Here is a 72,089-nt window from a genome sequence, read left to right on the forward strand (position 1 = left end):
TTGACCCTGCTGGATTTTTGCCAGGTTTGGGGTTTCGTACCCACGTGATCTATGCACGGTGGTGACGCTAAAGCTATAAACATTATTTCCTCATACTCATTGGTTCTTTCAGTGAAGTCACGTTGGTATAAAATGAAATAAATCACGACGAGCGCAACACAGGCGTCCGTCATTAGGACGGATGCTTGTCACGAAAGCTTCAAATCAAGATTATTTCTTCATTTCACCTGGTGTAAGGCCGACTGAGCTATATAGCTATTTTTTTATAACGCGACCTGGCTATCACAAATGATAGCCCAACGAAGTGGCTTATGATCTGCACGTGGAAATGTTTAGCAGCAGCCAAATACTCTAAATGCGTGATGTTGAATCTCAATGTGGAGGGGAAATAACAAAGGAGCCCGAGATAATTCACGCGGCCAGGGAGAGAAGAGACACCGCAAACTCCAAATATACAACACGTGTCGGGGTCGAACCCACCAGCTCCGTTTATGAAAAATAAGAATAGGTTTTACCCTTTCTGGCAATACAAAAGGTGTTAAGATGTTCAAACATCAAATAGATATATTTTGCAAGGCATTACGTCTTCATTAACCACACGTACTTGTGGCAATATCTGCAAACAAAGTGCTCTGATAATGAATGCATTGTCTTTGAAATTGACTGGCATACACCATAGACATCCATCTGTGTGGCCTTGGTTGACCACCAGCGTCAGCCCAGAAAACACCCAAAAGGCGAACAAGTGAAAGACAATAAAAGCATCAGGACACTTAAAGCTCGGGTCGAGTTGTTATATAGACATAGGATACCTTTTTTGCCAAAATCTAAAATTATGAAAAATAAATATGCTCTCTGTGTGGGGCGCCGCAACGTGGGTGTCGCTTGCGACAGAACGAGGGGTCACTGTGTCGCACCTGTCGCAGATCAGACGACGCCACCGCCTGAGCAGATGAAGCCAGGGACGCGCGTGCAGAGACGCGCGTGCACGTGCGCGCGTGCACGTGCGCGGAAGACAATCAGTGCGACCGGGAAGGGCGAGTTCACTTGGCCGAGGGAGAGTTTAATGTTTCTGTTGCTCGATGCTATTTATGTTCGTTCGCGACCACGTGGAGCGTGCGACCAACGCCTGAATCGACGAACAGGTGGTAGTGACGCGGTCTCAGAGTGACTGAGAGTAACAATAGTTTCAGAGTGACTGAGAGCAACAACAGTCTCAGAGTGACTGATAGCAACAACAGTCTCAGAGTGACTGACGGTGACAGGGAGTCTCAGAATGACTGAGAGCAACAACAGTCTCAGAGTGATTGGGAGCAACAACGGTCCCAGAGTGACTGACGGTGACAGGGAGTCTCAGAGTGACTGAGAGCAACAACAGTCTCAGAGTGATTGATAGCAACAACAGTTTCAGAGTGACTGATAGCAGCAACAGTCTCAGAGTGACTGATAGCAACAACAGTTTCAGAGTGACTGAGAGCAACAACAGTCTCAGAGTGACTGATAGCAACAACAGTCTCAGAGTGACTGATAGCAACAACAGTCTCAGAATGACTGATAGCAACAACAGTCTCAGAGTGACTGATAGCAACAACAGTTTCAGAGTGACTGATAGCAACAACAGTCTCAGAGTGACTGAGAGCAACAACAGTTTCAGAGTGACTGATAGCAACAACAGTTTCAGAGTGACTGATAGCAACAACAGTCTCAGAGTGACTGATAGCAACAACAGTCTCAGAGTGACTGGCCGTGACAGGGAGTCTCAGAGTGACTGATAGTAACAACAGTCTCAGAGTGACTGATAGCAACAACAGTCTCAGAGTGACTGATAGCAACAACAGTCTCAGAGTGACTGACGGTGAGAGGGAGTCTCAGAGTGACTGATAGCAACAACAGTCTCAGTGACTGAGAGCAACAACAGTCTCAGTGTGACTGATAGCAACAACAGTCTCAGAGTGACCGAGAGCAACAACAGTCTCAGAGTGACTGATAGCAACAACAGTCTCAGAGTGACTGATAGCTACAACAGTCTCAGATTGACTGACGGTGACAGGGAGTCTCACAGTGACTGAGAGCAACAACAGTCTCAGAGTGACTGATAGTAACAACAGTCTCAGAGTGACTGACGGTGACAGGGAGTCCAAGAGTGACTGATAGCAACAACAGTCTCAGAGTGACTGATAGCAACAACAGTCTCAGAGTGACTGATAGCGACAACAGTCTCAGAGTGACTGAGAGCAACAACAGTCTCAGAGTGACTGATAGCAACAACAGTCTCAGAGTGACTGATAGCAACAACAGTCTCAGAATGACTGATAGCAACAACAGTCTCAGAGTGACTGATAGCAACTACAGTTTCAGAGTGACTGAGAGCAACAACAGTCTCAGAGTGACTGATAGCAACTACAGTTTCAGAGTGACTGAGAGCAACAACAGTCTCAGAGTGACTGACGGTGAGAGGGAGTCTCAGAGTGACTGATAGCAACAACAGTCTCAGAGTGACTGAGAGCAACAACAGTCCCAGAGTGACGGACGGTGACAGGGAGTCTCAGAGTGACTGAGAGCAACAACAGTCTCAGAGTGACTGATAGCAGCAACAGTCTCAGAGTGACTGATAGCAAGAACAGTCTCAGAGTGACTGATAGCAAGAACAGTCTCAGAGTGACTGAGAGCAACAACAGTCTCAGAGTGACTGATAGCAACAACAGTCTCAGAGTGACTGATGGTGACAGGGAGTCTCAGAGTGACTGATAGCAACAACAGTCTCAGAGTGACTGAGAGCAACAACAGTCTCAGAGTGACTGATAGCAACAACAGTCTCAGAGTGACTGATAGTAACAACAGTCTCAGAGTGACTGATAGTAACAACAGTCTCAGAGTGACTGATAGCAACAACAGTCTCAGAGTGACTGATAGCAACAACAGTCTCAGAGTGACTGACGGTGACAGGGAGTCTCAGAGTGACTGATAGCAACAACACTTTCAAAGTGATTGATAGCAACAACACTCTCAGAGTGACTGAGAGCAACAACAGTCTCAGAGTGACTGATAGCAACAACAGTCTCAGAGTGACTGATAGTAACAACAGTCTCAGAGTGATTGATAGTATCAACAGTCTCAGAGTGACTGATAGCAACAACAGCCTCAGAGTGACTGAGAGCAACAACAGTCTCAGAGTGACTGACGGTGACAGGGAGTCTCAGAGTGACTGATAGCAGCAACAGTCTCAGAGTGACTGATAGCAACAACAGTCTCAGAGTGACTGAGAGCAACAACAGTCTCAGAGTGACTGATAGCAACAACAGACTCAGAGTGACTGATAGCAGCAACAGTCTCAGCTGCTCGTTCGTGTCGCCGTGCGCGCTGCTACTTGGCAGGGACTCATAGCAACCCGCGCCGCCACCGCCACCACCATCAGCAGTGGCAGCAGCAACAGCAGCATCCTCCCCCAGGGCACCAACCCAGTCGCGCTCCCTGCTTCGTTCACCACCACCACCACCGCTTTCTTTTGCCCCCCCCCCCCTACGGCTCCACGGCGCTCGCAGTAACGCGCCTCCCCCCCCCCTCCCGTCCTCCCCTTCGCCGTGCCCAACCTCGTTTTGCCGCTCGACACGCGCCTCTTCTCTCGTCGCTCGGTATTTTTCCACTGCCCGACGTCACGTCGTAATCTGCGAGCGCGGGGATAAAAGCGGCGGCGGAGCAGCGCCTGCGCACTCGGAGCTGCGTTTGCTCGAGAGGAGCAGAGAGAGGAGCAGAGAGAGGAGCGAGCGAGCGAGGGAGCGAGGGATCGAGCGAGCGAGCGGCGTCTCTTCGTTGCGCGCGTTTCCTCCGCCTCCTGCTCGCTCCCGCGACTGACTTCGCGTCGTCGCCTCGAACAATCTCGTCCCTCCGTCCACATGGCGTGCGGCGAGGGCAAGGCGTGCCCCGACGGTGGCATTGCCCCTCCGTCAAGCTGCCCCGCGTCGTGCTCTCCAGCGCCGACGTCCGGTCCGCACTACCCTGGAGTCTCGTCCGCCAGACCCACCGCGGCAGCGGCGGCAGCAGCGGCGGCGGTCGTCCTGCCACCCCGCGAGAAGTGGGGAAGCCGCGTGGAGTTTATGCTGTCCGTGGCCGGAGGTTTCATCGGCCTGGGGAACGTGTGGCGCTTCCCCTACCTGTGCTACAAGAACGGAGGCGGTGAGCGGCACCTTGCCATTCTCGCCCTCTCACGCAATCCGCTTTCTCTTCTCTCATTAATCCGCTCCAGTGTCGCCCCCCACCTCCTCTATCTCGACACTCGCTTCTGCCCACCTCTGCCACCCCCCCCAATGGAAGCTTCTCGGTAGCTATGCTCGCAGAGTGCTTGGCCTCGTTCCACCTGGCATGCAGCGGGGGGAGCGGTCACCGGGCACGCAAATTTTATTGTTTTGCTTCAACAAGTTGCCGCTTACTCGACCCCCCAAATGAAAAAAAGAGTTCAGAAAATGCGTAAGTCAGATTTAAACAAATTAAATAATTGCGCCTCTTTTGAAACGTATCGAAATCAGAACACTCACGTGACCTTTTAAACGAACGTGCTTTGACAATCGATCGGAAGGACGCAGAATATATTCGTGCGTGAAATCAACGGCACCTGTTCCAATTGCAATCCCTGGCGCGGTGTGGCGGTAGCCACGGCCGCGCTGCGATTAACCCTCCTCGCTCTCGCGTCTGCTCTCTCAAATCGCATTACTCCCTCGCTCGCTCTGCCATCGGATCACCGCGTCCCCTACCGGGTGGGGGGGTGGTGGGTGGGGTGGTGGTGGTGGTGAGTGGGCTCCAGAGACAATCGCTGCCGCCGTCTCTCTCCGTGCGCGCCCGTCGAGGAGTCGTGGAGATGCCAAAGCAGCGGCTGCCACCGGCTGTGCGGCGACGATGCCAATAATCCACTTTCTAGGAAATCTCCCGAGCTCCGCTTACATTCCACGGTCCTCCATCCAAGGGGGGTCGCCTCGTTCGTCGTTCCTCGCCATGACGCGCGGCGCGCTGCTGCTGCTGCTGTGTGGGTTGCGATCCACTACGGAGGGTAACACGAAGAAGCAACGTTGTGCCCTAGTTCAGAATCAGAATATATTTATTTTTTAGAATATATTTACGTTTTATACTGGAGGAACCCGATGAGCTATAAGGGTCTTTTTCAGATGTCCAGTCGGTTACTCTGGATCACTCACCACTTGGGTGGTGGGTGGGGGGGGGGTGGTTATTGATCTCGCGATTTAAGAATCGGTTATTTATCGCCATGGTGGCTCATTAAGAATGTAGTCGCGTACGAAGATTCATATGTCCTGCCTCTTTCACCCCGACCTTGACTCTTCTTCATTGTCCCCTGCCTCTTACGCTCACGTAAAGTCCGCGAGTGTTCGCATACAATGTATCGATTCGTCGCTGGAAGTAGCGGGAGCAGTAGGAACAGCAGCCGCGGGGAACTCGCCCGTACCGCGATCCCAGAGGCTCCTGCTCCTGCCGACAAGTTTCGCCTTTACGGGGAACACGAGGATCCGTCCGCCACACTGCCAGCGATCCCATATCGTCGCAATCACGCGTTCGAAATTCAATTCCCCGCAATGGAGGCTCTGCCGGGCATCGCTCTGCTCGTTTCATTTTGATTCGCAGTTTTCTTCCGTACACTTGTATTCGCTCCATTCACTATATAAGCACGCGTGTGTATAGTTCCAACTTCATCTGCACATCATTTACACGCATCGCAAATGACAGACTATTGCAGCATGTGTGCAAATCGCTTGTAAACTACGCATCGCCTACGTGCTTGTTAAACATCGTTACAAAGGACCGTGAATGGCCTGGAAAGTCCAGTGTTTGCCATGAATGTAAAGGATATGCCAAGCTTAAAAACAGCAAGGCGCTTGGCAGCGGGCATAGGAGGCCTTGTTGTTGTCTGTTACATCTCTCCTGCTGGACTGTAAACAACCACAACAACAACAACAACAATCAGAAACGCGTGCATAATGCGACACGTCCATTCATGAATATATCGAGTCAGCGTTGCGCGTGCTTGATTCCGTTGGCAGCGTGGCCACTCTTAGGCTTCGTGTTCGTTTCCGAGTGACAAAAGCACTCGGAATTCCTGTCGGGAGGTGGCCACGTGTCTCCCCCCCCTCCTCCCAGCATCCTTTCGGTGCCTGGCATTTTAACAAACGCACGCTGCTGCGTCGCCAGTGGTGCAAAGGTACGCGTGGTTTAATACATACAATCTGCGACGTCTCACGGTTATTACAACTTGCACGATATCATGGGACCTTTTTGCCAGTATCAAAGTATGAAAAATAAGAATAGGTTTTACTCTTTCTGACAACTTGCACGAGAATAATGACATCCGCACTGATTAAACAGATTTAATAACCTTCGGTGGCATTATTTTTCGGGGAAATTAAACTTGTCCGTGAAGAGAAACTGCCTGTTCTGTTGTTGACGGATGTAATTGGTTGTCAAATGGGGCGCCACGGTGGCTAGGAGATGTTAACTCCGTCGCCTGGTATGCAGGAGGTCGTGGGTTCGATCCCGGCCCTGACGCCTGCTGTGTATTTGGAGTTTGCGGTGTCTCTCTCCCCGTGGTCGCGTGGATTTTTGTCCGCGTCCTCCAGTTTCCCCCTCCACATTTAGAGACTTGCGTTTTAGAGCATTTGGCTGCTATACATGTCCACATCATGATAATGCACTTCGTTGATCTATCATTTTTAAAAGCCAGGTAGCTTCTGAAAAGAGATATATTGCTCAGTTGGGCCTTAACTGGTAAAGTAATAAAAAAAATATTTTTAGTTTTAATTCAATATGAAGTGGAGCCACCAAGGACTTCAGCAAACAAATCTAACCGGACGCGCAGGATCTGGGGAATATGGACTGCGATGAGAACGGCGCGCATCTACCGGAGGAGGCGGCACGGAACCAACGTGGCCTCTTAAGGAAACGGCAAGGATAGTGATTAAATATCACAGCAGAGAGGCAACAGCATCATGGGGACAGCCGTGGAGATGGAATGCAACCGGTGCGCACGTGGGAAGGACACGGATCGCATCAGCAGTGGAAAGAGACACCCTGGCAACTGAGCATCGAGCTGTTTTTAATTCAAACCAATTTCTCAGTAAAGGCCCCAAAAAACGCCAAGGGTTCGGCAACGAACAGCACTATCGCAGGTTGTGAAAGACTAGAGATAACACGCGTCTCGAATTGAGCAAGGTTAGTCTGAGCGCTCGTGAAAAATAAACTATGGGAGAGGGAGAAGACTTTTTTTTTCTAAAGTGGAGCAGTGCGAGAGAAGAAACACAGAGAGATAAATGAGTGTCGTGACTTGCAGGGCAGTGTACAAAGCGTCCTCAAACAATCGTTCTCAGGGCGCTGGTAGGCCGAGTCCTCCACATGTATAGAGGAATCGACGAGTAACGTTCACCGCAACAGCCATCACGATAGAAGCGATAGAAGAGTGATAGGGAGACGACTGACCCCCGACGAGACGGTGGACTCGGGCGAATCCGGTGAGTGCCGGGTCATCAATCAGCCCGCCCGCTGCTCTCCGTTGATCGTGGGGGGCGGGGCGGGGGGGGGACGGGACGCGGGGTTGGGAATTTGCGTTGAGTAGCAGCGCCATGCGCTTAGCGCGGGCGTGTGCCACCCCCAGTTCCCCGCGCCGTGACCTCGCCGACTCGCCCCCTCGCCTCTCGCCGCGGCTCCACCGCTAATCTCCCGAGCACCCGGCGAGTGTTTACTGCCTCAAGCAGCACGCAGACTAAATGGGAACAGCAGCGATTAGCAATGTTCCCGCGGAGGGATGCCGCGCACATTTTAGAAGCTTTCCATAATCTCCGCATATCTCCCCTTGCGAAGACGCAGTTTGAGTGGACTACGAAGGAGTTATTGACAAACATATGAGTCACGCGCGCGCGTAACCCTTCTGTGTATTATTTGAGCATCCGTTGTCCAAATTATCGCGCGCCTACTGTAGTCACGGGTGTCCCAGACGCGTCGGTTCCTCTCTTACAGGTTTCATCCCAGTCCTACTGTCTCATCCCAGTCCTACTGTCTCATCCCAGTCCCACTGTCTCATCCCAGTCCCACTGTCTCATCCCAGTCCCACTGTCGTCTCATCCCAGTCCCACTGTCGTCTCATCCCAGTCCCACTGTCGTCTCATCCCAGTCCCACTGTCTCATCCCAGTCCCACTGTCTCATCCCAGTCCCACTGTCTCATCCCAGTCCCACTGTCTCATCCCAGTCCCACTGTCTCATCTCAGTCCCACTGTCTCATCCCAATCCCACTGTCTCATCCCAATCCCACTGTCTCATCCCAGTCCAACTGTCTCATCCCAGTCCCACTGTCTCATCCCAGTCCCACTGTCTCATCCCAGTTCCACTGTCTCATCCCAGTCCCACTGTCTCATCCCAGTCCTACTGTTTCATCCCAGTCCCACTGTCTCATCCCAGTCCCACTGTCTCATCCCAGTCCCACTGTCTCATCCCAATCCCACTGTCTCATCCCAATCCCACTGTCTCATCCCAGTCCCACTGTCTCATCCTAGTCCCACTGTCTCATCCCAGTCCCACCGACACATCCTCCCCTGCGGTGGTCGAGTGACGGTCTCTCCTCGCAACGGTGTTCCGAGCCCTGCACGCCCAGGGACAGATTTGGCCAACGCGCAAAGAACTGCAGACTCCAGACAACGTGACCTATATTACATAATGGTACAACATGTGATCCATATGTTTATCCGGCCAGGTTGGTCATCGGTGGAGTGAGCGGCTCGCGATTGGATAGTCGCGTGTTCAAATTCCTGGTTGGGTGGGGAGTCACTCAGCCAAACATGACTCTGGGGTCGATAAAATAAAAAAAAAACACTTCTGGGGAATTGAACGTTGGTTGCCCTCGCCATAGAAAAGTGGAATTTCCACCCGCGGCTCATGGATATAAATCGGAGATGTTCATTTGAGCAGGAAATCGCCTTGTGATTTATGGAAAATGTATGCATTTTAATGAGATAGCAACATGATTAGTCATACAACATGACTGAAACAGGACACGTGTGTTTTTCTAATGGGTCTGTTGGTATTGAAGTGTCCATTCAACTTAAGAATGGTAACCCATTTGATAAGGCCAATGCATGCAAATACCTTGCCATTTTCATTGACGCGAAGCTACATTTTTAGCCTCATTGAACACATTAATCTTAAGTTAAGCCCAGAATCTTGGCTTTTGGTACAGAGAACGACGAGTTGGCCACGTCTCGTGCAGTGAGGAGGCATCGTCTACTCAAGGCAGTGGAACTCCCAGTCCTTGACGATTCCGATATATTATATCAATGCACCTCAGTCAGGGCCTTGGAGAGTTTTAATGTTGTTACTTTCTGTTCTTTACTCCGTTTGTATCTCCGATGCCAGCCACCTCACTCGACGAAGCATCCGAATAAACGCGCTCAGTGACGTTTCCTTCACACAGATCGAAGGAAAAGGAACTCTCTTCTGTTCATACACAAGATTTAATTCAATGCAAAAAAAAATTGTTGTATATTCTGAAGGGATAATTAACCTTCAGTACTCTCGTCCATATCGATGGCGTACATGCCACTTGAGCTGCTGTTAAATTAGAAACATCATTCAGCTGGTTCTGACCGTGTTTTAAATAAAATTATAAAACAAGATCAGCCGTATTGGTCACTGCAACATCAGCACCCCGCGTATTCTGAGGACCATTGATGAGATTTTAAGTGAAAATATCAATATATATTTTTTTATTACGTAATGGTGTGTATGTTTATATTATGTATGTTGTTTGTCTCTTAACTGTGATTCTGAAATGTGGTGGGCAAAATTTTGCCCACTCCTGGCCACATGACTCAACAACTTAATGCATGCTTATCATGGGATACCTTTTTTGGCAGTTTCAAAGGGTGAAAGATAAGAATATGTTTAACCTTTCTGGCAATACAACAGGATGTGTTCACATTTTCAAACACCAAATATATATCTTTTGCAAGGAATCAAGTCTGCATGAACCACACGGTACTTGTGATGAACATGCAAACAAACATGCTCTTATATTCTTGGTTCTTTCGGTAAAGTCACGTAGAAGGGAAACAATAAAATATATATATTTTTATCATTTTATATATTATTTTATTGTTCCCCTTCTACGTGACTTTACCGAAAGAACCAAGAATATGAATCCCTGCAGTCACGAAAGCTTTAAATCAAAACATGCTCTTATTATGTATGGCATTGTCTTTAAAACTGATTGGCCTACAACAGACACAAGTCTTCTTCATGACCTAGTCTCACAAGTGTCAGACCAGAGAACGCTAAAACGCGAACAGTACCTCTTCCCATTAATGAATGATGTATAATGAACTTCTTTCGCACCGTACGTAGCCAACCGTGGCTAATGGTAGATGCATGTATAAATACAATACAAATATGCATCAAAATAGATAGCCGAGATTATTCATAACCCTGACTCTGCATACATTTACGATAAATACGAAAGACATCATAGTACGGGTAAATGTATTCAGATACAATCGAAAAGATAGAGGAGAGTTGAATGGAATAACAATTTAATCCCACAAGATATGAAGAGAGATAAAATCGAGATAAAAGCAACACAATAGATTCATCATTGATAGAACGGAAACGCATGCAGAGTGGATGCGGGGACAGAGAGAGGCCAGGGCAGTGCGGCCGACCCGCGCCGGGCCCCCTGGCTGGCCCCCCGTGCTCAAGGTCCCCACCCTCCCCACTTGCCGTGCTTCTCCCCCACTCGGCACCACCCCCCCCACGCGTTGCCTAGATCCTTCCACATTTGTTTAAAGTAATTTCGTTAGCGTCAATAAATTAGTCTGATCGCTGGCAAAGGGCCGTTCTCAACAAGAGGTGTAATCATGCCGGGAGACCGAATCAAATGAACTCGTGAGCCACGTGTGTGGCAGCACTGCTCATACACATCCTTGACACCTCACTCACGCATCCCTGACACACATCACTGACATACCACTAAGACATCACTGACCCATCCCTGACGACATCCCTGACACACATCACTGACATACCACTAAGACATCACTGACCCATCCCTGACGACATCCCTGACACATCTCTCTGGCGTATCCTCGTCCCTCCGACACATTTCTCCACCATGCTCGTTACCCTCCCACGCGTCTTAAGGGACACGGGCGATTGCGCCCTCTGTGCTTTGGGTAAATAGACCAGAGCCGTGAGCTTTTTTCGACGAGATGACTGACTGCGGGCTGCGTGTCCCGTACTTTGCTCTCACGTCAAGATCCCGTGGGCCCCTCGCAGCCATTTCGCCACCTCGTCACTGGCGAACGTCTGCCTAATATCCAGCCGCGTTGCCTGGACACCGCCCGTTTACCGCCAACTCTGTTGAAATAGGGACGATGGTCAGCGAGCGTCCACGTTGTGCGGCCGCACAACAATGTCTCTTGGGCATTTGCAGCGTTGTGCCCAGTAAAATGTGGAACGTTGAGCCAACGTTGCGGTCAAACGGTTCCAACCGCATGCCAAACGTGTACTGGGGTGCGTTAGTGGTCAAATTCACTTTGTTTATTCAGTTTAACCAGGTGAGAATGCAAGAGGCCGTCGAGTGGATCAGCTGTGATCGCGAAGTCTCCTGCGTGGATGCGATCATGCGGATCGATTCCCTGCGTGGTTCCGAGTAACGTCCGGTCCACACAAAGGCGACTCAAATGAGTCATATGCTCTGCCACACAAACACACCGCGGACTTAGTTTACTGATTGTCTCATGCTCCACGGTACTCCCCACTTGTGAGTTACACAACAGAGTTCATTGCAGAGTAATTGATTCAACAAAATATAATGTAACTTTGCCTGTCAGCTGTAACTCAGGTGAAAGAAATTGGTCGACTAGTGGGTCCGAATGCTTTTGGAACTGTTAATAAGTTGTCAATCCTCAATATTTTTGTTTCTCCACCATACACGAAATAAATTTTTTTCGTGAATCAAAACTAATCTAATTCGCGTGGTTTTCTTAACGAGAATAAAAAAAGAGCCATGCCAAACAATTCACTTTTTCTATTTATTTAAATGCACGAGATAGCTGGTGCTCCTTCAAGCGACTATTGCTTCGAAACAAATCAAAGTATTCGCCAGAGTTTCGCGGGCGATCCGTGGTCCGCAGACCCCCCCCCCTCCCCCCCACAGTTCGTGAACCATTGAGCTCGATGTGAACGCGAGTGCGCTACGGGGACCTGACCGCACTTTCAGGCACCGGGGGCAACTTCTCATTTGGTGCCCTCCTTTTTTGGACCACCACCCCCCCGCCCCCCTCCCCAGTGGAAATTTCCAGGACCAGAGTGAGCCGCTTGCAGTTAAGCCTGCAGTGACACGGGAGCGGCGACGCGGAGGGCAATGCGCATATATGCAGTGGATTTAATACCTGCTGCTGTCAGCCACACCGCTGCTAATCCACCAAATGCGCTATTCTAGGGGTCGGCAACCTGCGGCTCCAGAGCTGAGTGCGATGGCTTCCACCTCCTTCTTGAGGTTCTTTGGCTGCCCCTTGTAAAATCGGCTGTCCCTTGTACGGGGCAGCCGATTTTGTTTCTTAGAAGAAAAAAAACCCTTACATTTTGTGACGTGACTTAACGTAACGTGACTTAACTGAGGGCACCCCAATGGGCTCCCCTCTATCTCCAGTTGTAGCCAACATTTTCATGGATGAATTTGAGACTGACGCCATCCAGACTGCCACTCTGCGCCCAACCTTATGGAAGAGGTACGTGGATGACACTTTGTCATCTGGCCACATGGCCGGCCTGCTCTAGACCAATTCCTCGACCACATCAATTCCATACACCCAGCCATCAAATTTACCATGGAAATCGAAAAAGATGGCAAGCTACCTTTTTTGGATGTCCTAATAAAAAAGAGACCTGATGGTTCAATTAGCCACTCTTTCTACAGGAAAGCTACCCATACAGATGCTTACCTGAAACCAGATTCCCACCACCATCCATCCCAGAAGAATTCGCTCATCAAGACTCTGCACCATAGAGCCCAATGCATATCCGACCAGGAAGACATAGCCAGTGAACTCAAGCACGTACACCAAGCTCTTAAGGCTAATGGTTACTCCGACTACACAATCAGCAAAGCCATCACTCCAACCATGGAGAAGGACCCTCTTGAGGAGCCATTCAAAACCATCACTTTATCTTACATTGCGGGGATCACAAAAAAATATCTCCAAAATCTTGAATTAACACAAGATCCAGGTCCGATTCAACACATTACATAAAATTCGTGATCTGGTTCCGTCTGTAAAAGATGTGATTCCGGACATACAGTACCCTGGCGTCTACAAACTAAGTTGCCTCTGTGGTAGTAGTTACATTGGAGAAACCAAACGACATGTCTAAGACCGCATCCGTGAACACAAAGCAGACCTAAAACACGGTAGGACCAACACCTCGGCCGTGGCAGATCACTGTTATAATTCAGTAGGCTCACATGACATTGACTTCTCCAAGACAGAGGTTATCTGCAAGCCATCTGGCTACCATGAGAGATTCGTTCATGAGGCTATCCACGTGCAGTATACAAACACAGAGACAATTTCAACCGAGAAGATGGATTCTGGCTTAGCAATCATTGGAAGGATTTGATAAACCATTTCGGGTCTTAATTGATTGTTCACGCTTACGGTGGCTTTCAGACCGCATCCATTATTTTCGTCTCCCCCCTCCTCTTTTCCGAACATAGATGGACTCTTTTGATTTAAAGCTTTCGTGACTGCAGGGATTCATATTCTTGGTTCTTTCGGTAAAGTCACGTAGAAGGGAAACAATATGTTTTATATTTTTATGTTTTATTGTTTCCCTTCTACGTGACTTCATCGAAAGAACCAAGAATATAGATGGACACGCCCATCTGAATAACTGCCAAATCGCTCTCTGTGGTGCTAACGCTAAAAAAATCCCGCCACTTTTTCAAATTTTTCTTGCTGTGGTTTTCACACCTGATTATGATTGCTTGTGTTGCAGTCGGAACCTGAGAATTTTAATGTTTTATATTTTTATTATTTTATTGTTTCCCTTCTACGTGACTTTACCGAAAGAACCAAGAATATGAATCTCTGCAGTCACGAAAGCTTTAAATAAAAAAAAGTAAATATAGTGAGCAATTATATTTAATTGATACGGCAGGGAATGAGTCACCATGGAATGTCTTGGTGAAGACAAAATGTACAACAGTCAAAGTGTCGTGTTAAAGAATAACTCTGGGGAAAAACTAAATAAACGCAATTTATTCCATTGCCTATTCTGTTTACTTCAATCAGAATGTGTCGTTGTTGTCATCTGCTGTATACCCGCTGCTGTGTGTTTGTGTCCTCTGCGTGCGATGCGGCTTTCGAACAATTTTAATCAAGGACAAAAGCCCCAACGAAAAAAATGACTTTTATTCATTGAAAGGTTGCCGACCATCTGCGCTATTCTATAAGCTCAGCAACGACCCAGTGGGCAAAGCAAGGCTAAAGTTGTGGCAAATGGGCGCGCTGTAATTCATGTGGGGGAGTGGGGCGGGATTTTCCCTGCCCCTGGCTCGTGCCCTGAAACATTGCAGGAGGGAGCGGCTGAAAGGTTCATCGCGAGACGTCACACGGCGGCGGCGGCGGCGGCGGCGTCCTGAGCGGAGCGCTGGCCGACACTGTCCCCCTCCTCTGTACGCGAAATCCCCCTCTCAGATTGGTGCCGCTGGCTCTGGCCGCGAAATGAGCCACGCGTGTGTTGTGAACGCGCTGCCAGGCGCATTCCTGATCCCCTACTTCATGTTCCTGTTCGGAGGGGGCCTGCCCATCTTCTTCATGGAGGTGGCACTGGGGCAGTTCACGTCGGAGGGTGGCATCACCAGCTGGCAGAAACTGTGCCCGCTCTTCACCGGTATGCGCGCCTCTGCGGCGGGGGGTGGGGGGGGGTGGGGGCATTTGTTGTTGTGCGTAACTGTGTCTTGTCGCATTGAAATTGCTCCATCCAATGCTCAGAAGCGCAAGACGGTTGTTAACTTGATGATTGCTCTTGGGTTGTGTATTCTTTCACAGACTAAGCATGTGAATTACAATCTTGATTTGAAGCTTTCGTGACTGCAGGGATCCATGCTCTTTGGTTCTTTCGGTAAAGTCACGTGGTAGGTATAAAATAGAATTAACGTCGTGATTTGTTTTGTTTTATTTAATTTATAACTACGTGACTTTACCGAAATAACCAAAGAGTATGTGAATTAAAAATAACCAAACATACTTTAATGCTAATGTTGGAGGTCTACTTCTTATGTTGCATGGTCACAGTGACATTTGTAATGTTGTTTGTGTGGGTGTCGAGGTGGTTAGGTCATTCGATAGCCTCTGTGGAAATCTGACGTTTAGTAGTCCTTCCCCGCACCTCCCGATGAGCACGGTAGGCTACGTACGGTGCGAAAGACGTTCAACATACGTACACATACATTGTCGGTGATATTGCACGCAGTTACATTGGGGACTTCTTCATTATCACTTGATAAAGGAGGTGACCGCATCCGCCATGCCCTGTTCTGAAAGGGTTTAGGGCTGACCACTGTGTGTGCTGGGTTAGGGGTCGAATCCTGGAGAGTTCTTGTGTGGGGTCGATCGCAAGCTCCTGGTCCGTGATACGGTGGCGGGGGGGGGGTTGAGAGCTTCCGAAAGGATCGGTAGCTCCGGGTACATTCCGGCAGGTCTCGGCTAGACAATCACCTTCAAAGCTGGTGCTGACGAACGAGATGAATGCCTTGACATCAGAAGAACACATGCATCTTGCAGTGCAGCTATGGAACGCGTCACTAGCACGTGTAGGCACGCCTGCCTTGACTTTTTCCTCCACAATAAGCAGGCTGGCTCACGTGGCATCCAACTATATATACATAGCATCACATTTTAAAATAGCGCACACTTACTTAACTCAACTAACCGCGCCCCTGATTTTACTCCAACAGTAACTCTGGTCTTGGGTTCCAAAAATCATAACAAACTTGAACTCTCTCCTCGAGTAAACACGCGAACAGGTGCACCCTCGCTCGCAATGCAGAGCTGCTTCAGCGTGAGCGGCGCAGTGGAGGCTGCGCACCAGGCCAGCTGTAATTCAGCACCGCTTCGAGGTCGGCGAGTGGGTTGGTGGCTCGGACAAAATAACTAAAAATGTTGCAAAGCTCCAGTCCCGTGGGGCATCGACGAGGAGCCACAGCCCGAGGCTTTCCAGCAGAACGCAGGTCGGCAAAAATGTGGACTGATATCCGTCCGTCCCTTCTGTTAGGGATCGAGTGTTGCCCCCCTCGCACGCGTAGGGTTTTAGCCCGGTGCTCTTGATTCATCCCACGTGTAGAGACGCTCACTAATTGGCTGAAAACGACTCAATATGTAGAGAACTGCAGAGGAATTGTCGGCGCCGGCTCACCGCCTGGCAGGCTTCCAGCTCCGTCTCTGGTTCCTGCGCAGCGACTGAGAGAGACGTTTTCACGAACTGTGACTGAGAGAGACGTTTTCACGAACTGTGACTGAGAGACGTTTTCACGAACTGTGACTGAGAGACGTTTCACGAACTGTGACTGAGAGAGACGTTTTCACGAACTACGACTGAGAGAGACGTTTTCACGAACTGTGACTGAGAGATACGTTTTCACGAACTGACTGAGAGAAGTTTTCACGAACTGCGACTGAGAGACGTTTCACGAACTGTGACTGAGAGAGACGTTTTCACGAACTGCGACTGAGAGATACGTTTTCACGAACTGTGACTGAGAGAGACGTTTTCACGAACTGTGACTCAGAGACGTTTTCACGAACTACGACTGAGAGAGACGTTTTCACGAACTACGACTGTGAGAGACGTTTTCACGAACTGCGACTGAGAGACGTTTTCACGAACTGTGACTGAGAGACGTTTTCACGAACTACGACTGAGAGATAAGTTTTCACGAACTACGACTGTGAGAGACGTTTTCACGAACTACGACTGTGAGAGACGTTTTCACGAACTGTGACTGAGAGACGACGTTTACACGAACTGCGACTGTGAGAGAGACGTTTTCACGAACTGTGACTGAGAGACGTTTTCACGAACTGTGACTGAGAGATACGTTTTCACGAACTACGACTGTGAGAGACGTTTTCACGAACTGCGACTGTGAGAGACGTTTTCACGAACTGCGACTGTGAGAGACGTTTTCACGAACTGCGACTGTGAGAGACGTTTTCACGAACTGCGACTGTGAGAGACGTTTTCACGAACTGTGACTGAGAGAGACGTTTTCACGAACTGCGACTGTGAGAGACGTTTTCACGAACTGTGACTGAGAGAGACGACGTTTTCACGAACTGTGACTGAGAGAGACGTTTTCACGAACTACGACTGTGAGAGACGTTTTTACGAACTACGACTGTGAGAGACGTTTTCACGAACTGTGACTGAGAGACGTTTTCACGAACTACGACTGAGAGAGACGTTTTCACGAACTGCGACTGAGAGAGACGTTTTCACGAACTACGACTGAGAGAGACGTTTTCACGAACTGCGACTGTGAGAGAGAGACGTTTTCACGAACTGCGACTGTGAGAGACGTTTTCACGAACTACGACTGAGAGAGACGTTTTCACGAACTGCGACTGAGAGAGACGTTTTCACGAACTACGACTGAGAGAGACGTTTTCACGAACTGTGACTGTGAGAGACGTTTTCACGAACTGTGACTGAGAGACGATGTTTTCACGAACTACGACTGAGAGAGACGTTTTCACGAACTGTGACTGAGAGAGACGTTTTCACGAACTGTGACTGTGAGAGACGTTTTCACGAACTACGACTAAGAGAGACGTTTTCACGAACTACGACTAAGAGAGACGTTTTCACGAACTGTGACTGAGAGAGACGTTTTCACGAACTGCGACTGAGAGACGTTTTCACGACCTGTGACTGAGAGAGACGTTTTCACGAACTGCGACTGAGAGAGACGTTTTCACGAACTACGACTGAGAGAGACGTTTTCACGAACTGCGACGCTCTTATCAACGTCATCTTTTCTAGATTTGAAGCTTTCGTGACTGCAAGGATCCATACTCTTTGGTTCCATTCGGTAAAGTCACGTAGGTAAAACATAAAACAACAAAAATCACGACGTTTCGGCCACAACACAAGTAGCCTTCTTCAGGTGAAGACAATTTCAACCGAGAAGATGGTTTCAAATTAAGCAACCATTGGAAAGATGTTCTAAATCGAACCAAACATTAAACTAATTTTCAATGGTACAGTATATTTTTTTAAGTAGTGGTACCCCAAACTTTCGCAGCTCTTAAAATTCCCTTTTCACACCATCAATATGTAAACTCCCCCTCCCCCCCGCGCCGACCTGCACATGTTCACCCCCTCTACACCGTTCATCATGCTAAGTCCGCCAATTAAATGCTAATTTTTATGCTAATTCCTTTGTCAAGGTACCTTAATTCCTCTCACACAGCTTAAAGTTCGCGGTCTGAGCTTGGCTGTGTTCACTCCAACATTGAGGTAGTTTATATTTTAGTCTTTTATTGGTCTACTATATGGTATTCATTAGATAGTGTAGTGTATACCCAGTTGCTGTTAATAGCTCAGCTTATTGAAGAATATATTGAGTACATTTATTATATTGATGTAATTTAGACTTAGTTTTTCACATCGGTTTACTGTATGATAGTTGGGTAGTGCAGCCCCTTTGGCGTCCATGTACTAGGTGCCTCTGTGGATGTGTAAGCTTTGACTTTAACATGGCTATTTCTGTGACCAGTCACAAGCTAATCCCTCAGTTATTTCAATGCTACATTCTCCTGTTTGATATGTAAACTCCTTTGTCAAGGTGCCTCACTTCTCTCACCCAGCTTAAAAGACGCTACGAATCTTAGCAGCGTTCATTGAAGCTCTGTCGTCCCGACAGTTCTGTTCCTTCACCTGAAGAAGGCTACTTGTGTTGTGGCCGAAACGTCGTGATTTTTGTCGTTTTACTTTTTTACCTACGTGACTTTACCGAATAGAACCAAAGAGTATCAACGTCATCGTTAGATTGCATTTTTGTTTAGCGGGACGGTCTCCGAGGTTTACCGAAACGTGTCGCCAGGCATCTCTCAGTCAATAACTCACTCGGCAGAACATGTGCAGCTGTTACAGCTGGAGAATAGCCCATGCGAGCTGGCGGCGGGGTACACATTTGAATGTTTTACGTATATGTGTGTTCACAAATGATCCGAGGCGCTTTACACAGAATTTAACAATAGTATTTAACAATATGGATGTAGCGGTGGAGATGGGGTGAATGAAATGGATGAGAGGAAGCGATCGGGAAAAAAAATCTGCAATGATTCTTGAATTCGGTTAAGCGAAATTGATGACAGTAAATGATGATGATGATGATGAATGGATTGAATGAATGGGGTTAATGAGTGATAGCCATACAATGAGAATACGAAGAGGGAATAGTAACGGTGGCGGTTATGAGGGGGAGATTGAAGGGGGGGTCGTGGGGTGAGCTAGGGAACAACGAGTGAGTTTTGAGTGTGGAGGGGAAATTAGTGAGCGTTTGTGTACGCGTCATTTACGCGTTTGCTATATCCGCCCGTGTGTGAGTGAGTGGCTAGGTATGAGTGAGTGTATGTATGAGTATGTGGGTGAGTGTGAATGGGTGGGTGAGTGAATATATGAGTATGTGGGTGAGTGTGAATGGGTGGGTGAGTGTATGTATGAGTATGTGGGTGAGTGTGAGTGTGCGAATGGGTGGGTGACTGTATCTTTGCGATGAGACCTATTTCCATCTCGAGTGAGTGTCCAAACGATTTTTTTTATATATATAAAATGAAGACAACGCGGTGTGGAGCCGGGTGGGTATGGACGCCGTGCTGTGGCGTGTGCTCTGCGGTGTACAGGCATCGGCTACGCGTCCGTGGTCATCGTGTCGCTGCTCAACATTTACTACATCGTCATCCTGGCGTGGGGCCTCTACTACCTGGGATACGCCCTAACGGGAACACTGCCGTGGGCGACCTGCGGGCATGAGTGGAACTCGGACTTGTGCGTGGAGGACGGCCTGCGCAGAAACCTCACGGTGGTCGCGGCCACCAGCAACGCGAGCGGCACTCTCGGGGTCACTTTCACGTCGCCCGTCACGGAGTTCTGGGAGTAGGTCCCCCCCCATGCCCTCCCCAATGCCCCCTTATGCACCTCCCTCCATGCCTCCCCCATGCCCCCTCCAATGCTCCCCCATGCCCCCCCTATGCCCCCCCATGCACCCCCCATGCCCACCCCCATGCCCACCCCCATGATTGAGGTAATAACAATGGGAAAAGGGTATTCATTCTCCAGGGGGTGCCGGGTTAATCGACTCGACTGTTGCTGCTGTATAGCGGGGCTGCATAAGCCAGAGAGAAAGACAGGAATGGGTGGCTGCGTGTTGCTGCCACTGATGATGATGCTGCTGCTGTTGATTGCTTGGATACTGCGGCTGATGTTATTGACGGTGCTAGGTGAGGGGATGATGGCGATGTTGTTGCGAGCCTGTGAGTGATAACTGAACGTGCGCAGTTGACGATCTGCTTTTGGAAACGGCTCGTTCATGAGAAAACGGTGGCTGTGGTCTGGTGTTTGGGGACCGCAGTGGAAACGGTCGCAGTGGATTCCTGCTCCACATTGAGGCAGCCCTCCTCGCCTCTCCGTAGCCCCGAGTCAGTGGTGTGAATTCCACATTCCTATGGTGGGGAAGGGGGGGAGGAAAAAGGGCCCCGAGTCACTATTAATCTACAACATGTGAAGCACATATTCGTGTTTTTTCTGTAAAGTCACGTAGATAAAAAAAACAAAAAACCGTTAAAAATTTAAATAATAATCATCTTGACTTAAAGCTTTCGTGACTGCAGGAATTCATATTCTTTGGGTCTTTTGGTAAAGCCACGTAGATTAAAAAAATATGAAATATCACGACGTTTCGATCACAACACAAGCAATCGTCATCAGGTGAAAAAAATATATCGGGAGAGCTGCTGAGGCAAGATGTTATAAAGGTTCGAGATGGGTGTAGCCCAATGGTATTTTTTCACCTGATGACGATTGCTTGTGTTGCAATCAAAACGTCGTGATTTTTTTATATTATTTTTCTTTTATCTACGTGGCTTTACCGAAAGACCCAAAAAATATGAATATAAAATAATAATACATTGAAAATAATAAAAGCAAAAAAACACAATAAAAAAATTTGTAAAATAAAATGAAAAGACCGCTTGTGTCACTTTTACTATTTAAAATTAATTTTTATTTCAAATTAAAATTTTATTGTGGTATTTTGCTTTTATTATTTTCTATTTATTCTTTTTCTATATTTTATTACTTTTATTGTTTAAATTTTTGTTATTTTTGTTATTTTTTGTTTTCTATCTACGTGAAATTACCGAAAGAACCAAGAATATGAATTCCTGCTGTTACGAAAGTTTAAAGTCAAAATGTGAAGCACACGTAATCTCGCGAGATCGGTCAACCTCGAGCGCTAATCCTCGTGCCCAGTCGGCTCCCAATGATGTACCGATCAACGGGACACACACACTCAGACACAGGCGACGCCTTTGTTTGTCATTGGAAGCGCTCAGACTGCCTGTTCGTAAAAGCTGAGCCCACGGACAGGGATTGGGGCTGCAGGGTTTGACCTCGGCTTCGAGATAATCATTTCCAGTTCAGAAATCTGCATTTGCTGCCGGTTAATCAGTGAGGAGTAGTCAATTGGAAAAAGTACAACCGTAACTCAGTAACACAACCATGTCTACGGTAGTGTGCGTAGTTACGCTTTGGTTTAAACCAGGGGTCGGCAAACTGCGGCTCCGTGCATTGCCCCCTTTGCGAGCAGCTGCTTCGTGAAAAACAAACAGCAAATACACTCTTCAAACGCAACTTAACGCAAAGACAATCAACAGTGCATTAAAAATGACAAGGAATGGGTCACTGTGGAATGTCCTTGATGATGACTAAATGTACGACAGTCAAACTGTCGTGTTAAAGAATAACCAAGGATAACAAAGACGAATTCGGCGCAGTTTATTCCATCACCTGCAGTATTTTGTTTATTTAAGTCAGATTGTGTCACCTGCTGTACACCCGCTTCTCTGTGTTGTATACAAGTGGCTCTGCGTGTGATGCAGCTCTCGGAATATTTTGGTCGAAGACAAAAGCCTCCCCAAAAATGTCTCTTCTTTAAAAAGTTGCCGACCCCTGGTCTCAATGTAAATGTAGAAGCGTCACTACGAACCCCATTAGTGCTGTAGTTCATACTCGCTGCCGGTTTCCCTATGCGGAATCATCGTGGCAAGAGGACCCAATCTGTAAAGTGTCTGCTTCTAAAAAGGTGCTGGTGTGGAGTACCCATCCTATAACGTACCCATCCTATAACGTATCCATCCAATAACGTACCCATCCTATAACGTACCCATCCTATAACGTACCCATCCAATAACGTACCCATCCTATAACGTACCCATCCTATAACGTACCCATCCTATAACGTACCCATCCAATAACGTACCCATCCTATAACGTACCCATCCAATAACGTACCCATCCTATAACGTACCCATCCAATAACGTACCCATCCTATAACGTACCCATCCTATAACGTACCCATCCTATAACGTACCCATCCAATAACGTACCCATCCTATAACGTACCCATCCAATAACGTACCCATCCTATAACGTACCCATCCTATAACGTACCCATCCAATAACCTACCCATCCTATAACGTACCCATCCTATAACGTACCCATCCTATAACGTACCCATCCTATAACGTACCCATCCTATAACGTATCCATCCAATAACGTACCCATTCTATAACGTACCCATCCTATAACGTACCCATCCTATAACGTACCCATGCAATAACGTACCCATCCTATAACGTATCCATCCTATAACGTCCCGTTTCCAGCGCTGTGTTACGTCGTGTATGGTACAAGATGTGCTGCAGTTGACCAATTCCTTTCCATTTTGATTTAAAGCTTTCGTGACTGCAGGGATTCATATTCTTGGTTCTTTCGGTAAAGTCACCACGTAGAAGGGAAACAATAAAATAACAAAAATATAAAACAATAAAATTTTCACGACGTTTCGACTGCAACACAAGCAATTGCTGTTTATTGTTTTATATTTTTGTTATTTTATTGTTTCCCTTCTACGTGACTTTACCGAAAGAACCAAGAATACAATTCCTTTCCAGTTGAGATTTTGGTCACGAGGTGGAATGAAGTAATTCAGAAGTGGGATTTAAAATGAAGCCTCAGAAAAAAAACCTCCGATGTTAGCCGGAATACGAGAAACCAGAGTCGCAGCAGTGGCTCTGTTAACAACTGACTTGGAAAACATCTCAACAAATGTTGTTTTGGCTGCGACGCGAACTGCGCGTCACCACGAAGTGACTCGCGGACCTTTGTGGTTTGCTGTGGTGGGACAGACGCAAGGTGCTGGGGCTGTCGAGTGGCATCCAAGAGCTGGGCGCCCTCAAGTGGGACCTCACGCTCTGTCTCTTGGCCGTCTGGGTCATTTGCTTCTTCTGTATCTGGAAGGGAGTCAAGTCCACAGGCAAGGTGTGTGTGTGTGCGCGCGCGCGCGTGCTGTACGCAGAGAGGCGGTGCAGTGGTGAGCGCGTTGCACTGACGAACCCCAACCACCCGAGTTCGATTCCCGCTCACGGCCAACATCAGTGACGATTATCTGAACCGTTAGGTCTGAGTGGGTGAGTGTGAGTGTATGGGTGAGTGTATGATTGAGTCGGTGTGTGGGTAAGTGTGAGTTGGGTGCGATGTGTGAGCATCGCCACTAGGGAGACAAAGGCGGCCGGGCGCGGTGTTGGCCACCCACCCACTCGTGTCCCGTGCCAGCCTTCATAGGTGCTCGCTAGCAGCACTTGTCCCAACAGTCTGCTAAGGCTATATGGGGGATCTTTGCCTTTGTTGGGTGGGTGAGTGTGAGTGTATGAGTGGGTGGGTTAGTGAGTATGAGTCTGTGGGTGGGTGAGTGTATGAGTGGGTGGGTGGGTGCGTGGGTGATTGTGAGTGAGTGGGTGAGTGTGAGTGTATACGTGGGTGATTGTGAGTGGGTGGGTGAGTGGGAGTATATGAGTGGGTGGGTGAGTGTATGAGTGGGTGGGTGAGTGGGAGTATATGAGTGGGTGGGTGAGTGTGAGTGTATAAGTGGGTGGGTGAGTGTATGAATGGGTGGGTGAGTGGGAGTATATGAGTGGGTGAGTGAGTGTGAGTGTATAAGTGGGTGGGTGATTGTGAGTGGGTGGGTGAGTGGGAGTATATGAGTGGGTGGGTGAGTGTGAGTGTATAAGTGGGTGGGTGAGTGTATTAGTGGGCGGGTGAGTTGGAGTATATGAGTGGGTGAGTGTGAGTATATTAGTGGGTAGGTGAGTGTATGAGTGGGTGGGTGAGTGGGAGTATATGAGTGGGTGAGTGAGTGTGAGTGTATAAATGGGTGGGTGAGTGTATGAGTGGGTGGGTGAGTGGGAGTATACAAGTGGGTGAGTGAGTGTGAGTGGGTGGGTGAGTGGGAGTATATGAGTGGGTGGGTGAGTGTGGGTGTATAAGTGGGTGGGTGAGTGTATGAATGGGTGGGTGAGTGGGAGTATATGAGTGGGTGAGTGAGTGTGAGTGTATAAGTGAGTGATTGTGAGTGGGTGGGTGAGTGGGAGTATATGAGTGGGTGAGTGAGTGGGAGTATACAAGTGGGTGAGTGAGTGTGAGTGGGTGGGTGAGTGGGAGTATATGAGTGGGTGAGTGAGTGTGAGTGTATAAGTGGGTGGGTGAGTGTATGAGTGGGTGGGTGAGTGGGAGTATACAAGTGGGTGAGTGAGTGTGAGTGGGTGGGTGAGTGGGAGTATATGAGTGGGTGGGTGAGTGTGAGTGTATAAGTGGGTGGGTGAGTGTATGAATGGGTGGGTGAGTGGGAGTATATGAGTGGGTGAGTGAGTGTGAGTGTATAAGTGAGTGATTGTGAGTGGGTGGGTGAGTGGGAGTATATGAGTGGGTGAGTGAGTGTGAGTGTATTAGTGGGTGGGTGAGTGTATGAGTGGGTGGGTGAGTGGGAGTATATGAGTGGGTGAGTGAGTGTGAGTGTATTAGTGGGTGGGTGAGTGTATGAGTGGGTGGGTGAGTGGGAGTATATGAGTGGGTGAGTGAGTGTGAGTGTATTAGTGGGTGGGTGAGTGTATGAGTGGGTGGGTGAGTGGGAGTATATGAGTGGGTGAGTGAGTGTGAGTGTATAAGTGGGTGGGTGAGTGTATTAGTGGGCGGGTGAGTTGGAGTTTATGAGTGGGTGAGTGTGAGTGTATTAGTGGGTGGGTGAGTGTATGAGTGGGTGGGTGAGTGGGAGTATATGAGTGGGTGAGTGAGTGGGGAGCGGAAGTGTAGCGGTTAGCGCGCTGCGCTACGAACCTGGCGACACGGGTTCGATTCCCGCTCACGGCCAATACCAGTGACGATTATCTTAACCGGTCCCGGGCCTCCCCTAGGTCGACTCAGCCTCAAATGAGTACCTGGTACAGTGTGTAAACATTGCCACTAGGGAGACAAAGGCGGTCGGGCGTGGTGCTGGCCACCCACCCCCTCGTGTACCGTTACTGGCCTTCATAGGTGCTCGCTAACAGCACTTGCCCCTACAGTCTGTTAAGGCTATATGGGGGATCTTTGTCTTTGTATACAAGTGGGTGAGTGAGTGTGAGTGGGTGGGTGAGTGGGAGTATATGAGTGGGTGGGTGAGTGTGAGTGTATAAGTGGGTGGGTGAGTGTATGAATGGGTGGGTGAGTGGGAGTATATGAGTGGGTGAGTGAGTGTGAGTGTATAAGTGGGTGATTGTGAGTGGGTGGGTGAGTGGGAGTATATGAGTGGGTGAGTGAGTGTGAGTGTATTAGTGGGTGGGTGTGAGCAGTCAGGCAAAAACAACCTCTTACCTCCTCGTTGGTGCCGGACCGCAGCGCTGTGGTGAGCAGTGCAGTGGGGGGAGGGCCAATTTAGATTGGCCATTCCCCTCACGGCATTTATAACCACCACAGCGGCCAAATGGGGGCTCTGGATGGGTGCGAGGGGCTGGTAACCCATCCACCTTCAATGAATTACCACTAAACCACGATTTAAAACTTTAATTAAGCTCATGCCGGAGGCCCCGGCGTCTATGACGTCTCCTGGCCAAACCCCATTTGCCGGAGCCAGGAGACTGAATCCTTACCCTCGGGGCTCCTCCAGAAACAACAAAAACCACTTCGGATGGCCACGTGGAATTTTCGAATGCTCACTGCGGAGGAGAGGCTGCCACTCCTCTGCCGGGAGCTGGATCGGTACCGCCCGGATCTCTGTGGTATTCAGGAGGTCCGGTGGACCGGCTCTGGCTCCAGCCACCATGAGGGGTGGACAGTCCTCTACTCAGGGCAGGAGACTGCCAAACAACAGGGTGTGGCTCTTCTACTGGATAAAATAATGAAGGGGGCGTGGGAGTGTGGCGTTGAGGTGTGGGAAGCTGTAAGCCCAAGGCTACTTTGGGGTCGCCTTCCCATCAACTATAGGCGAGGAGTGGTGGTCGTGGTTACTTATGCCCCCACCCCACCGAAGACGAACATCCGTGGTGGGATGCAGGCAAGGCCGATGAGTCAGATGCCTTCTATGACCTCCTTTCACAGGTGCTAGCTCAAGTAGCCCCTCGGAATAAAGTAATTTTGTTGGGTGACTTCAATGCCCGAGTTGGTCATGATGCTAGCACATGGTCTGGAGTGATTGGAAGACACAGACCAGATCAGCTCAATAACAACGGTAGGAGGCTGCTAGATTTTTGTGCAGCCCATGGGCTTGTAATTACAAACACGCTGTTCCGGCATCGGCACATCCACACAACATCATGGATGCATGCTGGGTCCAACGATGAACATCTGCTGGACTATATAGTGATGGAACAGCGGATGTGGGCCCATGTCCTTGACACCAGGACCTACCATGGAGCTGTCATCTGTAAGATGTGCTTGCCATTCTTCCACTCTGGTCGTGTGTGTACACCCAGGACCCTATTCAAATCCATAGCGGCATGGTCTCAGCTAACTGATGAAAGTTGGAAGCGAGAATTTCACCATCGCTTGCAGCTGGGGCGGGACTCGTCCCCCACTTCTCCTGATGTCGAGGGGAAATGGGTGAGGTTTAGAACTGTGGCTCATGCATCTGCAATGGCTGCTCTGGGTACATGGTCCAGACCTCCTCAGAGACCCTGGCTGACAGAGGAGGTGTTCAGGCTGGCAGCGAAAATCGACAGGCCCACTCTCATCATCTACAGCATCCAACGTCAGAGAAGGAGGAGGCTTACCTCACCCTTCGCTCGGAGGTTAGGAGATCCGTGAGGCGCTGCAAGGATTTTTGATGGTTGCGGGTTGCTGAGGAGATGGAGTCTGCCTCAATGGCCCACGATCACAAATCGCTCTTTAATTCCATTCATAAATATAACCTGCAGCGCCACACCTATTACCATCATTAGGGGAAAGAACGGTGATCCAATCTCTGAGCCCCAGGAAGAGGTTTGCAGATTTGCTGAGCATTTCTGTGAGGTCTTGGGGGAGGGTAAACCCCTCAGCCTGGAAAACATCGTGGGGACAAAGTGGGGGTGATCCTGCTGAGGCTGCGGTGCCTTAAATATGGGAAGAATAAGTCACCCCCTGTGAGTGGCTGGCTGAGGTGCCATCTGTTGAGGAAGTACTGAAGGCGATACAGAGTCTGAGACCAGGAAAGGCACCGGGCAGTGATGATCTCCCAAGCGAAATGCTGATGGAGGGTGGCGTTTGTGCACAGACTGCCCTACATGACATCATAACAACAGTCTGGACCACTGGACGGGTTCCGCAGGATTGGAAGAATGCCCTGGTAGCCCTCCTCTTTAAGAAGGGGGACCGCACAGACTGTAACATTTACATAGGCATCTCACTCCTCAGTGTGCCGGGAAAGGTCCTGGCAAGGATTATTCAACATCGCATTGCCAGGCACGCTGAGGAGAGGCTTGCGGAGCCTCAATGCGGTTTCAGGAAAGGGCGGTCCTGCACAGATGCCATATTTTCTGTCAGTCTGCTACAGCAGAGGTGTAGGGAATTCCAATAAGACCTACATCTCTGCTTTACTGACCTGGTCAAGGCCTGCGCTCTGGGTTGTTCTTGACTATTTCGGAGTCCCTGACCCGCTGCTCACGATGATTAAGGACCTTCATGATGGTGAACGGGCACAGGTAAAACTACGTTGCTGGGAGTCGGAGCCATTCCCTGTTCAGTTTGGGGTCCGACAGGGATGTCCTCTAGCTCCGACATTATGTAACATCTATTTCGACCACATAGTTCGTGAAGCCTGCAATGGCTGCACTGGACGAATTTTCCATCTGGTACAGATACAATGGGAGGCTGACCGATGCCCAGGTGCAGTCAAGGGATGGCTCCCTATTGCTCAACCATGTTATGTATGCCGATGATCTGGTAATTGCTGCTCACTCAGAGGAGGAGTTGGAGGCGCTGCTGCTGAACCTGGAGCTTGCCACTAAGAGGTGGGGACTTACCATCAGCCCCACCAAAAATAAGCACCTGCCTGGGTATTTTGTGCCATCAGACACTCCACCCCCACAACTCCCAATTGGTGATAGGTTAGTTGTGGAGCGAGTGGAGAGCTTCCCATACCTGGGCAGTGTGCTCATGACTGGCTTCGGTTTGACAGCAGAGGTCTCACCTGAATTAGTCGAGCAGCATTATCTTTCATCGGTTGTGTAACGCTGTGTGGAAGCTACCTGGTCTGTCACTCCGCACGAAGCTTCAGGTCTTCTCGGGCCACAGTCATTCCCTCCCTTCTCTACGCTTGGGAAACGTGGACCCCCCTAATGGAACATCTTCACCGGTTAGAAACATTTAGGCTGGCCTGCCTACGATCCATCTTGGGTTTAACCAGGCTGGATTGTGTGAGGAGCTCACATATCCTTTAAAGATCTGGACAAAGTCCCATCGGTGAGCTCCTCTGGCAGGCAAGGCTCCATTGGCTGGGTCATGTAGCCCGCATGCCCAGCCACCACGTGCCTAAACAGCTTTTGTTCGGCCAGATCGAGGAGCTAAGCGGGCGCGCAGCACGCGCTAGAGAAGAGATGGAGTGATGTGGTACAGGAGGATGTGGAGCTGAGTGGACTTGCCGATGACTGGTACCAGCGGTGTCAAGATTGGCCTCTCTGGAGGAGGCTCGTGAAGGACGCTACTGGGCAGTTGGAGGCAGTCGCCCTCCAACGACAATGGAAGGGGAGGAGAGATTCTCACAACAATGAGCAGAGCGCCGGGTGGCTAAAGCACAGCAAGTTGGCACAGTAGGGGGCACAAGTGGTGCATCAGCCAGTCATCTCAGTCAGTCAACCCGTGGCAACTGGGTCTGCCCCGCGACCTCCTGCCAGCGGGCGTTCGACACTTCACGTGGCCTCAACGTGCATATAGCCTGGCACAAGTGTCGTGGTGACGTCACCGCCACTTAGTGGCGAATGGCGGTTGTTGTTGTTGGGTGTGAGTATATCAGTGTGTGGGTCAATGTGTGAGTGTATACATGGGTGAGTGTGAGCTGGTGAGTGTGAGTGAGTGGGTGAGTGAGTGTATGAGTGGGAGGGTGAGTGTATGTATGAGTGGTGGGTGTGTAAGAATGAGTGTGTTGTGAGCTGCATTGTAGTTGTAGAACACAGTGTGGATGAGACGTAACAGTCTGGTCGTTGATATATGAACCGGCCAACTTGGCCTCGAATGGGTTCATGGCGCAGTGTGTAAATACAACTGCCCTTGGGAGACAAAGGCGGCCGGGTTTGGTTTCCACCCACATCACCCCCGCATGTTGTGACATGGCCTTAATAGGTGCTCAATAACAGCACGCATACGTGCTTGCATCATGATAATCGCTGTGGTCATTTTAATTATCGGAACAGTGTGTGTAGATTGTGCAAGGGGATATTTGTGTTTATGTGCCTATGCCAATGTTTCATGCGTGCGGGCTCAGTGGTGAACACTGCTGTGTGAACCACACAAGTTTTATGTAAGTCAGGTGCCACGGCCAAAGAGACATTTACTCCTGGCACACAACAAATACATTTTAAGCTCAATTCAAACGGCAAGGGTTTGAGTTTGGAGTGAATAGATCGGGTAACCTTAGTCGCAATGCCTTGCCAACTTCGAGCAGCGTGAATCTCTCCGTATCACCGGGGAGGGAAGGTAGCCAGCCCCAATATTCCATAATAGAGGTTTTTTAGGTTAGATCGCGTAAATATATAAATGTGTCGTTAAAACCCGAACCACCCGACACAGCCAACTAGTAAGGGTTGTCACGTAAACAGAACGTGGCCAATTCGTCACTAGTACAGCACTAACCGGTGTGTTGGAGAGCCAAGCCACAAGATTTACAATCTGAGTACGACGTTTCGCCAGTAATTACAACCAGCTTCATCAGGCGACAGCCAGATTTGTGGAGAAGTTTAACTGTTTTGTTCTTTATATAGAGGCGTAGATGTGGTGACCACACTTCTACGCTCTTGAGTCAAGTGGCGGGGGGGTGGGCGGTTACTTTGCGCAAGATCACAGAAGCGTGGTCACCACATCTACGCCTCTATATAAGGAACTAAACAGTAAGACTTCTCCACAAATCTGGCTGTCGCCTGATGAAGCTAGTTGTAATTACTGGCGAAACGTCGTACTCAGATTATAAATGTTGTGGCCTGGCTCTCCAACACACCGGTGTGCTGTACTAGTGACGAATTGGCCACGTTCTGTTTACGTGACAACCCTTACTAGTTGTCTGTGTCGGGTGGTGGTGGGTTTAACGACACATGTACATATTTACGCGATCTAACTCAAAAAACCGCTATTATGCATGATATTGGTCGCAAAAGCCTTTGTGTTAAAGCCCCAATATTGCCTTCGCGACGGCAGCAACTTCGCCAAGAATGTGCCCACTGCGTGCGAGCACACAGCCGCGAGGCGTCCGCAGGCCATCGTGGCGCGGTGAGACTTGGCATGGCGCGGGGTGGTGAGGCCTGGCGTGTGCCGGTGGGGGTGCTGCCAGGTGGTGTACTTCACGGCCACCTTCCCCTTCGCCATGCTGCTCGTGCTGCTGGTGCGTGGGGTCACTCTGCCCGGCGCCGCTGACGGCATCGCCTTTTACCTCTACCCGGACCTCACGCGGCTCACCGACCCACAGGTGCCCGCTCTGGCCTCTATCATCTAACGCCTCGCACTCGTTGAGCCCGAGGCCCGAAAACGCCCGGCGGCCATCAACAAACAGCACTCAACGTCGCATTGAGAGCAGTGCTGTGGGCAAGCAGCGCCACTGAGAATCGTCCCGTGGCCTGCAGTCTGCCGACTGAACGCCTCGCGGTCTCTCTCGGCACTTGGCACCGCTGCGATGAGAACGCGGGTCCCTGATGCCTCCGCCTGCGTGCGCTCGGCCGCTCCCATGGCTTCTCGTGCGGTGTCACAGCCAGAGAGAGAGAGAGAGCACTTTCCTGCTCGCAGGGACATTGAGGGAGGGTGCTCGTCATCTAATGCACCACCCCTGAGCCAGTGGTGGGAAATTACACGTTAATATGCCGGGGCTGAGCCTGTGGCACGCTACTCATTACATCGACCCCAGAGGAATGATGGCGCTGTGCCTACCCTCAACCAGGATTTGAACTCGCATACTTCGAGGCCACCTGGCAGGACAGCTCCTTGGCCATGTGCTCGTCTGCTAATCTACACAAGGCAGGGCTTAGATTCAGTTGAACGCAGCACTCGCCACGCCCTCATGCTCACACACACACACACCTGTGTGCCTCCCTGAACTTCGTGCCCAGGTGTGGATCGACGCAGGGACACAGATCTTCTTTTCCTACGCCATCTGCATAGGCGCCATGACATCACTGGGCAGCTACAATCACTACAAGTACAACTGCTACAGGTAGCGGCATATGCAACGTTCCCGCCTCCCTAGATACAAGCCACGTGGGAGAATGTCGGTGCTGAGTGGGCTGGGTGTGTGGCGCTTTGGTTATTCTCTCACACGCATACAGCCAGCTCTGTCGTGCAGTTCGAGTAAGGTTGGGTGGATGAAGCGGTGCCCGGTAGCGAGACGAAATTGTTGCGTGCTGCCGTGGCGTGAGTCGAGGGAGCGATGCTGTGTGACAGGGTTCATCGGAGGGGGTGGGGGAGGGAAGTGGGGTCAAGGTTACGTGACAGCACCATCAGGTTTGTTCATTTATTATTATCGAGCGAATGCTTTGCGCAGCGAGGGCACCGGGCACGCAAGGGATAAATAAATAACACACACATGTATGTCGATGTTTCTTGTCAGTGGACGTCAGCCCGACGTAGCCACAGCGCCATGCAACGGCCTCTTGCTCCAGCACGTGCAGGGCAACGATTACAACCAGTACCGCCCTGACGGACTTCAGAGCCGATGTCTGTGCACCACGGTCTCTAGGCACCCCGCATTCACACAGCGGGGCTGTCGCATAGTAGTAGTAGTAGTCGTACGATGCCACATCGGTGTTCGGAAGCGACACTCACAAACACACACCCTGTCCCACGTTACACTGGGAGCGGTCCAACTGAACCCAACCGGCGCCTCGGGAGGTCGGAGCGAGTGGGAAATCCGGACAGACGGATCACCGATGAGGTCCTTGTTAGGCAACATCAACACATCTCCATTACTAGCCCCAGGCAGTGCGGGTTATCCCGCAAACTCGGAGTCTTTGGGCTCTGGTGGTGTCGGGCGAGCGTGCGATCATCTTCGGTCGGTCACAGGACGAGCTCGGCGCATTCCTTGCCCCAGCCTTATCCGTCTCTTCCCCATCGCAGCCCACAACCGCATCCACAGGCGGCTGCTTCGTTCGTCCAGCGTGGGCTGCTGTTGCTCATTCAGAGGCTCGAGTTAAAGGCGAGACGGCGAGCCGGCGGGCATTCCGCCTTCGCGTCTGCAGCTCCGCGCGCTGTCGGGTGCACTCGCCTCCCCGATCCGCATTCGGCAAGCCCCTTCCACTAATTAGGTGCCATCTAAACACCTGCTTGTTTCTAAACCTGGTTGTTTATTTACATCGGCGCACTTTAATTGAATTGCCCCCGGTCCGGGAGCGCTTGTGTGCCTGGCGGGGTGCAATACTCTTGCTTTGTTTAGATTGTTATCATTTCTGTTCTGTCTTATACAGCCGTTGTCAGATGCAGTTTTGCATGAGCAACGCCGTATACCCATCGTTATTATTATTATTAACTCCACACACGCCCGTGTGATAAAGCGCTTTCTAAATAAAGAAGTAATAATTTTGGCAACGCCGCTGCTGCTTCTTCTTTGCCAACGGTTAATAAATTACAAAACTCAACACATTCGTCAATAACACCGTGGCCTTAAAAATAAAAGTAAGAAACATATAACTGGGTAAGGCCCACTGAGTTAGTTGTGTAGCTCTTTTTCAGAAGCGACCTGGTCACAAATGGTAGGTCAACGAAGTGGCTTGTCACGTGGGCATTCATAGCAGCCAATTATTCAAAACACACGTTTCTAAATGTGGAGGTAAAAACCGTAGGACCCGGAGAAAAATCCGCGTGACCACTAGGAGAGAGAGACACCGCAAACTCCAAATATACAGCAGGCGTCAGGGTCAGGAAAAAACACACGACCTCCTGTATACCAGGCAAGGTAGTTAACTTCTCACCACCGTGGCACGTTTCGGGCAATAACTCTTATCCAGATCCCTTAGAGAGGCCAGAGAGATTGCGTGAATAAGAGATGGAGGCTTCCCTATTCTATTAATTGGACATTTGTTGTGCCATTATTAAAATTATATATATAACAAAATAATAATTGGTTTTACCCTTTCTGACAATAGCACAGCAGTTGTGTTAAGATGTTCAAACACCAAATGGAGACACACGCACCGATTTCATAGCATTATCAAGTCTGGATTGACCACCCATGCTTGTGGTCAAACATGCAAACAAAAATGCTCAGATAAATATACGCAGTCTTTGAAACTGATTGGCCTACCTACGTATGGAAGGTTGAACTTCTTCTGCACCGTAGCCAACCGTGCTAATTGGAGGTGCGGTGGAAGCACAACAAACTAAACACAAAAAAACGAGACAACCTCCTTCATGGCCTTCCCTCTGATAAAAAAAAAAAACACAATTGAAAGAATATTTAGAGTCTGAAGTGGCCGTAACAACGGGTAGCCACGATTGGCTTCCGAGCAGGAGATGTACCGTACACGAAAGTTGTGTGCGCACTTATCCGAGAACGGCTGACACATTGCGTCCATGTCGTAGTTTGGCGTTTTTGTCTTTTTTTGGAACGAGCTGTTTGAAGCGCCTAATTATCGACGCATCCTCTCGCGTAAATTCGACGACGGGGGTCAAATGACGAGACACAAAAGGCATGCTCCTGATGCGTTGTTCACAGCGCACTTCAGGCTGCCGACAAAACTCGATGTTCTCACTGGTGGCCGTTAATGCATTGCAGAGGCCGAGCTGGTAAGATGACCCAGCGAGCTTAATGCGGGTGTCACGCAGAGAGTTCGTGTCTTTGTGATGCGGCAGGGGTTTAATTGGTGGTGGCGGGGGTGGGGTGGGGGTCTCTGGGGCGGGGGACACGGGGCCGTGTGGGGCGAGCGTCGTCCGCTTGGGTCGTGTTGGAGCGGCCCACGTGGTCGGGTCCAAGGGAGGAGCTGTTGACGCCAGCTGGGTGAACGTTATCCCTCCCTCACTCCACTGCTATCTGGGTGGCATCGACATCGGCGGCCTCTTTGTGGAAGGGGACTCAGGAAAGGATGATACCGGGTAGTCACTGGCAGCCGAATTGCAGGAGCAATGGGTGAAGAGGAGACGCGGTTGATCACAGCACTGAGGAGAGAGTTCGGTGCCTAGAAACACCTCAGTGAGCTGTCACAGGTGGCGGCTCTGCTGCTCTCCCTTGTGTATGAACCCGTGGGCATGTGTATCAAGGTGCACCCAGGATGGTACTATAGGCGAGGTCACTGTCCCTTCATGAGAAGTGTTGGTTGGGGTTCTGTTGGTGGTGGTGTGTGGATGGGACTCGGCCTCAAATGATTACCCTGGTGCGGTGTGTAAAATAATCGCCACGTATCTGTACATGTGCGTGTGTGGGGAGCGGTGGTGTAGTGGTTAGTGCGCTGCGCTACTAATCCGGCGACCATAGTTCGATTCCCACTCACGGCCAACAACCAGTGGCGAATATCTTACATCGCCACGGGCTTCCCGTAGGTCGACTCGGCCTCAAAATGTGTACTTGGTACGAGTGTAAACATTGCCACAAAGGCGGTCGGGCGTGGTGCGAGCCACCCCACCCATTCCTGTATTGTCCGGGCCTTCATAGGCGCTCGACAACAGCACTTGCCCCAACAGTCTGTTCCAGGCTATACGGGGACAGGGGGTCCTTTGTCTTTGTGAACAGCACCGTCCTCAACAGCGCCCGTGCCGGCTATCAAGGGGATCTCTGTGCCTGTGTGTGCCCGTGTGTGTGCACGGTAGGGACTGCCTCATTCTGGGCTGCCTCAACAGCGGCACGAGCTTCATCTCCGGCTTCGCCATCTTCTCGGTGCTGGGCTTCATGGCGCAGGAGCAAGGCCTCCCCATCGCAGACGTCGCCGAGTCAGGTGCCGACACGGGACACACGGGACACAGAGGAAACACGGGGCACACGGGACGCACAGGACACACGGGACGCACAGGACACACAGGACACACGGGACACACGGGACACACAGGACACACGGGACGTACGGGACACACGGGACACACGGGACACACGGGACGCACGGGACACACGGGGCACAAGGGACACACGGGACACACGGGACACACGGGGCACAAGGGACACACGGGACACACGGGACACACGGGGCACAAGGGACACACGGGACGCACGGGACACACGGGACGCACGGGATGCACGGGACGCACGGGACGCACGGGATGCACGGGACACACGGGACGCACAGGACGCACGGCTAAAGTGACACATGGCCAGATTCACTTGTAATCGCGTAACCACCCGACACAGCCAATTACAGGGACTCTTCTGCTTACGAAGATTCAACTTACGAACTTTCAGAGATACGAACAAACCTGTCCATATGTCCAGTTGCCTATTCGGGCTGAGAGTCGTAAGTTCAACCGCCACGCAATAGATGGCAGTGGTGGCATCTACATCTGCAGAACATGAAGAACCAGTGGCATCTGCAGAACGTGAAGAGCCAGTGGAATCTACATCTGCAGAACGTCAAGAACCAGTGGCATCTACATCTGCAGAACGTGAAGAACCAGTGGCATCTCAATATGCAGAACATGAAGAACCAGTGGCATCTGCAGAACGTGAAGAACCAGTGGAATCTACATCTGGAGAACGTGAAGAACCAGTGGCATCTACATCTGCAGAACATGAAGAACCAGTGGAATCTACATCTGCAGAACATGAAGAACCAGTGGCATCTACATCTGCAGAACGTGAAAAACCCATGGCATCTACATCTGCAGAACGTGAAAAACCAGTGATATCTACATCTGCAGAACATGAAGAACCAGTGGCATCTACATCTGCATAACGTGAAAAACCAGTGATATCTACATCTGTAGAACATGAAGAACCAGTGGCATCTACATCTGCAGAACGTGAAGAACCAGTGGCATCTACATCTATGGGAGATTATACAACTTTTTAAGACATTCCCCTATTTAATGCACAAGCCTTACAACACGTTTGGGATCGACAGGAGTGAAGTTGAACTTACGAACAAATCTACTTACGAACAGACCTCTGGAACCTAACTCGTTCAGAAGCAGAGGAGACCCTGTATAGTAAGGTTTGCCACAGAAACACAAAACGTGCCAATTAGTGTTTCACTCCAACACACGAGCTGTGTATTGGGAGAGTAAACCTCGCAGCGTTTACAATTTGGGCACCGCGACGTTTCCGCTGGTGGTTTACGACGACCGCCTTCATGGGGCGATTTGTCAGAATCGTGTAGAGGCCCTCCTGCAGCTGTTGCTGGGCTGCAGTTCCACGCTGACGGCGTGGAAACGACGACGACGGTGGTGGGTCTAGCAGTGCTGACGTCGATGGCGCTCTCTCTCTCTCTCGTGTGCGCAGGACCCGGACTGGCGTTCATCGCCTACCCAAAGGCTGTCTCCATGATGCCTTTCCCCACCTTCTGGGCTGTGCTCTTTTTCGTGATGCTCATCCTCCTCGGCCTCGATAGCCAGGTCAGAGTCCCCGGTCACGGGGTTCACCGTGCGGCTATGACGACACAATTGAGGGCGGGCTCCGGTTACTTCGTTCGGTGCTTTACATAGCGTGTTTAAAAATTGCTGTTTGTCTTCTGCACGCGTCCACGTGAGGGGCTGGGCTAATTCGTAGCCGTGCGTGCCCGTGCGCTCGTAGTTTGTCGAGGTTGAGGGCCAGGTCACGTCACTGGTCGACCTCAATCCGGCGTTCCTCCGCCGGGGCCATCGCCGAGAAATATTCATCGCCCTCATCTGCTTTGCCAGCTTCCTTCTTGGCCTGCCGATGGTCACAGAGGTAAAAGCGCCGGGGGTTTTATGATATCGTTTTGTTGTTGTTGGGTCAGATCGCGTAAATATGAATGTGTTGTTAAACCCGCCACCACCCGACACAGCCAATCCGTAAGGTTTGTCACGTAAACGGAACGTGCCAATTTGTTACTAGTACAGCACACCGGTGTGTTGGAGAGCAAATCCACAACATTTACAATCTGAGTACTTTCACGTGGAAACGTGAAAGTATTTCTGTGACCAGTTACAAGCTAATCACTCAGCTATTTCAATGCTGAATTCTATGCTAATTCCTTTGTCAAGGGGTGCCTCTGCGGATGTGTATACTTTAACTTAGCTATTTCAATGAGCCATTTCAATGCTAAATTATATGCTAATTCCTTTGTCAAGGCGCTTTGTTTTCTTCTCACACAGCTTAAAGGTCGTGATCTAAGCGTGGCTTTTCTCACTCCAGCGCTGTCCTCCAGACAGTCTCGTCCCTTCACCTGATGAAGGCCGCTTGTGTTGTGGCCGAAACGTCGTGATTTTTTGTTATTTTATTTTCACCTACGTGACTTTACCCAATAGAACCAAAGAGTACTTTCACGTTCATTTGACACCGCACACCCGCTTGCTGCGCAAGACCACGGCGTTTCAATTGAGGTGGCACGCCGGGCGCGCTTCTACTCTCACACGCGTCCTTACCGCCCTCGTCCTAGGGGGGCATGTACGTGTTCCAGCTCTTCGATTACTATGCGGCGAGCGGCGTGTGTCTGCTCTGGGTGGCCTTCTTCGAGTGTGCAGCTGTGGCCTGGGTCTACGGTGCGGCTGCCCTCACGCATCACCACGCACCACGCACACAACACGCACCACACACACAACACGCACCACACACACAACACGCACCACACACACAACACGCACCACACACACAACACGCACCACACACACAACACGCACCACACACACAATACGCACCACACACACACAACACGCACCACACACACACAACACGCACCACACACACACAACACGCACCACACACACAACACGCACCACACACACAACACGCACCACACACACACAACACGCACCACACACACAACACGCACCACACACACGCAACACGCACCACACACACAACACGCACCACACACACCACCACGCACCACACACACACCACGCACCACACATAACACGCACCACACACACCACGCACCACACACACAACAAGCACCACACACACAACACGCACCACACACACAACACGCACTACACGCACAACACGCACCACTCACACAACACGCACCACACACAACACGCACCACACACACCACGCACCACACACACAACACGTATCACACACAACACGTATCACACACACACAACACATATCACACACACAACACACACCACGCACAACACACATACAACACGCACAACACGCACCACACACACAGCACGCGAGTGCGTTCGCACACGTGTCACGCCTGCCTGGCACTGACCACACCAAGACGGAGTGTGTAGAGTTAAGGATGCCCACCCAGCACACGACGGTACCTCTAACACATCACTAAAGTAGTTAGAACTATTTTTTATTATTTTACCAGGTAGGGCCCATTGAGCTATGTAGCTCTTCTTCAGACGCGATGTGGCCACAAATGATATCTCAACAAAGTGGCTTATCACGTGGACAATTATAGCAGCCAAATACTCTAAACGTGTGTTTCTACATGTGGAGGGAAAACCGGAGCACCCGGAGAAATATCCACGCGACCACAGGGAGAGAGACAGCGCCAATTCCCAAAACAGCTGACAACAGGCGGGCAGGGACGGGATCGAACCTACGACCTCCTGGATACCGGGCGACGTAGTTAACATCTCCTAGCCACGGGGAGAGAGACCCAGACTGTACATATACAGCAGCAGGCATCGTCAGGGTCGGGATCGAACCCACGACCTCCTGTGTACCAGGCGAGGTAGTTAATATCTCCTCGCCAACCGTGGCGATAAAGCGATGGGCAAATGTGCTTCAAATCAACAGCGCAAGAGCGACAGTTTCCCAGAACTCGTTGGCAGACGCTTCTTCGCATCAATGGAGCAGTGCAGTGGCCTCTCAATCGTCGTGATAATGGCAGCCCCTGTCTCCCAGCCCCAAACACACAACTAAGGAGGGTTACTCAGGCTGCACGCCACGCGTGGAGAAAACAAACAATTCCACTCGTCCAACCTTGAGTCAACGCGGCGCTCATTAGGCATTCGAACCAAGCTGTGTATTGGTGTGTGTCTTGCGTAAGCCATCTGCTGCACATTGTGTATCGGTACGGTTTGTGTTGGTAAGGCAAGTGTTTCACATTGTGTAATGTCTTAAGTAAGGCATTTGTTTCACGTGGTCTATCAGTGTGGTTTGTGTAAGGCACGTGTTTAACATTACGTATGAGTGTAACGTCACTTTCCAACTTCGCCGGCGTCACTATCCAACTTTGCCAAATTTTTAATATTATCTGCAGACTACACATTTGGGATTACACGCAGCAGTAGCAGCAGCATCGCCCCTCCGGTCAGGGCCGGATTACGGTTCTCGTAGGCCCTAGGCACTTCTGTTTCGTCGGCCTTCAGTGATAACTTTCCAACAGTTGGGACTGCCCCATGTCACGAGTGCCGCCGCTGTCACTCCGCTTGTCTCACGCGATACTTCGTCCAGCCGCTGGGGAGATGTGTTCATTGTTCAGTCTGTGCCCTCATTCGATGGGAGCGCGCTGTGTGCCGCAGATAGGCTGATTTAATTTCAAACACTGTGCCCATCCTTGCTACATATATAAATGCATTTATTCAAGAAGATATCTCGGTTACATTTTTTTAAAATCATGCAAACAAAATATCCACGGTTAAATTTTGTTTCCGTTGACCCTTTAGTTTTCGTTTGCCCACGGCACTGTGCCCATTGGATAATAGGGCCCTGCGTCCGGTGAAACGACTGCAGTCCGCGCCTGTGCCACACAGTAGCGCCTTTGCGGCGACGGCACCCGCGCTCGCTATGAGAACAGCGCTAATGCCAAGCGTGTCGTTCATTCCGTCCATGGCGTCGTGGCTCAAGTCGCCTCGGGTGCGCGCGTGCGTCTGCGCGTTGCGAGCAGGTGCCGACCGCTTCTACGACGTGGTGGAGGACATGATCGGGTACCGGCCGAACCCGTGGATGCGCGTCAGCTGGTCCATCATCACGCCCATCCTGTGCGTGGTGAGGTCCCCGAAACGCTCGCTCGCGAGGCCCCAGCGGCTCGTGCCGCACGCCGCCGAGCGCCTCCCGGGCACTCCGGAGGCGAATCGCACACATTCGTGAAAGTCGTCATCTCCTGGCTTGTCCAGGGTATGGCGATGCATCGAGCAGGTTGAAATCCACCGCTGTTGTGTTTGCAATTGGGTGTTACCCCCCCCCCGCTCCTCCTTACACGAGTGGGGTTTCTCCGGGTCCTCTGGTTTCCTCCGATGCGTTGTCATCGCTCACGACTGAAGTTGGCAACAGAGTTGGGGAAACGCACGATAGAGGACGACAGAGCTTGGGAAATTGTGGGCACAATTCTGGCGACTTCCCCACTTTAGCGCGGTTTCCCGCGTGCCCGTGCGAAACTGGGCGCATTCAAAAAAAATCTGCCTCGTTTTTTAAGTTGCAATCGTTTGAGCGACAACGCTATGTAAGAATGCGGTGTTACCTCATTATTCCCGACGAGGGATACGTGCCTGAGATGCTCGAGAATAGCCAATTTCCCGGATTATGATATTGGCTTGCGAAAATTCATTACCTCAAATAAATGTATATAGGCTATTAAATACAGGCAAATGATCATAATCATATAAAATAAAAATGGGCAAAGAAAATAAATAAATGATTAAATCATAGTTTACAAATGAACTTACCATAAATTATGTATGATGCTATGCATCATCACTTTATCTCATCACTTTCTCGCATCGCATTATCTCTCATCACATTATCTCTCATCACTTAATATCTAATCGCTTTAACTCTCACGGCTTCATCTTATCACATCATCTCTCATCACTTTATCTCTCATCACTCCAGATGCGATTCGCGGATCGCATCACTCCAGGTGCGATTCGCGGATCGCCAAAATCGCTGATGTCGAGTTCGCGAACATCGAGGGAACGCTGTAAATCATCGTCGGGTTTCGTTATTTTGCCAGTGGCAGCCGCTACGAGACTGGGCAGGAAGCGTGGGGGAGCAGGAGCAGCCCTCCTCGCCCATCGCGAGTGAGAAGGCGCGGAACCGCGTCGGGGTCGCTCCGCCACTTGTGCTCCCGACAACGTCCACCACACCACACCGCCACGCGTCGAGTTTCACGTTCGCTCGCGGATGCTCGCGTGCCTGGCAGCTTGCGGACGCGGCCGCCGCCGTGGAATTGCGTTGGCTGTAAAAAATAAATATGCGACGATCGAGTTTCACGATCCCCACGCCGGTGATCCGCCCAGTGCCGAGGGGCGACTTCGCCGGTCCAGACGCAACGGCCGCGCGGATCTCTGTGCGCCGTTGCGGGGGGTCTCACGGCGGTGCGCGCGTGTGTGCGTGTGTGTGTGCGTGTGTGTGTGCGTGTGTGCGCGCGTGTGTGCGTGTGTGCGTGCCTGTGTGCGTGCCTGTGTGCGCGCGTGTGTGCGTTGTACATGCGTGTGTGGGTTAGCAGAAGTGTAGCGCTTAGCGCGCTGAACCCGGTGCCCCCGGTTCCATTCCTGCTCACGACTAACACCAGTGACGATTATCCGAACCGGTCCTGGGCATCCGCTAGGTAGACTCAGACTCAAATGAGTACCTGGTACGGTGTGCAAACATCGCCACTGGGGAGACAAAGCCGGCCGGACGTGGTGTCGGCCACCCAACCCCTCGTGTGCCGAGGGGGGTGTTACTCGCTAACAGCACTTGCCCCAACAGTCTGTTAAAGGCTGTACGTGGGATCTTTGTATTTTTGTGTGTGCGTGCTCGCACGCGTGTGTGTGTGCGCACTTTCCCCGACAGTCTGTTCAAGGCTACACACGGGGGAATCTTCGTCTTTGCGCGCACGTGTGTAGGCTTGCTTCGTGTTCTCGCTGGTAAAGTACACCCCGCTCACCTACAACAAGACGTACCTGTACCCCGACTGGGCTCAGGGCTTGGGCTGGGCCATGGCCCTCTCGTCCATGCTCTGCATCCCGGGGTTCTTCATTGTGCAGGTCCTGCTCTCCGAGGGCCCTCTCGTAAAGGTCAGAGGCGGTGCACGCTCCGACCCGTGGTGCCCACGGTGGCGCACGCACTCAAACGATAAACGCTCAGCGCCAAGATTTCCATCTTCACGGAATGGTCCAATCGCGTCGCTTTGATGAGTAATTCCCCCCTTGTTGGCAATGGAGGCATTAGCCACGTGTGTACCCACACACCATCAGCTGTACCATGTGTACCCACACGTCATGGCGCGTTCCATGTTTACCTACACATCCTGACCTATGATATGTGTATCCAGACACCATGACCGGTGTCGTGTGTAACCCGCATATCATGGGCCTGTAAACTCGCACCGCATGCATGACGGCGGTGCATATGCCGTTCTCTCTCTCTCTCTATCTCTGTCCGTCATCACGCTGAGCTCGGCGTTACGAATGCGCTGTTCACAGCGGATTAAGCTGCTGATGGTGGCGCGCGTGGAGAAGCGAGGGGGCGATCCCGGAGCGGAGGAGGAGGCGCTCTGTGGGAGCCTGGGACCGCTGAGCAGCCCAGACTCCATGCTTCAGGACAAGGCGGGCATCATGCTCACCGCCCTCTGACCCGCATCTCTCCCAGGGCGCCGGAACACACGCGGTCGTGTGAGAGTCCCTGGGTGGTGATGTGAAGCAGAGGAGGAGGCAATATCTAGTTCTATCCACTCCACACCAACACAAATTCCCAGATGAATACACAGCCATTCCACATCAATTCTCATGTCCCCTTTTACCACTAAACCCTCCACTCCCATCACTTACTCTCCTAAAGCTTCCACTACCATCACTTACTCTCCTCTCCCATCATTTACTCTCCACTCCCATCACTTACTCTCCTCTCCCATCACTTACTCTCCACTACCATCACTTACTCTCCACTACCATCACTTACTCTCCTCTCCCATCACTTACTCTCCACTCCCATCACTTACTCTCCTCTACCATCACTTACTCTCCTCTACCATGACTTACTCTCTACTCCCATCACTTACTCTCCACTCCCATCACTAAACCTTCCACTACCATCACTTACTCTCCACTCCCATCACTTACTCTCCACTCCCATCACTAAACCTTCCACTACCATCACTTACTCTCCACTACCATCACTTACTCTCCACTCCCATCACGTACTCTCCAGTTCCATCACTTACTCTCCACTCCCATCACTAAACCTTCCACTACCATCACTTACTTTTCACTTTCATCACTTACTCTCCTCTCCCATCACTTACTCTCCTCTCCCATCACTTACTCTCCACTACCATCACTAAACCTTCCACTACCATCACTTACTCTCCTCTACCATCACTTACTCTCCACTCCCATCACTTACTCTCCACTACTATCACTAAAGCTTCCACTACCATCACTTACTCTCCACTACCATCACTTACTCTCCACTACCATCACTAAACCTTCCACTACCATCACTTACTCTCCTCTTCCATCACTTACTCTCCTCTACCATCACGTACTCTCCACTACCATCACTAAACCTTCCACTACCATCACTTACTTTGACACTTCTGCGGTATTTGCAACCTAGTTGGTAAACCTCATGAAGGGTATCATTCACATCTCGATTACCATATTTGACCAAAACGTCGTCATCAAAATTGAGCGACTTTGCCCTTCCAATTGGCCGTTCCCGGTTCTCCACAGATTGCCTCAAGGCCATTGTTCAGTTGAGGTCGCATGGCAGCCCGGCCTCTCACGTACCCCTCGCAGATGCGAACTAGCTGGAGGATTGTTGTGCAGCGATTGGAATTTTCGCACCCCCCCCCCCCCGTATGACCCACGTTGACCTTTCCAACCCTTTGAGAGGCACTGAGCCTGTGGAGGAAGAGGGTTGACTGCCGGTTTGTCACAGAAGAAATGCATTCGCATCTGTCCCGGCGTCACCTTCGTCGGAGAGACGATCGCACGCGCATCTTAATGAAATGCCCTGCAATGCAATGGTTTACGAAGCGACATTTCTTACTTATATATGTTTAGAGTTACAACAAATGCTTAATTTTATATAAAAAAATCACTTCAAAACATATAATAATCTTACTAAAATAGACAGTTGCAGATGCAACAACAATAACAGCAAAGTAACGACAGCAGTAATAATAACAAAAGCAGAAGAAACTTATGATAAACAGATATAATTCCTGCTGCACCTGAATATCCTGTATTTGTTGGACCACTTGGGACATGTTGAATGAAAGTGCTGCACAGTACACTTAGAAAACTGCACAATTAAGGCAGTGACCCACTTTCTATACCACCCTACTTATACAGAACCACAATCCCCGCGTGACCTATCGACTATCAGGTGGCATTAGAGCAGTGACTAGGTCTAACCCCCTGTAGCTCAGAGGCATACAGCGTTTGTGTGTGTGCAGTGTGCACCTAGCGTGGCATATGTGCTGTGGTGGTGGCGATGTCACCATTACTTAGTGGCAAGATTGGCGGCTGTTGTTGTTGTCAAACAATGTTATTCCAGCCAAAGATGTTACAGAATCGTTGTCTGCCCCTCCGGGCTACGCTAAAGCTTTCCCCCTGCGATTCCGTCCATGGGAAGCGTGAGATCGTCAGCTCCTCACTGCGCCACTCTTAGCCGTGCCCGCTCTGCGTTGTTCGTCGGCAATGGCCGCGGGAATCTGCCGGCTCCCAAGCTGTGCCCAACTGCGTTCACCCCAAGACCGGACCCCGCAAATCCCCAATGACGCGTCTGGCCCGCGACGTTTACTGCTCCAGCGTCTGCGGTTGGGCGATGACATGCGGCCGAGAGAGGAAAGGGCTTGAAAAGGAAGTGGGTCATCTCCGTCAAATATCTGACAAAATCTTCGCCTTTCATCGAGATTTAGAATGATACCCTAACCCTTAACCTTCGCCCCCCAGGTTCACTGCCACGTCACCACGCATGCAGGGCGACTTGCTCTGTTGACGTAACGCAGATTATTTGTCTCTGTTGCTGCTGCAGTGGTGCATAGGCGGTAACTAGTAACACCGCAACTCGACACGTTGGTCAATAACACCGTGGCCTATAAGGGAAACAAATATACAATCGGGGACGTCCCAGGCAATGGTTCCGATTCATAGAGGCAATATATGCGCGCGAATGGCGATCTGCTGATTGTGTGCTGTGAAGAAGGGCCGCTGCTCGAAACGTCGCCTATCTTTTCCCTTCAAGGGCGCAGTGTTAATGACAGACCGACAGAGGATGCCCCGTTCTCTCTGATTGGTCCCTTGAGGGACGCTCGACGTCCTCGCCCTGCGGGCACCCGCACACGAGACCATTTCCATTCGCACAATGTCTGTAAGCGCCACCGGAGGTGCTGGTAAAACCTTGGCCCACGATGCTGCCAGCCTCCACGGCGTGCGTAAATTTGTCCCAGAAGCCTGACGGAGCGGGCCCGTCGATTGGATCCGGTGCCATCTCACCACGACCCTCGCTCTCTGCTCCTCTCGCTCCACTCTCTCCTATCTTCTGTACCTGGTGTCCAAACCCCAGGATGGGCTCCATCACTGGGCTAGCGGTCTCGGTGAGGTCATGGGATCAGCGGTCAGAAAGCAATGTTCTATAAACGTAGCTTCGGGAAAAGTGTTGGTTCGTTAAGTTGGCCTATATTTTGTTATTGTTGATAATTAACCGGTATTCTTTGTGGCATTTTTAACCGTGTAGATTTTACACAAACACAGTTTGGTTTTTGATTGAGGATGACTGCCGGGAGCTCGCGGTGAATTTTCCATGGTTTCTGAGGGCTATGGGCCTAGTGTGTGGGGTGACTTGGACCCACTTATAAAGCTTTCGGGACTCGTAGAACTCGGATGGAACCAGCGTGGCCAGGATCTGGCATTAAATGTCCTGTGTAAATGAGGAAGGAGCTTCCAGGCCGCTGAGTCTCCAAACCCAGGAGCTTCCAGGCCCCTGAGTCTCCAGACCCAGGAGCTTCCAGGCCCCTGAGTCTCCAGACCCAGGAGCTTCCAGGCCCCTGAGTCTCCAGACCCAGGAGCTTCCAGGCCCCTGAGTCTCCAGAGCCAGGAGCTTCCAGGCCCCTGAGTCTCCAGACCCAGGAGCTTCCAGGCCCCTGAGTCTCCAGACCCAGGAGTTTCCAGGCCGCTGAGTCTCCAGACCCATGCCCACCGTGAGCTGGCGTTGCAACCCTCCCATCCCAAGTCTCACATTCCACTGTGTGTAGCCGCTACTGTAGGTGAGGTCTGTAGATGACTGCGTGCATTTCTTTAGCAGTGTTATATTTGTCTAGGTGTTTCAAATTAAAAAAAAGTATTTTCTGTGGCAGGTATGTCATTACATAATATGCAAAATGCATACATATTACCTTCATGTTTATATCGTTAGCTTCAGATACAAACAGAAAATCAACCAACAAGACCTTTAGTGACAAGGTACGGGTGCACTCCAGACGGGGTCATTGAGCAACAGCGCATGGGTAGCAGTGGGGCAAAAACGACAGCCCAGATCCACACCGTGAAGGTCCCGCTGAATATCACACACACGGCTCTGCATCAAAAGGCATTCACATGCCACCTTGTAACCCATCGATTCGACGTGACATCTACAGTTCCTGTCGAATGCGAATTTTGTCACTCACCAAGGTGGTTCCGAATCATCACTGTCCACCATCACCATCGTGAACTCGACTCCCCTAGTTACGGCTGCAGCGTTCGCTTGCTCCTTCAGCGTCTTGAAAACTTACAAACTGTGAAGCCTTCCGTCCCACTCAAGTCGCGCGGCGTGTCCCTGTGGGTGGGTTTTTTTGGTTGCACGACCCCCACGTGCTTTAAGTGCGATGCGCGCTAAGTCGTCTCGCAGGGCGTCCCCGTGTGTCCTGGTGTCGTGCTTGTTGGCGAGCTGTGTGGTGCGCGTCGTTAATGGTGGTGTCCGTGTGCGAAATGTGTGTGTGGCCTGGCTTTGTCGCGGGGCATGTGTGACCTGTGGATGGGGTGCACTTTAGTGGCTTTAATGGGGGTATGGTGGGGATTTGGGTGTGTATGAGCTCACGTGTACCGTAGTTATGGCTACCTGAGATGTAATCTACACCAATTGCACTTTGTCCTGGCGTGCTCCTCGATGGGCTTGGCACATCGCTGCAGTTTGAGCTGCAGCTTCATGTCGGTGTGGGTGTCAAGCAGCGTGGACACGAGCAATGCAAATGAGCCAAACGAAGAAAGAAAGAAACAGATCAGACATTCTGGGGACACAAAAAAAACTATTCAATCGATGACAATGCAATTATAAAAGAAACAAATATTTTACTATGATATTTTCTTAATTTAAATAAAATGTCAATTCTAAATTCACGTTGATTTCAAAACCGTTTGTGCGTGGACTTTCTTCTGCGCGAGGCAACCGGGGTTTGCTGTGAGCCAAATCAGGGCCCCGGAAGGTGGAGAAGGTCGATCCCCATTAGACTCCCCTCCCTCCCTCCCCCCTCCCTCCCTCTCTCCCTCCCTCCCTCATTTTGTGATTTGTTTGCTTTTGTGCCCCTTTTTTAAATCAAAGATATCACACGGTTTTCCCGTGTAACGCGAATCCCATTGTGTGCTACTGTGTTCATAGACATCAACAAGAATATTTTACCTTCTAAAACCCATTACCAGATCCCCTGCATTCGTCACATTACACAAAGCACCATCGGTAGTCCAACATGTCAAGAAAGATGCGACTGAGCATACCGAAATTCCAGCCAAATTCTGGCAGAAACCAGCGCCTTCGAGATGCGGCAGTGGCTGGATAGGCCACTTCCTTCAATTGCGCATTTTCTGGCCCTATAGATAGCCAGTTTGCCATTGTTCATGATGAAGTTCGTCAACCCCTCTATATCTTTGGTACCCTCGTTCCCCCTATATCCAAAAAAAAGAATCCCTTCCTCCTTCTCCGCCTCCTTCACTCCCCCCGTGTCAGCTCAAAGTCAGATCTGATGTCGGCAGCGGCGTACTCATCCATCCTTACCCCTATTGCCGGCCAACCTGAAGGAATTGTCTCTGTTGCTTTTGTATAACATCTCCAGGTGAGGTGACACTTCCTGCGGGTAATTGCAAGAGTTGCAACCATGCGCCCGGGTGTCAGTGGCCGGACACGCATTGTCCAGCACTGGTGGAAGAGACGGAGAGGGCCGGTGGATGGCACGAATGTTCTAGATTTGAAGCTTTCGTGACTTCAATGATCCATACTCTTTGGTTCTATTCGGTAAAGTCACGTAGGTAAAAAATAAAACAACAAAAATCACGACGTTTCGGCCACAACACAAGTAGCCTTCTTCAGGTGAAGGAACAGAACTGTCGGGACGACAGAGCTTCAATGAACGCTGCTAAGATTCGTAGCGTCTTTTAAGCTGGGTGAGAGAAGTGAGGCACCTTGACAAAGGAGTTTACATATCAAACAGGAGAATTTCGCATTGAAATAGCTGAGGGATTAGCTTGTGACTGGTCACAGAAATAGCCATGTTAAAATCAAAGTTTACACATCCACAGAGGCACCTAGTACATGGATGCCAAAGGGGCTGCACTACCCAACTATCATACAGTAAACCGATGTGAAAAACTAAGTCTAAATTACATCAATATAATAAATGTACTCAATATATTCTTCAATAAGCTGAGCTATTAACAGCAACTGGGTATACACTTCGATGGTGTGAAAATGGAATTTTAAGAGCTGCGAAATTTTGGGGTACCACTACTTGAAAAAATATACTGTACCATTGAAAATAAGTTTAATGTTTGGTTCGATTTAGAACATCTTTCCAATGGTTGCTTAATTTGAAACCATCTTCTCGGTTGAAATTGTGTCTGTGTTTGTAAATCTGAATTGCCTCGTGAACAAATCTCTGATAAAAACCCGTGGGTTTGCAAAGAACCTTGGTATCGGAGAAAATTATATCGTGATCACCCACAGCGTTGTAACAGTGATCAGCTACGGCAGAAGAATTCGTTCTGCCGTGTTTCAAATCTGATTTGTGCTCGCGAATTCGGTCAGAGACATGTCGCTTCATCTCCCCGATATAGCAATCACCGCAGGTACAATTCAATTTGTAAACCCCGGGGTACTGTAATAAGACTACTCCGTTTTGAACTCGATACTTTAGACAGGACTCTCCTACAAGCTTATAACGTTAACACAAAAAATGTCACCTTCTGATTGGAACCACGTAGACAACATGACTGCTTCTTCTGCCGATTCACTTTCAATCAAATGCAAAGCTAACCTAATTGCTAAATTCAACCACCTATCAAAGAAAAACCCGGTTCCACAGATCACAAAACTAGACGTTAACAAAATTGTTATCAATCAGAGTAGCACCCCGATTTCGGACAATCTGAAAACAGTATTGGCTAAAGGACTAAATTTCGCTGTCACCCCAAAACATATACCGATAGATGATATCATTTCTCAGGTCGATGTAGCCCTCAAAGAAATAGGACACATCCAAGCAGACGTCGCGAGAGCTGAAATAGCTACTATTCTTAAGAATGCTAAAAAACCCGTTAGCAACATCAGCAAAGATGAACGCTCTGAACTCGCGAAATTAAAAGAGAGACATGATATAGTCATCCTCTCAGCCGACAAGGGCAATGCCACTGTAATTATGGATAAAAACTCATAAAACAATAAAATTCAGGACCTACTCAATGATGGTAGTTACTCAAAAATTATAAATGACCCTACTAATAGCCTAACTGTAAAAACCAACAAGATCATCACAAGTTCGACCTCCCTAATCGAACCAACTAAACGTCCCTCCCTAAAATCTTGTGTTGCAAGACCCCTTAGATTCTATGATCTTCCGAAGATTCATAAAGAAGGCACTCCACTACGACCCATCGTATCCACGATCAACTCCCCTACCTATAAGCTAGCACGTTTTCTGTCGGATACCTTGCTACCTTTCACTGGCAAGCCTTCCTCAGCAGTACTTAACTCAGCCCAATTGGTTTCTATGGTCAAAGACGTTGTACTGTCCCCTGACGATATCCTTGTCAGCTTCGATGTGGTCTCCTTGTTCACCAAGGTACCGGTACCTGATACCATTGAAATAATTGAAAATTTGGTACAACATGGACTAAACCCCGAGGTACCTACGCTGGTCAGGCACTGCCTCACCAACACCTACTTTACTTGGAATGGTTCCTTCTACAAGCAAAATGAGGGTACTCCCATGGGTTCCCCCTTGTCACCAGTGATAGCCAATGTTTTCATGGAGAAATTTGAATCAGACGCCATCCAGACTTCCACCCTCAGACCTTCCCTGTGGAAGATATATGTGGATGACACTTTCGTCATTTGGCCACATGGCCTCCCAGCTCTGAACCTTTTCCTACACTACATGAATTCCAGACATCCCGCCATCATATTCACCATGGAAGTGGAGAAAGATGGCAAGCTACCATTCTTGGATGTTCTGTTTGAGAGGAGACTTGATGGCTCATTGGGGCATTCTGTCTACAGGAAACCCACCCACACAGATTCATACTTGAAACCTGATTCCCACCACCACCCAGCTCAAAAGAATTCTCTCATCAAAACTTTATACCATAGGGCTCATTGCAATTCGGACCAACACCACCTGACCAGTAAATTAAAACATGTACACCTGGCCCTCAAAAGGAATGGATACTCTGACCGTACCATCCGCCAAGCTGTTTCTCCCTCCATACAGAAACAGCCACTTGATACTCCGGTCAAAACCATCACACTACCATATATGGCAGGTGTTACTAAAAAGATTTCCAAAATTCTAAACAAACACAAGATCCAGGTCCGGTTCAATACAGTACACAAAATTCGTGATCTGATCCCATCCGTGAAGGATGTCATTCCTGACTTACAGTACCCCGGGGTTTAGAAATTGAGTTGTACCTGCGGTGATTGCTATATCGGGGAGATGAAGCGACATGTCTCTGACCGAATTCGCGAGCACAAATCAGATTTGAAACACGGCAGAACGAATTCTTCTGCCGTAGCTGATCACTGTTACAATGCTGTGGGTGATCACGATATAATTTTCTCCGATACCAAGGTTCTTTGCAAACCCACGGGTTTTTATCAGAGATTTGTTCACGAGGCAATTCAGATTTACAAACACAGACACAATTTCAACCGAGAAGATGGTTTCAAATTAAGCAACCATTGGAAAGATGTTCTAAATCGAACCAAACATTAAACTAATTTTGAATGGTACAGTATATTTTTTAAATTAGTGGTACCCCAAACTTTCGCAGCTCTTAAAATTCCCTTTTCACACCATCGAAGTGTATACCCAGTTGCTGTTAATAGCTCAGTTTATTGAAGAATATATTGAGTACATTTATTATATTGATGTAATTTAGACTTAGTTTTTTCACATCGGTTTACTGTATGATAGTTGGGTAGTGCAGCCCCTTTGACATCCATGTACTAGGTGCCTCTGTGGATGTGTAAACTTTGACTTTAACATGGCTATTTCTGCGACCAGTCACAAGCTAATCCCTCAGCTATTTCAATGCAAAATTCTCCTGTTTGATATGTAAACTCCTTTGTCAAGGTGCCTCACTTCTCTCATCCAGCTTAAAAGACGCTATGAATCTTAGCAGCGTTCATTGAAGCTCTGTCATCCCGACAGTTCTGTTCCTTCACCTGAAGAAGGCTACTTGTGTTGTGGCTGAAACGTCGTGATTTTTGTTGTTTTATTTTTTTCCTACGTGACTTTACCGAATAGAACCAAAGAATATGGCACGAATGTTGTGAAACGTTTAACACGTAGGCTTTCGCGACCAATATCATCCATAATAGAGGCTTTTTGGGTTAGATTGCGTAAATATATAAATGTCGTTAAAACCCGCCGCCACCCGACACAGCCAACTAGTAAGGGTTGTCACGTAAACAGAACGTGGCCAATTCGTCACTAGTACAGCACACCGGTGTGTTGGAGAGCCAAGCCACAACATTTACAATCTGAGTACGACGTTTCGCCAGGAATTACAACTAGCTTTATAGATTTGTGGAAAAGTCTTACTGTTTCGTTCCTTATATAGAGGCGTAGAAGTGTTGACCACCCTTCTGCGCTCTTGTACAATGATGGGGGCGGGATTACTGCGGCAACGTACATTATCCATGTGCATTATGCAAGCCCTTTGAACCTGTCCTTCCTGTCTATTGTGTTTTTTTTTAAATAGCCCTACCAACGGTAATCCCTATTGCAGTGCGCTGCCGTTTGTAGGCGTAAATATGAATGTGTCGTTAAATCCGCCGCCACCACCCGACACGGCCAATCAGTAAGGATTATCACGTAAACAGAACATGCCAATTCGTTACGAGTGTAGTAAGTCTCACGGAGACACACATTTGACTTTGGAGGCAATACGTTTATTCTAATATCCCAACAGGGCAACTACATAAATGCATGGGATAACAACATAGATGTGAACTACCACAGTTAACTGGAGCACAATGGGGTAACCACATAACTGGGTCAGGTCAGTAACATCCTGCCTGACCCACGATGCCGAACGTGACGACCGAGGAGACGTAGCACGGCAGGTTGATTCCAGAAGACAGCCCGGATCGGCTCTTGGGACCTCCCTTTTATGCCCCTGAGCGTGGCCTAACTCCGCCTTCGGCCACGCCCCCTTCTAGATCCTACTAGAAGGTTCTGGGCCATACATCACGTGTCCCTCTTGCCACCTTTTGGTCCCCCTCATTATCCTGTCCTGGTCACGTGCCCTCTCGGGTTCACCTCGACTGTCAAGTCCTTAACTTCCCTCTCTCTGTCACCAGAACTATGCCCCCTAGGGCCCCCTTCCATGCCATACATACTCTGGTGCCAGAGGCAGGCTCTAACACTCACAGTGCCACTCCTACTGCATATCAGTAGCTGGGGCTAAACGCCGTAGTGACTCAATATACGTCGCTACTCGAGTACAGCACACCAGTGTATTGGAGAGAAAATTTGCCCGTCGCCTGATGACACTAGTTGTAATTACTGGCGAAACGTCGTACTCAGATTATAAATGTTGTGAATTTGCTCTCCAACACACTGGTGTGCTGTACTAGTAATGAATTGGCATGTTCTGTTTACGTGACAAACCTTACTAATTGGCTGTGTCGGGTGGTGGCGGGTTTAACGACACATTTATATTTACACGATCTAAAAAACTAAAAAATGTATAATATGTTGTGGAACGTCTCCGTTATTGTGGGCCTTGATGAGGTGCCCATGCCTTGGGTTTGCCAGGAGAATGCAGTACAGCAACAAAAAATGTTGACTTCGCACCTGTTCCATCTGTTACGCGGGGAAATAAAGTGTTACCCCGTCGTACGAGTGGAGGTTTTCTCCGGGTGCTCCAGTTTCCTAATTGGCAAATGCCACTTTGATGTAAAGAGGACCGCAGGCCTCGGCCAATTGTTGGCGCCGGCTCCTCGCTGCGTGGCTGCTTCTGCTGCTCCCTTCCCGCTCGTCCGTGGTGCCTCCTCTCGCCTCTGAGTAGTTCTCTGTCTTGGAGAGCGAGCGAGTACCGTGGTGTGGCACGTTGCAAAGTTGAATTCCTTACCATGAGATTGGTGCCGTAGGTATTCACTACAAGCTGGCCTGGAAATCTGTCAGCCTCTGGAATGGAGATCATCGTGTGGGTGTGTGGGTAGGAGTGATGGTCTGGATCTAATTGGAGTGCTGGGCATGGTGTGTGTTGATGGTGAGTGTTGGGGCATGTTGTGGAAGTGGTGTGGATTTGTGATTGGAGTTATGGGGAGCGGTAGTGCAGCGGCCAACACCAGTGATGATTATTAAAACTGGTCATTGGCCTTCACTAGATCGCTTCAAAATGAGTACCTGGTGCAGTGTGTTAACGTTGCCAATAGGGAGAGAAAGGAAGGCATGCGTAGTGTTGGTCACCTGTTCCCTCGTGTGCCTTCATAGGTGCTCGCTAACAACACTTGCCCCAACAGCCTGTTAAGGCTATAGATTGGATCTTTGTCTTTCGGGTGCGTGTGGTTGGAGTGGTGCAGTGGTGTTGTGTCGGTGGCCTGGTGGGGTTCCGCAGGATTGGAGGAATTCCGTAGTGGTCTCCCACAAAAACGGAGACCTCACGGTCTGTAACTACTACAGGAGCATCTCCCTCCTCAGTGTGCGGGGATAAGGTCCTGGCAGAGATTATTCAACATCGCCCCATTGTGGTTTAAGGCCACGGTGGTCCCGCATTATTGGCCAGGACTGGGCCAATGATACCATCAATAGGCCTGCTCTCTAGGTTATTCTTCGTGCTATCGTCGTTCCAGACTCTCTGCTCACAATCATTAAGGACTGTGATGATGGTGGGCAGAGCCCGGTCAGAACCATTCTGTGTTTACCTTGGCGTGTAAAATGAATGTCCTCTAGCGCCTACTTTATTTAACATTTTTGGACCAAATAGTTCGAGAATCGTTCCATGGCTGTACCGGAGGAATCTCCATCTGGCACAGATACAATTGGAGGCTGATTGATGCCCGGGTTCGGTCGAGGGATGCCTCCCTATTGATCAACCATGATATGTAAGCCGATGATCCGGTGATTGCTACTCAGTGAAGGAGTTGTCGCTGCTGCTGAACCTGGAGCGTGCTACTAAGAGGTGGGGCCTTACAATCAGCCATTCCAAAACTTAGCACCTGTCTTGCTATTTTGTGTCATCAAACCTCCTCAACTCCCATTGCTGACGAAGCAGTTATGGAGAGAGTGGAGAGGTTTACATATATGGGCAGTGTGCTTATGACCAGCTCTGGTTTGACAGTAGAGGTCTCACCTCGAATAAGTCGAACGGCATTATCTTTGCATTGGCTGCGTAACGCTGTGTGGACGCTACTTGGTCTTTCCTTCCACACGAGGCTTCGGGTCTTCTCGGCCATGGTCATGCCGTTCCTTCTCCATGCTTGCGAAACATGGACCGTCCTAATGGAACATCTTCGCCGGTTAGAAAAACCCAGGCTGGCCTGCCTACGACCCATCATAGGTTTAACCAGGCTGAATTATATGAGGAGCTCACAAATCCTTGAAAGATCTGGACAGGCAAGGCTGCATTCGCTAGGTTATGTAGCTCGCATGCCCAGCCACTGCATGCCCAAACAGCTTTGTTCGACCAGATAAAGGGGGCTAAACATGCGCGGCACGGGATATAGAAGAGATGGAATAGTGTTGTTTGAGAGGATATGGAGCGGAGTGGAAATGCCAATGACTGGTAACAGTGGTGTTAAGATCGGCATATGTGGAGGAGGCTCGTGAAGGACGCTCCTGGGCAGTTGGAGGCAGTCGCCCTCCAACAACAACGGAGGGCAGAGGAGTGACACTCACAACAACGAGCAGAGCGTCGGGTGGCTAAAGCACAGCAAGTTGGCACAGTAGAGGGCACAAATAGTGCACCTGTCATCTCAGTCAATCAACTCAAGGCACCTGGCTCTGTCCCGTGACCTCCTGCAAGCAGGCGTTCGACACTTCAGGTGGGCTTAAAGTGCATATAGCCTGTCACAACTGATGTGGTAACGTCATCGTCATTTAGTGGCGAATGGCTGTTTGTTGTTGTTGGGGTCAGTGTGGTGGGTGTGTTGGGAGTTGTGGTGTGGTTGTAGTGGTGGGGTGGGTGGAGTGGTGGGGTGGGTGTGGGTGGAGTGGTGGAGTGGCTGTGGGTGGAGTGGTGGAGTGGGTGTGGGTGGAGTGGTGGGGTGGGTGTGGGTGGAGTGGTGGGGTGGGTGTGGGTGGAGTGGTGGGGTGGGTGTCGGTGGAGTGGTGGGGTTGATGTGGGTGGAGTGGTGGGGTGGGTGTGGGTGGAGTGGTAGGGTGGGTGTGGGTGGAGTGGTGGGGTGGGTGTGGGTGTAGTGGTGGGGTTGGTGTGGGTGGAGTGGTGGGGTGGGTGTGGGTGGAGTGGTGGGGTTGGTGTGGGTGGAGTGGTGGGGTGGGTGTGGGTGGAGTGGTAGGGTTGGTGTGGTTGGACAGAAACACAACCTTCACCATCCTAGACGGGAACATAACCCACACCATCCTAGACAGAAACACAACCCACACCATCCTAGACGGGAACACAACCCTCGCAATCCTAAACGGGCACACAACCCTCGCCATCCAACACAGAAACAAAATCCTCGCCATCCTAGACAGAAACACAACCCTTGCCATTTTAGACGGGAACACAACCCACACCATCCTAGACGGGAAAAAAACCCTTGCCATCCTAGACGGGAACACAACCCTTGCCATCCTACACGTAAAAAACCCTCGCCATCCTAGACGGGAACACAACCCTCGTTATCCTAGACGGGAACACAACCCTCGTCATCCTAGATGGGAACACAACCCTCGTCATCCTAGACGGGAACACAACCCTCGTCATCCTAGATGGGAACACAACCCTCGTCATCCTAGATGGGAACACAACCCTCGTCATCCTAGACGGGAACACAACCCTCGCCACCCTAGACGGGGAACACAACCCTCACCACCCTAGATGGGAACACAACCCTCGTCATCCTAGATGGGAACACAACCCTCGCCATCCTAGTCGGGAACACAACCCTCGCCATCATGATAGGAACACAACCCTCGCCATCCTAAATGGGAACACAACCCTCGCCATCCTAGATGGGAACACAACCCTCGCCATGCTAGATGGGAACACAACCCTCACCATCCTAGATGGGAACACAACCTTCGCCACCCTAGACGGGGAACACAACCCTCGCCACCCTAGATGGGAACACAACCCTCGCCACCCTAGACGGGGAACACAACCCTCGCCACCCTAAATGGGAACACAACCCTTGACATCCTAAATGGGAACACAACCCTCGCCACCCTAGATGGGAACAGAACCCTCGTCATCTTAGACAGAAACACAACCCTCGTTATCCAAGATGGGAGGACAACCCTCATAATCCAGGACGGGAACACAACCCTCGCCATCCTAGACGGGAACACAACCCTCGCCATCCTAGACGGGAACACAACCCTCGCCATCCTAGACAGAAAAACAACCCTCGCCATCCTAGATGGGAACACAACCCTCGTCATCCTAGACGGGGAACACAACCCTCGCCATCCTAGATGGGAACACAACCCTCGCCATCATGATGGGAACACAACCCTCGCTATCCTAAATGGGAACACAACCCTTGCCATCCTAGACAGAAACAGAACCCACACCATCCTATACAGAAACACAACTCTCACCATGCTAAATGGGAACATAACTCACACCATCCTAGACGGGAACACATCCCTCGCCATTCTAGACGGGAACACATCCCTCGCCATCCTAGATGGGAACACAACCCTCGTCATCCTAGAAGGGAACACAACCCTCGCCATCCTAGATAGGAACAAAACCCTCGCCACCCTAGACGGGGAACACAACCCTCGTCATCCTAGATGGGAACACAACCCTCGTCATCCTAGATGGGAACACAACCCTCGCCACCCTAGACAGGAACACAACCCTCGCCATCCTAGATGGGAACACAACCCTCGCCATCTTAGACAGAAACACAACTCTCGTCATCCTAGAAGGGAACACAACCCTCGCCATCTTAGAAGAAACACAACCCTCGCCATCCTAGAGGGGAACACAACCCTCGCCATCCTCGACGGGAACACAACCCACGCCATCCTAGACAGAAACACAACCCTCGCCATCCTAGACAGAAACACAACCCTCGTCATCCTAGACAGAAACACAACCCTCGCCATCCTAGATGGGAACACAACCCTCGCCATCCTAGATGGGAACACAACCCTCGCCATCTTAGACAGAAACACAACCCTCGCCATCCTAGACAGAAACACAACCCTCGCCATCCTAGACGGGAACAGAACCCTCGCCATCCTAGACATAAACACAACCCTCGCCATCCTAGACGGGAACACAACCCTCGTCATCTTAGACAGAAACACAACCCTCGCCATCCTAGACAGAAACACAACCCTCGCCATCCTAGACGGGAACACAACCCTCGCCATCCTAGACATAAACACAACCCTCGCCATCCTCGACGGGAACACAACCCTTGCCATCCTACACATAAAAAACCCTCGCCATCCTAGACGGGAACACAACCCTCGTTATCCTAGACGGGAACACAACCCTCGTCATCCTAGATGGGAACACAACCCTCGTCATCCTAGACGGGAACACAACCCTCGTCATCCTAGATGGGAACACAACCCTCGTCATCCTAGATGGGAACACAACCCTCGTCATCCTAGACGGGAACACAACCCTCGCCACCCTAGACGGGGAACACAACCCTCACCACCCTAGATGGGAACACAACCCTCGTCATCCTAGATGGGAACACAACCCTCGCCATCCTAGTCGGGAACACAACCCTCGCCATCATGATAGGAACACAACCCTCGCCATCCTAAATGGGAACACAACCCTCGCCATCCTAGATGGGAACACAACCCTCGCCATGCTAGATGGGAACACAACCCTCACCATCCTAGATGAAAACACAACCCTCGTCATCCTAGATGGGAACACAACCTTCGCCACCCTAGACGGGGAACACAACCCTCGCCACCCTAGATGGGAACACAACCCTCGCCACCCTAGACGGGGAACACAACCCTCGCCACCCTAGATGGGAACACAACCCTTGACATCCTAAATGGGAACACAACCCTCGCCACCCTAGATGGGAACACAACCCTCGTCATCTTAGACAGAAACACAACCCTCGTTATCCAAGATGGGAGGACAACCCTCATAATCCAGGACGGGAACACAACCCTCGCCATCCTAGACGGGAACACAACCCTCGCCATCCTAGACGGGAGCACAACCCTCGCCATCCTAGACAGAAAAACAACCCTCGCCATCCTAGATGGGAACACAACCCTTGCCATCCTAGACGGGGAACACAACCCTCGCCATCCTAGATGGGAACACAACCCTCGCCATCATGATGGGAACACAACCCTCGCTATCCTAAATGGGAACACAACCCTTGCCATCCTAGACAGAAACAGAACGCACACCATCCTATACAGAAACACAACTCTCACCATGCTAAATGGGAACATAACTCACACCATCCTAGACGGGAACACATCCCTCGCCATTCTAGACGGGAACACATCCCTCGCCATCCTAGATGGGAACACAACCCTCGTCATCCTAGATGGGAACACAACCCTCGCCATCCTAGATAGGAATAAAACCCTTGCCACCCTAGACGGGGAACACAACCCTCGTCATCCTAGATGGGAACACAACCCTCGTCATCCTAGATGGGAACACAACCCTCGCCACCCTAGACAGGAACACAACCCTCGCCATCCTAGATGGGAACACAACCCTCGCCATCTTAGACAGAAACACAACCCTCGTCATCCTAGAAGGGAACACAACCCTCGCCATCTTAGAAGAAACACAACCCTCGCCATCCTAGAGGGGAACACAACCCTCGCCATCCTCGACGGGAACACAACCCACGCCATCCTAGACAAAAACACAACCCTCGCCATCCTAGACAGAAACACAACCCTCGTCATCCTAGACAGAAACACAACCCTCGCCATCCTAGATGGGAACACAACCCTCGCCATCCTAGATGGGAACACAACCCTCGCCATCTTAGACAGAAACACAACCCTCGCCATCCTAGACAGAAACACAACCCTCGCCATCCTAGACGGGAACAGAACCCTCGCCATCCTAGACATAAACACAACCCTCGCCATCCTAGACGGGAACACAACCCTCGTCATCTTAGACAGAAACACAACCCTTGCCATCCTAGACAGAAACACAACCCTCGCCATCCTAGACGGGAACAGAACCCTCGCCATCCTAGACATAAACACAACCCTCGCCATCCTCGACGGGAACACAACCCTCGCCACCCTAGACAAAAACACAACCCTCGCCATCCTAGACGGGAACACAACCCTCGCCATCCTAGACAGAAACACAATCCTCGCCATCCTAGACGGGAACACAACCCTCGCAATCCTAGACAGAAACACAACCGTCGCCATCCTAGACAGGAACACAACCCTCGTCATCCTATACGGGAACACAACCCTCGCCATCCCAGACAGAAACACAACCCTCGCCATCCTCGACAGACACACAACCCTCGCCATCCTAGACGGGAACACAACCCTCGCCATCCTAGACGGGAACACAACCCACACAATCCTAGACAGAAACACAACCCACACCATCCTAGACGGGAACACAACCCTCGCCATCCCAGACGTTCCACGGCAGTGAGGCGCACTATGCCGAGGAGAGAAACCTCACCTGGTCCCTCGTTCATTCTGTGCTCACGCTCCGCGCACGTCATGGAACATCATCGCTTCTCAAACCTACTCGGTTAGCCCTCCTCACGTCCAGCCACACACGACGTGTGTCCCTGTGCGCTTGCGCATGGGCGCGAGAGTCAATTCCCCTCCCTTTAACGTTCAAATATGTTTTTATTAGCTCAGTGTTGTGCTGCCGCGATCCAGCTGAGGGCGATCTGCCCGAGCCGATTGTGCGTGGCAGGGAATCGTGCGCGTGATATTTTCAATTTCTCGTTTGACTTTCTTTTCTTTTGAAAATTCGTATTTTTTTTCGTCAATTTCCAGCGAGCCCAGGTCGAGACCCACCTATCGTGACCTCTTGGCGTCTCACACCGGGGTTCAACTCGAACGGGGGGCCCGTGGAAAAAGGCTTCGCCCCAGGGGTCGGTGCCCCCTGTTCTGATCGCGGACGCCCGCCACAGACGGACATTCGCTCGCTGATGACGCCGGCGCGTGGGGAGGGCATTTTGAGAACGACTCCGCGTCTCAGGGGCGCAAACAGGATGCGGGCCGTCCCATCGTCCGGGGCGGCAGCCCGAAGGAAACGCGCGACGTTTGCTTTGAGCGCGGTTTGCTACGTACGGCGCGAACGGAAGGATGCGGAGGTGAATGGCCACAGGGGATGATCGTGGCATGACAGGTCCACGAGGGAAGGCGATTGCGGGGGAAGGCCTTCACCCAGCAGTAGATAGATCAAGGCTGCTGCTATATCTGATTCATACGCTTCGTGTGTATTTAGTTTATTGTCCTTCGCCTACACACCTCCGATTAGCGCGGTTGGCTATATACGGTGTGAAATAAGTTCAACATACATGCACACACATTTGTGGATGTCGGTGCTGTTGCCCGCAAATCGGCGGTGTGGGCAGTGCTGCGTCATGCGACCCATGGTCTGATGATCACTCGTCGGCACGTGACCCCTGATCTTGGATGTATCTCTACATCTACAGAACGTGAAAAACCAGTGGCATCTACATCTACAGAACATGAAGAACCAGTGGCATCTACATCTACAGAACATGAAGAACCAGTGGCATCTACATCTACAGAACATGAAAAACCAGTGGCATCTACATCTACAGAACATGAAGAACCAATGGCATCTACATCTACAGAACATGAAAAACCAGTGGCACCTACATCTAGAGAACATGAAGAACCAGTGGTATCTACATCTAGACAACATGAAGAACCAGTGGCATCTACATCTACAGGAGATTCGACAACTTTTAAAGCCATTCCCCGTGTTTAGTGTACATGCCGTATACCATGTTTGGAATCTATAGGAGTAAAGTTGGACTTACAAACAAATCGACTTACGAACAGACCTCTGCAACCTAATTCGTTCGTAAGTAGAGGAGTCCCTGTACGTATACACAAAGACAAAATATCCCCCGTGTAGCCTTAACAGACTGTTGGGGCAAGTGCTGTTAGCGAGAACCTATAAAGGCCGCCATGGCACACGAGGGGGTGGGTGGACACCACGCCCGGCCGCCTTTGTCTCCCCAGTGGCGATGTTTACACACCGTACCAGGTACTCATTTGAGGCTGAGTCGACCTAGGGGAGGCCCACGACCGGTTCAAATGATCGTAAAAGGTGTTGGCCGCGAGCCGGAAATCGAACTCGGGTCGCCGAGTTCGTAGCGCAGCGCGCTAACCGCTACGCCACCGCTCCCCAAAGCACAACAATACACACACACACAGGGGTCACTTGTTGACACCTGTCACGATACCAGACGGGTTCGGGCGGTTGCTGGGAGGGGCCGGTGGCCAGGTGCGGTGGCGACCGCCTGCACGCGACCTGAGACGAGCCGCGTGCGTGGCGTGGGACGCGAAAATGCGCGCGTCCCCGTTCGTGTTCACAGCGAGCCGCTTCCACTACCCCACAGAGAGGGCTGTTGATCGCCACTGCTTGGAGTGCGCGGGGGAGTGGATGCGGTGGGGGGGGGAGAGGCGGGGGGTCACCGCGCCCTCCCGTGGGAGTGCGGCTCCTGCCCGGGATGTCGGTGGAGGTGGGGGGCTCACAGACAGCCCCCACCCCCCGGGGTTTTGATGGGGGGGGGCATCCAGTGCGCACCCACATCGCTCGGAGCCGGGTGTGGATGCCAACGTGGGGGTTGCGGGTGAACGCCCGCGGCGTGCGACGTCCGTGGCTCTGTCGCGCGAGCGCGGGGCCTCTGCGCTGCGCCCCGCGTCTCAAAACAACAAAACAGAGGGCCCGGTGGCCCCATTGTGTTGTCGCGTCGGCGGCGGTGGCGCAGAGCTCTCGGGGAAACCGCGCCGCGCATTGTGGCCGCGCCGCGCACCGCTTCCTGAGCCTTTTTCCTGCCAGAGGCGGCCCCCACCCCGGGGTCGAGCCTCCGGGCCCCTTTCCGTTTCGTCTTCTCGCGACGGCGGCGGCGGCAGCGGAGTCTGAGTGAGGACGCGGCGAGGGTGCGGGGGGGTTTGGTCTGCGCGCGTGCGTGCAGGAGGAGCGCGCGCGAGCGAGGGCTTCTGTGCGTCAAGGTGCGTGCGCGTGTCTCTGACGATTAGTGCGGCGTGTGTCTGTGTGTGTGCGCGTGTCCGTGTGTGTACGTGTGTGTGTGTGCGCGTGTCTGTGTGTGTACGTGTGTGTGTGTGTTGCGCGCGCGAAGATGAGCGAGTGTGCGGTGCGCGCATCACCGTGTTTGTGAATATGAGCGTGTAGTATGGTGACAGTGTGTGAAGGTGCATGAACATGTGTGGGGTTTATGTGCGAAGTTCTATGTGTGTCGCGTGTGTGTCTGGTGTACCGTATGTATGGTGTGCGTGAAGGTCTGTGTGTGGTATGTGGTGTGTTTGATGTCTGTGTGGTGTGTGTTGTGTGCGTGTGTGTGTGTCGTGTGGTGTATGTGATGTGTGTGGGGTGTGAGTGTGGTGTGAGTTTGATGTCTGCGTGTGTGTGGTGTGTGAAGGTCTGTGAGTGTGGTGTGTGTGAAGGTCTGTGAGTGTGGTGTGTGTGAAGGTCTGTGAGTGTGGTGTGTGTGAAGGTCTGTGAGTGTGGTGTGTGTGAAGGTCTGTGAGTGTGGTGTGTGTGAAGGTCTGTGAGTGTGGTGTGTGTGAAGGTCTGTGAGTGTGGTGTGTGTGAAGGTCTGTGAGTGTGGTGTGTGTGAAGGTCTGTGAGTGTGGTGTGTGTCGTGTGGTGTGGTGTGTCTGATGTGTGTGGGGTGAGAGTGTGCTGAATGTAGGGAGAAGTGGCGTAGTGGTTAGCGCGCTGCGTTACGAACCTGGGAACCCGAGTTCGATTCCCGTAACGATTATCTCAACCGGTCCTGGGCCTCCCCTAGGTCGACTCGGACTCAAATTCGTGCCTGGTGGGCAGGAGTTGCGGGGACAGGCGCGTGCGCCTTCTCCGCCACTCAGGCAGACACACCGACGACACGAACAGCTCACTGAGGAGACAAAGGCGGCAGGGCGTGGTGCTGCCTCCTACCCCCATCGTGTTCCTTGCCGGCTTTCATAGGTGCTCGCTAACAGCACTTTCTCCTACAGTCGAAGGCTATTCGGCGGATCTTTGCCTTTGGTGTGTGTGTGGTGTGTGTGTGGTGTGTGTGTGGTGTGTGTGTGGTGTGTGTGTGGTGTGTGTGGTGTGTGTGTGGTGTGTGTGTGGTGTGTGTGTGGTGTGTGTTTGATGTGTGTGGTGTGCGTGCGGTGTGAATATGATGTTTTATTTTTGTGTGGTGTTCGTGTGGCTGCGTATGGTGTGTGTGTGTGTGATTTATGTGAAGATGGATGTGTGTGTGTGTGGCGTGTGTGTGAAGGGGTCTGTTCGTGTATCCGCTGCCGTGGCGATGAAGACGCGAGCGCTGTACGAGCGTCGCACGTGAGCGCGGATCTGCGGACATGGAGGATGGTAAGGGCGTCTCTCTCTCCACCCGCACCAACCCCTCGACCTAGCGAGGCACGCGCACTGCGCTCCCTCGGGCTGCGCCAGTCGGTCGGCACGTGTGCCCGCGTGGCGTGCAAGGCGCACGCGCCTGCCCCCGCTACTCCTGCGCGTGTTACGCACAGACCGATTGACGCATTTGACGGACGCGCACGGCAAGGCTGGGGGGCATCGCAAGCCGTAGCTGGAGCGGAGCGCGGCGATCCGAGTTGGGCATCCCTTGACCTGTGCCACAAAAGTGCCCCCCCGTTCTTGGATTTTGCGGTGTCTCTCTGTCTCCCCGTGGTCGCGGGGGGAGAGAGAGACATGCAACTGACGAGAGCGAGACATGTAAAACCGACATGAGGGAGAGAGACATGCAAAACAGGAGGATACGGGGAATTTTCCCCCAGGTCCACTCCACATTTAGAATCACGCGTTTAGAGTATTTGGCCTGCGAGAAATGTCCACGCGAATGATCCACTTCGTTGAGCTGTCATTTGTGATAGCCAGGTCGCTTCTGAAAAAAAAGAGCCATATAACTCACTTATCTGGTGAAATATATAAAAAAAAGTTTAGTTTGAGTTCGTTTAGTTTAGTTCGCGCAATGGCCGAGGCGTCGTGCCGACTCTTCACGCGCTCCCTCACTGCGCTGTTTCTGCCGGGCTCCGTGCCCCCCCCCCCGTGCCCCCCCCTGGCCCCCTACACAGGCGCCCCTCTGCGCGCCACAGTAGCCGGGGAGCCCAACCGCGGCGCGACCTCCGTCTCCGCCGCCCCTCGAGTCGCCTCCAAGCCGCCACTCGCGCCCAAGCCGCAGCTCTCGAGGCCCGCGGTCGCCAGCGAGCTTCGACAGCTCGCGAGCCCCGACGGAAACGCGTGCGTCTCATCGGACAGCAGCAGCAACAGCAGCAACAGCAGCAGCAACAACAACAGCAGCAGCAGAAGCAGCAACAGCAGCCGAAGCAGCAGCAGCAGCAGCAGCGGCGGCAGTCACGGCGACGACGGTCGGGGAGAGCCCGCGGGCGAGAGCGCTGCCGCTCCCGTCGGACGCTTGTCCGATGATCGTCCCGACATCATCAGCACGGGCCACGTGACGCCCTGCTCGTGTCCCGCGCACGATAAGCGCGCTCCCGGCGAGCTCCGCATGCCCGAGTTCGTGCCCCACCACGGGGGCCCTGCTCAGCGGAGCCTCTCCTACTCGTGGCCCGAGGGGGCCCTGACGGCGCGCTCGTCGCTCGCGATGGAGGAGGCGGCGTCTCTGTGCCAAGCGCGCTCGCGAGTTCGCTCTCTGGGCCCCGGGATGGGCTGCGCGGGCGGGGGCACGGGACCGAGGCGCGCGCGGCGCTTGTTCTTCAGCCACTTTCACGACGGGGAAGGTCGCGGAGACCTCCACCTGTGGGAGCTTCATCTGTCCCACGCCAGCGCGACGCAGCGCGCGGTCAGAGCCGCCGAGGGAGCTGATGACGATCACAACGACGACGACGATGAACACGTCGATGGTGACGATGGCGACGATGACGACGATGACCAGGAAGGCAGTGCAAATGTCAGCGATGGCTTCGTGGAAGCGCGGCAGCGAGCGGACGAGGCGAGCGGGGAGGCGGCGTCTCTGGAGGACGCGAGCGTGGCGCAAGGCAGCGGGCCGCACGAGGAGACGGAGCGCGTGGCCCCCGCTCCTCACTCTGCGGACGAGACTGAAGCCGCGCGGCCACTGGACGAGTGCGCCTCACGTTCTGGACGAGAAGGTGCCGATTCCGAGATTGCGACTGAGAATGCAGATTCACTCGCGGAGCAGCAGGCGGAGGAGGAGGAGGAGGACGAGAAGGCGGCGGCGGCTCGTGCTCCCCCCACAGGCGGGGGCCAAGTTGCGCCCCAGCACTCCGTTGTCGAGGCCTCTCCTCTCGCCAAGTCGCAGCCGAGCACCGCGAGCGGACAGGAGGATGACCACTACTGCGAGGTGGACTTCCTCGTGTCCCTCGCGGCGGAGGAGAGCTCGGACGGTCTCTACTCGGAGATCCACGGCATCAAGGACTGGATCAGCAGCCTCTCCCTCAGCCCGGAGCGAAGGGGCCTCCTCTCGCGAGTCAAGTCCCTCACGGGAAGCTCGCTGTTCCACAGAGCGCTGGCCGACGACAGCGACACGCACTCCGACACGTGCTCCGAGGGCTCCTTCACGGGCACGCCGCGCAGCCTCAGCTGCGGCAGCCGCCTCGTCAAGGAGCGCTCCTGCGAGCAGGTGGCGAGGAGCAGGGTCGGGGGAGGCGCCCCCCCACCCTCCGCCGGCTCCCCTCGGCCGTGGGGGGGCGCCCCCGGCGGCGGCGGCGGGCAAGACCCCCAGCACGCGCCGCCTCGCCACGGCGCCGCGATGTCGCCCTTGGAGCGGAGGAAGCGCCCCGAGTTCTCGCCGCCGTCGCCCCTCGCGGCGAGGGGGCCTCGCGGGGGCGCGCGCGCCCCGCCGCCGTGGGGGTCGAACCCGGGCGCGTCTTCCGTCGGGGACATCCCGCCGCCCTTCGAGCTGGCGCCCATCACGAAGAAGCCGCTCGCCAAGAGCTCGCCGTCCATCCTCATGACGCTGGAGCCCCAGGACAACAAGCACGCGTCGAAGCGCGCGTCCAAAAAGAAGAGCTCCCTCAAGCGCCTGCTGCCCTTCAAGATCTCGGTGAGGAAGAAGCACGCGGAGCAGCCCAAGTGGCCGTCGGAGGGCGCGGGGCTCCACGCGCGCGGCGCCGAGGCGGACGAGCGCAGGCACAAGGGGCCGCGCGCTTCCCCGGGGATCCAGCGGGTCATGGCTCTCGGGGCGCGCGGCTCCAAGGAGCACGGCAACAACAACAGCGGCGGCGGTGGCAGCAGCAGGCACAACTACAGCGGCAGCAGCAGCAGCAGGATCTGCCGGGTGGAATCGTTTGAGAGTCGCCCACGACCGCCGCACGCGCCCCATCCGCTCACCAAGCCGCGCTCCATCTCCTTCCCCAACCCGAGTCCCTGCACGGAGTACGAGAACGTGCCGGTGGCCAACAGCGACTACGAGAACATGACGCCGCCCGTGCGCAAGAGCAGCAAGCGGTTCGCGGCCAAGGCGAGTCAGCCCAGGGGCTTCTTCGGCGACGAGGCGGGCGCGCGGGGCAGCGGCGGGCAGAGTTGCAGAGGGGTCCCGCGCAGGGATGCGGAGGGCAGGGGGTCCGGGGAACGCGGCAGCGACACGGACGGATACGTGGACATGAGCAACTTCCCGTGTCTGGAGGCGCGGCGAGCTCCGAGCTGCTCGTCCAGCAGGTGGGTCCCGTGGCCGAGAGATGGACGCGGTGGTTGTGTCGATGAGACGACGCCACGAGGTGTGTAGGTCGGTGATCTGTGTAGGTCGGTGATCTGTGTAGGTCGGTGATCTGTGTAGGTCGGTGATCTGTGTAGGTCGGTGATCTGTGTAGGTCGGTGATCTGTGTGGGTCGGTGATCTGTGTAGGTCGGTGATCTGTGTAGGTCGGTGATCTGTGTAGGTCAGTGATCTGTGTAGGTCGGTGATCTGTGTAAGTCGGTGATCTGTGTAGGTCGGTGATCTGTGTAGGTCGGTGATCTGTGTAGGTCAGTGATCTGTGTAGGTCGGTGATCTGTGTAGGTCGGTGATCTGTGTAGGTCGGTGATCTGTGTAGGTCGGTGATCTGTGTAGGTCGGGCTCGCGGGCCGCTGGCGGCTCCTGGAGGTGTCTGTGAGAGAGAAAAAAAACACACACCCCATCATCACCATCATCGTCGTGATGCTGTCAAACCCCCAATGGGTTCAAATGCGTGGCGGCCCTCGCGCTCGTGATGTCTCATCGGCGAAAGTGCCCCCCCCCTTCCCCTCTGAAAATAAATGAAGGACGCTGCTGTCGACAGAAGATGCATTTGAAAGGGTAATAATATTGAGGTGTAAGGCATAAAAGGGATGTGTTCACACGATAATGATTAGACTTCGATGATTGGAGATATTCATTAAGGGGATAAATATATAATGTAGAAAGACAGAAGAGAGTTTATTCAGCTCAGCATTCCTCGGGGGGGGGGGGTCACTTTGTGGGGAAGTCAACGGCGCGTGCGTGTCCTTCTGAACAGACTCGCCCCCGCCATAGGAATGCGGATTTCCACCATCTGCTCGGGGGCTCGTAAACAGGAGATGAGCGCCTGCCTCGATGGTCATTTGAGCAGGAAACGGCGTGGGGCTTTTGTTTTTCGCGACTCGCCGTGCAGGAGCGACGCGACACCGGGGGGGAGGGCGGGGAACTACGGAGCGGACGCGCCGTCCGAGGATGACGACGACGAGGACGAGGAGGAGGGCGGTCCGGGCTCGAGGCTCCACCACCACCATCACCACCACCACCACCCCAGCGCTCCACGCACCGCTCAGGTCCCAAAGCTGCTCGCCTAGGGGGGCGTCCATAAATGACGTCACGCACCTAGGGGGGGGGGAGGGAGGGTTCAGACGTTTGTGACGATGTGTGATGAGGGGAGGGGGGTTGAGAAATGTGACGTCACATAAAAATGCGCAACTTTAAATAAATATAGACAACACGTACTTGATTAAATAGACTTTTTAATAAATGTTTTCTCCTACAACATCAGAGTGCAGCGCCACATTAAATACGCACCACAATGACAATAGTTTAAAGGGATTTGAAGCATGTTTTATTTTCAAAATGGAAATATGGTTTGGGGGGGGGGGGCAGAGCTTTGTGACGTCATATTTGAGGGGGGGTCTGACTTTTTGTGACACCGTGTGACGAGGAGGGGGGTCAAAAATCGTCCAAAATCGCGTGACGTCATTTATGGGCGGCCCCTAGGCGCACGCATCAACACAAAACCAACCAATAGCGACACTCGCCATTCGTCACTAAGTGGCGGTGGCGTCACCACGGCGCGCGTGCCAGGCTAGGTGCACTTTGAGGCTATCACGTGAAGTGTCGAAGGCTCGCTGCTGGCAGGAGAAGGTCACGGGACAGACCCAGCATGTGCCATGGGTAGGCTGACTGAGATGACCAGTAGATGCACACCAGCTGTACTCCCTACTGTGCCAACTTGCTGAATTTTATCCGCCCGGCGCTCCGCTCGTTGTTGTGAGCGTAACTAGCTCTGAATGCCATGGCACGACACACAACGGGACAGTGTGGTTAGTAACCACGTCCCGGCCGCCTTTGTCTTTCTCCCCATTGGCGATGTTTACACATCATTTAAGGCCGAGTGGATCTAGGGACGGCACAGGCTCTGTTCAGATATTCGTCACTAATACGGGCCCTGAGTTGGGAATCGAACTCTGGTTCGCCGGTTTCGTAGTGCAGCGCGCAAACCGCTACCCCACCGCTCCCCACAACCCTGCCGCACTCCTACAAAGCACACGCCACACACGGCACACACACACACACACGCGCCACACACACACACACACGCCACACACGCGCCACACACACGCGCACACACGCTACACACACACACACACGCGCACACACGCTACACACACACACGCGCCACACACACACACGCCACACACACACACACGCCACACACACCACACACGCCACACACACACCACACACACACCACACACGCCACACACACACGCCTCACACACACGCCACACACACGCCACACACACACACCACACACACCTCACACACACGCCACACACACCACACACACGCCACACACACGCCACACACACACACACACACCACACACACACCACACACACCACACACACACCACACACACGCCACACACGCACGCGCCACACACACGCGCACGTGTTCTTGCTTCCTCAAGTACGCGGTGCCACGTCCCTGCAGAGGATGCTGGGTCACCGCTCCCCACGGCCGCTGGCACAATCGCTGCCCCCCCCCTCCCCCTTGGCTAGGCCGCCGTATTCCTAACGCCAGCCCTCGTTCCTGTGGGGCGCTGTCTGCCCCCCCCAAACCCATCACCACCCCGGCAGAGAGAGGGGGGCGGTCGTGGGGAAGGTGTCGTCACAGTCGCGTCACGAGCGTGGGGCGGTCACGTGCTGCTTCGCCCCCACCCCACCCGCCTTGTGGTCAAAGCGACGAGTCGGGCCCTCCCCCTTGGCAACGACCGTGAGATTTGATTTCAACTTCAGTGTTAAAGAACAACAACACCTTATGTAAAACGCTGTCTACATGAATGAAACATTTTTTGAATGAAAAATGCCTTCACATAGAACTCCGTTTTTGGGAGATTTATTCCACTAAATACGCGTCAATTTTATTGCAAAGAGGGTAACTACTATGGAGCTGAACTTTCAGTTTCCTTTTATTTAAGTTTAATTTATTAGGCATAACTCTGTGGGCCATGCGGCTCTTGACTCGGGTGCAACCGCAACAAAACAAAAACACGAACAAGAAACATCTCAAAGTGACTACGCGCAACAGAAAAACATCCTGGAAAAAAACAGCAAAGTCTTCCAGAAAAAAAACACCGCATTTCAACGCTGTGTGCAAAAATCCTAGTGGGAGGCAAGTCAAACAATAAGAACCGTAAGACAATTTAGATTAAAGTTATAAAGTTAAAGTTATGAAGTGGCTGCATTTTGCGAAGACGGAACGCCCCTGCAGCGTGAAATGTTCGAGAGAGTGAGCGTACGGATGATGTGTTTAGGGGCAAGAGGAGCCGCGATGTCTCATAGCCTCTAGGGTGCGACCGTGCGAGACAAATCAAATATTGGGGCCTCACCTTGCCGCACCCCCTGAGCTGATAATGTAGTCACTACGTCACTGATAATGTAGTCACTACGTCACTGATAATGTAGTTACTACGTCACTGATAATGTAGTTACTACGTCACTGATAATGTCACCACGTCACTGATAATGTAGTCAGTACGTCACTGATAATGTAGTTACTACACCACTGATAATGAAGTCACTACGTCACTGATAATGTAGTTACTACGTCACTGATAATGTAGTCACCACGTCACTGATAATGTAGTCACTACGTCACTGATAATATAGTCACTACGTCACTGATAATGTAGTTAGTACGTCACTGATAATGTAGT

The 72,089-nt window shown here is 51.5% G+C and overlaps 2 protein-coding genes across 7 annotated transcripts in view; both read left to right on the top strand.

Annotated features, from left to right (window-relative positions):
• The first annotated feature begins 3,579 nt into the window (after nt 1-3,579).
• Nucleotides 3,580-48,198, top strand: LOC116949281 (sodium- and chloride-dependent taurine transporter-like). 3 transcript variants are annotated; one of them, XM_032966407.2, is made up of 13 exons: nt 3,582-4,173; nt 14,801-14,935; nt 19,951-20,203; nt 23,518-23,650; nt 31,155-31,289; nt 31,924-32,027; nt 35,609-35,733; nt 37,227-37,339; nt 37,518-37,655; nt 38,347-38,449; nt 40,765-40,865; nt 42,707-42,877; nt 43,286-48,198. In XM_032966407.2, the coding sequence occupies exons 1-13, from the start codon at nt 3,894-3,896 to the stop codon at nt 43,433-43,435; spliced, it is 1,941 nt and encodes a 646-aa protein (XP_032822298.2). In that variant the 5' UTR covers nt 3,582-3,893; the 3' UTR covers nt 43,436-48,198. The 3 variants fall into 3 exon arrangements, with proteins under 3 accessions (XP_032822299.2, XP_032822298.2, XP_032822301.2); XM_032966410.2 differs by having other exon boundaries at nt 4,044-4,173; nt 14,740-14,935; XM_032966408.2 differs by lacking the exons at nt 42,707-42,877; nt 43,286-48,198 and adding an exon at nt 41,830-42,091 and having other exon boundaries at nt 3,580-4,173.
• A 15,075-nt stretch (nt 48,199-63,273) lies between these two features.
• Nucleotides 63,274-72,089, top strand: part of LOC116949280 (FYVE, RhoGEF and PH domain-containing protein 5-like) — a 66,323-nt gene continuing 57,507 nt past the window's right edge. Inside the window, exons 1-5 of one of the 4 annotated variants that reach the window (XM_032966406.2) lie at nt 63,274-63,675; nt 64,476-64,651; nt 64,950-65,041; nt 65,764-68,326; nt 69,276-69,432. In XM_032966406.2, coding sequence (XP_032822297.2) covers nt 65,032-65,041; nt 65,764-68,326; nt 69,276-69,432 — 2,730 coding nt within the window. In that variant the 5' untranslated portion in view covers nt 63,274-63,675; nt 64,476-64,651; nt 64,950-65,031. The remainder of the gene's footprint in view (nt 63,676-64,475; nt 64,652-64,949; nt 65,042-65,763; nt 68,327-69,275; nt 69,433-72,089) is intronic. The other 3 variants (XM_032966402.2, XM_032966405.2, XM_032966403.2) reach the window with 3 other exon arrangements.

The sequence above is a fragment of the Petromyzon marinus genome, chromosome 36 (genome assembly GCF_048934315.1).
Source record: "Petromyzon marinus isolate PM22_M1 ecotype Great Lakes invasive population chromosome 36, UKy_Petmar_22M1.pri1.0, whole genome shotgun sequence".
Taxonomy (NCBI): domain Eukaryota; kingdom Metazoa; phylum Chordata; class Hyperoartia; order Petromyzontiformes; family Petromyzontidae; genus Petromyzon; species Petromyzon marinus.

What these genes read in the sequence shown, in the direction of transcription:
- LOC116949281 (XM_032966407.2), top strand. Translation starts at nt 3,894, where the DNA reads ATGGCGTGCGGCGAGGGCAAGGCGTGCCCCGACGGTGGCATTGCCCCT. An exon ending in GTGCTACAAGAACGGAGGCG is followed by an intron (nt 4,174 to 14,800) that starts GTGAGCGGCACC and finishes ACGCGCTGCCAG; the next exon opens with GCGCATTCCTGATCCCCTAC. An exon ending in AGCTGTGGCCTGGGTCTACG is followed by an intron (nt 38,450 to 40,764) that starts GTGCGGCTGCCC and finishes CGTTGCGAGCAG; the next exon opens with GTGCCGACCGCTTCTACGAC.